We start from the raw sequence: 58,000 nt of genomic DNA, 5'->3' as shown, positions 1-58,000 counted from the left end.
GCAAAGGAGCATGAGCAAGCCGGAGTTGCAGACTGCATAAGGAATGGATCTAGAAACTACATCAATAACTAGCATCAACTGGAGGAGATATTTTGGAATCTGCCATTTGTAGGTTAGCATGAATTGAACTTGGATAGTGTTGCAAACATGAGACGGACAGGAAGTAAGACAGGAAAATAAAGTTATAAGATTCATCTGATTGCTGCAACAAACATATTATTCTTGTATAAGTTGGATAAGAGATCGGCAACACTACCATGCATCTTTCGAAATAAAGATGTACTTGAGTTGAGTAGTATGAAATCGTACTCTCCTTAAGGCATTTGTACACTCCTTTATTATGCAGACCGAGTTAATCATGGCATCCTTACTTTCAAGATAAGACAACTCCTTAGTCCCAATGGCATGCACTCCGAAGGCAACTATTTGCAAGGAACGTCTGAAAGTTGCTCACAAAACACACACATCAATAGGAAAATCAACTGATGTTTTATAAAATTGTTAGAGAAATTAGGGACCAACCCCTCTCTTTGATACTTCTTTGTACTACTCTTCAATACAAAAGCCTATTTAAAATTAAGCAAATCTATATCTTGTTTGTTTTGTCATGTCCTTTTCCATTTCCATTCGCAAGACTGCTGGCCATTCTCTTAACGGAGTTGAGCTTGCTGCCTAGCTTACTGCTGAATTAATCTACAATTAAATATGTCTCTATAGGAGCGTGAAGTTTTCCATTTAATCTTTTTTTAACCAAGTTTACCATTTAATTGAGTTCAAGAATGGTTATAAGATGGGGCTTCACCTTGAATCCAATAAGGAGATTCGAACTCCTGATTTCATAGTACGAAGCATGGATTCTTACCAACTGAGACAATTCCTTAAGATTGTGCACCATCTTTCTAAGACACAAGAATATATGAAATGTACCCCAACATCATTCATTTGATTCTAAAAATTCTAAAAATCTGTAGATTTTAAATTTGGAAATGTTAAAATCAGACCACTAATTAAATGGTAGGTATTATAAAATAAAAAGATATATTAAACACAAAGAAAAAAATTATAACAAGATGAGTTCAACTCTTCTATTGAGTTATTCATTATATATTTATAATAGAACTAGAATTTTCTTTTATATGAAAATATTAAAATCTACAAAGAAATATAATATTTGATTCTCACACACAATAAAATGATCTTGATATGGAATAATGGATTGCTAAGATCTTCGATTAATATGGGAATATGAATTGCCAAGATCGCATGCTGATATGACTGAAATTTTCATTTGGAAGTTATATATTTTAGTATGATCTCTTTGAAAATAATGAATATTCATAGATAAATATTATTTATAACAATAGGTTAATTAACTGTTTTAATTAGATTGGTCTTGTCAAATTTACTAGGATTAGATATGCTCTCACCTCTCGAATTTTTTGTTTTTTTGGTAATATTGTTTAACCTCTAGAATATAAGTCTAAAAGTCTTGTACACCAAATAATAATTATTTAAATAAAAGACAAAACTTGACACTCAGCCCCAAGGGGATTTCTCCTCGTATTATTAGGATTTGGTCTTTAAAAAGAGGGAAGAAAGCAACCATGAATCAATAAGAACGGTTCACAACCACAATAATTTCTGTTAATGACAGTTAAAATTCCCGGGAAAGTGTGGAAGAATTTAACCCCACCGTAATTAACAAAATCAGTTTAGAACACACTAAACTAGGCTAATTAGGAGAAACCTTGCCTTTGCCCGAAAACTTCTTTCGTCCAGCCAGCTCGGATAACTGTCAATAACGAATGCCTTATAGTATTCCAACTCGCCCCTTAAGAGTGCAGCAGTTTCATCGTCTTTCCCCCGACGAACTCTGCAACTCTTCTTCTTGTTTCATTTCTTCCTTTAAATTCAATAAAGGGTGTTGGTCCCGTCGATCCAATAAACCCAACTCCGACGGTGTCCCATGCCCTTCTTTCCCTATATATCTGTCTCGTTTTCTCTCACTTGAAGCCTGTTTGTAACAATTATATTGTTCAATCAACCATTGCGCTGGAGGATTAAATTGGTTCTGTTTTCGGAAGATGGGTTTCTTTATAAGATCATCAGCGGTCACTCTAGTGATCTGGTTGACTTTGTTCAATGGTTTGCTTGAGGTCGTTCATGGCAATTACAATTACAAGGAGGCTCTAACCAAGTCCATCATCTTCTTAGAGGCACAGAGGTCGGGGAAGCTTCCCACTAGCAAAAGGCTTGATTGGAGAGGAGATTCTGCACTTGAAGATGGCAAGGAATGTAATGTACGTAGAAAATCTCTGCGAATAGAAGAAACCCAGATACTCTGATTTCATGGAATGATGGTAACATGTATTAATGATGCCAATTTTTTGAATTTCAGGTGGACCTGGTTGGGGGATATTATGACGCAGGAGACAATGTGAAGTATGGTCTTCCCATGGCTTTCACCATCACAACTCTCGGATGGAATGCTGTATTTTATCACCGAGAGTTGCAGCAAGTAGGGGAGTTGCAACATGTCATGGATGCCATCAAGTGGGGAACAGATTATTTACTTAAAGCTGCTGCCAAAAAGAATCATTTATGGGTTCAGGTGAGAGAATTAATTGAAGGAAACCTTGCTCGGTTGGTTGGCTACGTTCTCAAATTTTGAAGTTTCAATCTTGATTTTTAATCGCTTTTCTTTCAATGGAAAAAAAGGTTGGCGACCCAGATAAAGATCACCAATGCTGGGTGCGGCCAGAAAACATGAATACGCCCAGAACTGTTCTTAAGATAGACGAGAATCGACCAGGAACAGAGATTGCCGCAGAAACTGCAGCAGCATTGGCTGTTTCTTCTCTTGCTTTCAGGTCAACTGATAAAGTCTATGCTCGTCGTCTCCTTAACAAAGCCAAACTGGTAAATTTAAGTCTTTTAACTCGTACATTGCTCGTAAATTGAGGAGAGAGAGGAGAAGAAAAAAAAAAGAAGAAAAAGGAGGCCGATTTCATGGCATTCCCATTCACTTGACTTTCCTGTCTGTCTTCATTTGTTCAGCAATTTGAATTCGCAAGGACTCATAAAGGAACTTTCGATGGAGAATGCCCTTTCTACTGCTCTTATTCAGGCTATAATGTAACTCTCTTTCCCTCTCAACAATGAAAAAACACACGTACACACAATTAACTGGGGTTCAAGATTAATAATCAAGTGAACTGAATGCAGGATGAACTGTTGTGGGCAGCGTCATGGCTATATGTAGCAACCAAGAAGCCCAAGTATTTAGAGTACATACAGGAACAGGCCATCACTGCAAGCGTTGCTGAGTTCAGCTGGGATCTCAAATATCCTGGAGCCCAAGTCCTCCTCACCCAAGTAATAAATTTTCTTCCTCTCTCCCTTTTCACAGATACACAACCACATAAAGGTTCACTCAGAAATGATTTAGTTTTGCTTTCTGACCATCTTTGTCGTCTTCTTCCTCTGCAGCTGTTCTTCGAAGGAGAGAAAAGTCTCGAGGGCTACAAGACACAGGCAGACAGTTTCATATGTTCTGTGCATCCAGAAAGTCCATACCGCCAAGCGTTCATGACCCCAGGTTAGCTCTCCCTCTTGAGAGAGATAGAAAGAGAGAGAGAGAGAGTCCTCGAAGCTTAGATGACTGAATTTCTTTGGGTGGTTTCAGGAGGGTTGATTCACATGAGAGATGGAGCGAACACACAGTATGTGACAAGCGCTTCAATGTTGTTTAGCATTTATGGAGACATACTGGCCAAACATAACCAAAAAGTGAAATGTGGGAGCACAGAGTTGGATTCTACCAAGCTCTTGTCCTTTGTCAAGCAACAGATGGACTATCTGCTCGGAAAGAACCCACAAGGGAGGTCATACATGGTTGGTTTCGGACAAAACTCACCAACGAGGCCACACCATCGAGGTGCATCTGTGCCGGTGCTGGCGCCTGACACCGAGGTAAGCTGCCCCATGAGCTTTTCAGACTGGTTTGCCAAGGACGTGCCCAATCTTCATGAGCTCACTGGAGCCATTGTTGGTGGACCTGACCGCAACGACAACTTCGTAGACGAGCGCTGGGCATCTGCCATGGGCGAGCCTTGTACGTATGTCAACTCAGCCGCAGTTGCTCCCCTAGTTAAGCTGGCGGCATCCTATCATTGATTTCTTGCCTTTTCCTGTAAAACAACCCATCCTCCTTTCAGGAATTGGGGTTACTAGTAAAAATTAGGAAAACCACTCCATCCAAGACTCCCTACTCCAGTGTGAATTTGTCACTTTTGATTTTATACTCAATCCCATCGGCTTTCAAATGTCGAATTTGAAAGTACAATAAATTCACCAGAACAAAAACTACTCCACCCTCTTCATGTTCATCTCATCTTTACCTTTGCCATCTTAGATATACTCTTACTATGTTATTACTCAAATGTTGTATGTTACAAAAATGAGCGTAGCACAAAATATATGGCTTGTCAACCTAAGTGATTCAAATTGAGCAGTCTTCTTAATCATTCTATCTAATGATAAAAGCTGGAGAAATTTATTTTTCCAGTTTCCTTTCGTTTGCTGGTAAGTGTTTTTGATGCCTAGATGCTTAATTTAAACAAGCCATGGTCTGCGGTGGCTGGTGCTATCAGTGGACCGAGAGGCTGAGGTATGTTAAAGTGACAACCTCGGATTCTACCTGATCTGGTTGCTTCAAAGTTTAGAATTCCAAATGGTTCCGAGGTGAACATAAGGACGATCCAATGTTTTTGTTCTAGCAGCTGATCACTTTTTGAGTGAATTAAGGGTTGCCTATGGACAACCATTAAACACTAGTTCCAAGTAGTGCCCAATTTAGCAAACAAAATCTATAACTATTTAAGGGCAACAACCGCTAACCATTTATAAACCAAAAGTGGACAAATTGGGCTATAGAAACCCCTAGCCAAGTACTTTGGAAAATCTTGTGTTCTCCTGAGCATTAGGTTGTATGGACATGTTTCTCTTGAAATAACTTTTGTTAAGGCAAATTGGGCAGAATGAAAATCTTGTATGGCATCTACAAAATGGTTCGCTTTTCTTTTTTTAATAAAAAAAAGAAGAAGTAAATAAAGGTACTACACCATAGAGCATCAAAGCTAGGTCTGGCAGTGCACATCCAACCCCCTTGGTTTTCACAATTACGTCTTTTGACATGCAAAGAACCATATAGAACTCCATTTTTTTTTTAAATAAGACCAAAAGATAAGAAGCTAAATAGAAGTACTCAAACTTAAAAACATGAAAAAAATAAAGAAGAAATCACCAACGGATTCATTTATTTATAGAGAAATGATCTTCATGACTATACGTCAAGAAGAAAATCAACAACATGAATCCTAATGGAATTGAATTATCATAATCTAGAACTCTTCCGTTTGAGCTAAGGATTCACCTACAAAATAAAACACATGCTAGATCAATCCAAAGAAATCCATATTATGAAGAACACCTGGATGAAAACATCAAAATAAAATTTCTAGGCTACCAGGATCAAATCAGGTCTAAGGTAGTTGGTCCATCTAAGCCTGCAACTCTTCCCACACCTTAACAGCCCTGCAACAGTACCCATCAAAAAAATTTAAATTACTATAGGAAAAGTGATTGGTTCTATAATCTTCCATTCTTCCCCCTCTATTGAAAAGGAAAAGCAAATTCATTACAAGATTAATCTATAAGCTTATGCAACTTCAAACACAAAATACAAAAGTCACCCAAAAAGGCAACTCTACTTCTCTTTTCTTTCTTTTTTCATTTTATTCCAACCTGCACTAGGAGTGAGGGGAAGATCATCATCTGAGACTAATCTGTTCCTAATCTGAAATTTCACAATAGACATTGGTTGTATGGTCATTGGGTTGATTGATCTTACCAAGCTTGGTTCTTACAACGAAAACTTAAAGGTCTCAATCTGTTGTAGTCTTCCTACCTTACAATAATAAATCCAAAACTAAGGAAGAGAGTAAAAGTAGGGCTTGTATTTTTTTTTTTTTTTTTTTTTTTTTTGTTTGTTCAAAAGTAGCGCTTGTTAACAATAAGATATGAAAACTATACATGAATCCTATTTGTTTGGTTAAGTTTCAACTCCAAGGGTTCTTCATTCAATTTATGAACCTGTGACTTTGAAAAATATGAAAGCAAACAGCAGCTTCTAATGGCGAAAACTAAAATCCTCAAAGAACTCAAAACGATCAAAAGGCTAAAACCTAAAATTCAAAACATTTCCCAAAGATCGAGAAGCCCGGTAAAATAGGAAAACCCTTTTCATATAAATTTATCAAGCCACCATGAAAACAAATAGAGGATGTCAGGGTTCATTGGTCCCAAATAAACTGGAACACGTGCATTTTCTGGCTGAAGAAAGAATGAGGGGAGAAGAGAAGACAAATTTAGGGCAATAAGACATACTTTTACTATGATTGAAGTCGCAGAAATTGCACTCCACAGAGAGAGGCAGGAAAATTATGCAAGCCAAGGAAGAGCAAGGAGCTTGGAGACTATTCGAGAAAGTTCATTTTTGAGGATCCAAAAGGTGAGAAAGAGAAATGAAAGACAGAGATGTTACCTAAAGGTGTTTTCATCTTTCACAACTTCTCACAGGTTCAATCACATCTTCTATTCTTCGTGGAAGAAGATCGAGAGCAATAGTTCAAGCGTAGAGAGAACAAGCTAGAGTGTCGATTGAGGAATTTGTTATGTTTTTAGAACTGAAATTACCTTGTTACCCTTATTTAACACTTCAGCCAGCTTTCTAGCACGTTGTGCTGCTTCCTTTTGTGAGAAGTGTGTCTTTGCCTGAGCACAACCAAATTGTGTGTCAAACAACCAGTTCAGCACACTTTTGCTGAATCAATATGCTTTTTTCAGATTGGTTTACCATACAAGATTTTGACAACTTTTGCACCAATATGAGCAAATAGCACTTAGTGTTTCGGGAACGTTGCCATACAATCCCTTAGACCGCACGATGAGGATATTTTAAAAATTAAGTTAAAAACCGCATTTTAGGCTTCAATTCTCAATTTGCAGCTCTACCAGTTACTTATATATGCCAATCTCATGTGGCCATTTATTGAACAAACACTAGGGGATCTTTAGTGCCAGCTTCGGAAGGGAAGAAATTTCTCAAGCTAATACTGAAGCCTAATAAAATTATTTTCTATCCTCACCCAAAAAAAAAAAAAAAAACTATTTCTATCAGCAGACGCAGTACAGAATTAAATAACTAGACACCAACTCTAAGCAAATCAACTATCAACAACTCAATTAATGAATCAAGCGTGTCTCCCAGAACAATCTAAAGAAACAGACAAAGCAGTCTACCAAGGTGGCCTTCAGGAAGACAGGATTCAGCAAATTCCTTTAGGACAAACATGGCTAATTCTTCTGCAACTGCCAAAAACTTAAGTGGCTATGATCCAACTGTTTCTCTTGGTATGCATAAGAGGCTTTGTTATCTCCTCTTGCTATATGGTCTCACCAATTTCCCTGTCAATGGCCGTTTCTATCACTGTGAGCAGGTATACAAGTTTTGCATTGCACTATATTTCTAGTATACCTGCTATGATGCACTGTTGCTGATCGACCCAATTCATTTTACCTTTCACTGTCAACATATGGCATCGCATATGTGGTCATAATTGATTTATATCTTCATAGCGATGGCCAATAGTTCCTAGAGGTGCAAGTTTGACCCTGGCGGCCTTGACCAGCCCTAAACCCGCCCTGAGCCCGAATAGGGCTTGGGTTAAAGATTTTGGCCTTAAGGGCAGAGTTAGGGTCAAAATATTCTGGCCCTGAATTAGAGCCAATGGACAGGCCTGAGATTACTCTCTGGCCTACCCAGCCCGACTTAGCCTGTTCCTGATTTTGGCCCTGATCTTGACCCTGATTCTAACCCTGATCTTGGTAATGTAATTCTAATGCAACATATCTTTTTTTATTTATACTTAAATAAATAAAAATAAATAAATAACTTATGCACTCCAAAGAAAGACTATTGACAAATCACAGCTGAATCTAAAAAAATAAAATAAAATAAAAATTTTCATTTATTGAGAGAAACAACGGAAGCTACAGAAAAATCATCACTGAGCTGTGTGGCCATGTATATAAATCACAGCTGGGTCTACAAAATTAGATTACATGTACCCGGAAAACAATTCTACACATTAGATTATAGGAAAATAAAAAATTAACATAAGAATTTCTTGACAATGTTATTGAATTGCTTCGGATGCTCCATCTGGGGAACATGTGAAGCGTTCTTCATTACTTCCAACTCAACCTTTCCTCCCAGAAGCCTACATCAGATATCATTAAGTTAACACACTATGTATTCATTCAAATTATGCGAATACATGCAATCTATTGGTTATGCTTGAACGTACTCTTGAAGCTCAATAGCTTTCTTCAATGGAAATATCCGGTCACTCTCTCCCCATACAAGCAAGGCTTCCTAAAACCCAAAACAAATACTTCGTTATGAGATATAATTAAATGAAGGGGACAGTGAAAATTAGCTAATAGTTGTATAGAAGCATTAATCACTTACCACCTGGAGAGGAGAAACATGAGGCACGTCATCACTTCCAATTGTCATTCCCTTGAGAAGTTCGAACTTCTCTGGTCTTTTTTCAGCATACAATGTCTATAATAACAGAATAGTTAATCAGATTCGGTTAAATTTTCAAACTTCCCAAGGTTGCAGAAGAAGCAAATTTGTATTCTTAGCAAACTCCTCTTCAAGTACGCTTCTTATATATATATATGCCATATGTCCTTTCTCTCTCTCTGTGCTTCCCTGTGTCACTGTATGATTCCGCAACTTTCGAGATAAACCCAGATGGGATTTTCATCAAGCATCAGTCTTTATCATTTGTTCGCTATCAAATGAGTTCAGTCCATAACAAACAATGGCTTGTATGTTAAGATGAATTGATGGTCTTCCTTTTTTCACTTTTTTTTGGGGAGACAGTACTTCATTAAGGAAAGAATCACCTAAAAACAATAAAATCTGGCTCAAGAGGAGACTTGAAGCCAAAGAATAAATACAGCCAAACTGTCATACTCGGCACTGATGGTTTTCCATCTAATTCCCATATATTACGCTAGGTTCTTTCATCAAAGGATTTTTCTTGACGAAAATGAATCAGGTTCACTCTCAACCAACTGAATGGATTATTCACCACCTCAATATTTTGTTGTCAAAATGATGAGATTTTCCAATCTATACCTTTCAATTTAATCCTGATGTAACCACCACTAATAATTTTCCAAAAAAAACCACTAATAATTTCTTGAAAAAGATATTAGCATTGTTTTTACTTCATTTCAAAATGCAGGAACCAACCAGATAAGAAAGAGAAAGATTCCTATGGAAGAGAGCAATGCATACAAGAGAAAAAGGGATACAGATCCCCTCAGTCTAGTGGTGAAACCAACGAAAAAAAAGGGGGGGGGGGGGAAAAAAAAAAAAAAAAAAGAGAAAGGGGGGGGAGGGGGGGAAAGGAGGGGGGAAAAAAGAAAAAAAAGGAAGAAGAGGGGGGGGGGGGGGGGGGGGAAAAGGGGGGGGGGGGAACGAAATCAACAACCTCTTCCTGAAAAGGTTGTGAATTCGACTCTTGCTAAGGCATATTAATATCCCATCTCGCGGCTTATTTAAAAAAAAAAAACCCTTTGTACCAAAAATAAAAACTAACTAAGACTAGGGGGGGGGGGGGGGGGGGGGGGGGGGGGACAGCACAGAAGGGGGGGGGGGGGGGCGCCGGAAGGGGAGTCCCCCCCCCCCCCCCGGGGGGGGGGGGCCCCCACCGGGGACGCCCTTTTAACACTGCCTGTGTTAGTAATAGAAGGTCTAAGATGATAAATCAGATAACTCATATGGGTGAAACTGAAACTTTCCTAATATTTTGGACGTGAAATTGCTACTATTGGATCCGCTTATTTGTTAGGTCCCTGCGTTAGAGTTAGACAGTAAAAAAGAAGTAAATAATTAAAGAGAAACTTGTCAACCGATACCCGATCCGAAACTGTAGAAACATGAAGATTCTTAAAAAGTATCGGTACGTATCGATATTGAAAGTTAAAACCATGCATGAAAGAAGATAGGAGAAACGAAGGAAATTGCTTACGCGGAGCATATCGTTGAGCAGGAATTTCGGTAATACTGAAGGAGGCTTGTAGAGCACCATTTCCGTTAACTTTCGTAACTGCGCCGCCGTGCCCGGCAACATCAGATCATCAATCCTCTCCATTTTCGCTCGCTCTTGAGTCTCCTCTTTGTCTTTCCTAACCATATTCACGGCGGAGCTTGCAATCACCACCTTCTCAATTTTTTCCGGCCACATCGACGCCATATTATACGTCACCATACCACCATAACTCGTTCCCATTACACTAAATCGTTTCAACCCTAATTTATCTACCAGTTTCCCCATAGAAACCGCCTGGAAAACCTCTGATCTTTCTGAAGACTTAGATGAGGATTTGCCGAAGAATACTAGATCGGGAATGTAAAGATCGAAGTGAGAGGAAAGTGATTTGACCTGGTATTGCCATTGAAAAATACCGCTTGGGCCAAAACCATGGATTAAAATCAGTGGTGGTTTTCCGGTGGGGTTTGAACTAGGTTTAGGACCCCAGAAATGGATATTGGTTTCATCGTCAACCTCGACGGTTTTCGGAAAGAGACCTGACGCCTTCAACCTCCGGCGGATAAAGAATCCATATAAGGAGACGAGGCTCAGGCGAGAGGAAGCCATGAGGATGGTTAGAGGAAGGAGGAGAAGGAGGAGCAGGATGAGTAGCATATGAGCCGCCGTGGTGCCTCAGCCGTGAGCCACGGCGAGTTGCCGAGTTAGGGGAAGTGAAGCTACGAAAGAGATTTCTAAAGAGAATGTGAATGTTAAATCGTTTATATACACGATCACGAGTGCCACCGAAAAACGGGAAACATGTTCTTTACATGCACGTGGTAGTTTTCACGAAATTTACGTATGAATTTTTGCCACGTGGAGCTTGATTTCGGGTAAAAGATGGTTGGATGTAGTGTGACTTGCATCGGCGCTTAAATGCACATGTGCGGTACGGATCGATTGATCGATCTCTCGATTTCGATCTCGACCGTACTTCGCGGCATTCTTGAGCAGAATTGGATGAACGGTTCTTCTTGAAGGATGAAACTTTGAAAGACCTTCGTTAATTTGTTGGTCGTCCCCAGCCATCATGGCATGGAATTGCAGATCATCAATTTTTCCATTTTCACTTTTTGAAAATGAACTTCAGTCTCAATCTCAGTTCCATGCAATCTATGCCTAACCAGTTGAATTACACATTCATAAGAATGTGCGGAGTATCCGCGTGCACATCACGCGTTAGGTAGTACATGACCCACACTCTAGTGTAGGGCTATATGGGCAGCTTGGAGCAAAGGATCTGGACTCCCAAATCAAGGCCAACCATACTAGACCACTTAAAAAAAAAATTCCCCGGATATGAGGTTAACTCAATTTAGTCAACACGCACCTCCACTGCATCCTCGGAAGTTGACATAATTATATATGACAGGATTTTCCCTTGACCCAAAAAGATTCAAACTCCCAGTTTCATACTAAGAGATGAGGTCTTTGCCAACTGAACTAACACCTCAAGTTTTCGTTTAAATTTTTCATAAACTTGGTTGTATCCTATTTATGAACAGTTGAATGGCTATTAATCAACACTGATTTTTTTTTTTTAGTAAAAAAAAACTAAAGATTTTATCAACTATATCAAGAAATAAATCTTCTGCTGGATACAGAGCCTGTAGAACAGAACAAAAGGAGGGACGAACTCCACCACGATCTAGACATCCGAAACTTAAAGTTCCCTTTGTTGAAAGGTGAGCATAGACAATCTAGGCTAGTACTTAGCACGTTTACCCATTCGATTATTATCTGTTAATTAACTATATTACGTGTGAGACCAACTATACTTTCAGCCCAAGGTGGGGACAATGTTGTTGTGTATTCCTATATAATTACTTTGCGAAAAAAAATTCCGATTCCATGAGATCAGGCTCACGGTATTCAACATACTTTAATTTCATAATGATCCAACAGCATTATAGCATGCATTTCGTGTCAAAATTTAGTTGAAGAAGAATGGTTACTTGTTTGATGAAAAAAACTCTCAGATTTATGCGGAAACCCCTCATGATCTACAGAAACAACGTGATATCTCGGCAATAACGAAGCAAGATGCACTTGTCGACATCAAAGATCGGAAAAAAATATGGTGAAAAATGCAAAAAATGAGAGATAGAGGCTCGGGAGTAGGTTTAGAGTGGAGAGAGAAATTTTTAAAAAAAAATCAAAGAGAAATTTGGTCAAAAATAGACCGAATTCCTCTCTTTATCACTAATACTATCGATATATCACCGAGAAATCAGCAATATATTGCCAACGGTCGGTATCATCGATAAAATGCATTTATCGTGTCGCCCCCTAGCGACACGGCTAACTTTTTATGTTAGGTGTGGTTTAATTTATGAAAAGATTTGTGAGTATAATTGTTTTTCACTCATTCACTATTGACGTAGAAGCGCTACCAAAGATTTTGTCAGCATCATTGAATGACTAGTTGATAGACATATTATTATTATTATTATTATTATTATTTTTTTTAAATATCTCATGATCAATTTATTCTTGTATGTTAATACAATATCAGTCTATTACTCTATGGACAAATTCACATCCTCTACAAAAAAAAATTTTTGGTTTGCCAACCGCTTATCCGTGGTTCGCCCCTTGCGTGGTGGGTGAGCCTCCCGTGGGGATTTTTTGCATCCACAAGGATTCGATACCGGAACCTTGCTTAAGCGAACCAAGCTGCTTACCACTTAGACCAACCCCCGTTGGTACATCCTCTACAATTACACCCCTGTAATTCCTCTACAATATTTCATTTCTTTTGTAGATTTGAAAAAATTAAATAAAGTTTTGTAAAATATAGAAATTTATATTTCCCTTCATCCTTTCGGTCCATGGTCAAAATGATAATCTTAAAATCAAAGTTAACAAAAGGCTAATGTTAGATTTTTTTTTTTTTTTTAATATTCTATAAGTGCATCAAATTGGATAAATTGAAATATTGACCACTTAAGTAGACAAACAAGAGTTTGAGCCTAACTTAAGTGAATAAAGTAAAGCAATGTTGGGGTAATTGTATTACAAATTCTTCAAACACACAAAAATGAAATTGCAATACAATTGAGAGAAAGAGATCTTTAGCCAATCCGGAGCGCTTGAAGTTGCAACCGAATGAACCACCGATCAAAGAGGTTGAGTCACACATTGAGTCGCTTTAAGGTATTGATGCACTCTACTACCAAGGGTTCTTCGCACTACCACTTCCAAGATAAAGCAACCTCCAACTAGAAGATGAGGTAGTTCTTCTAGTCCCTTCAAGGAGCCAAAAGCTAGAGCACAACACTTAGACAACTCAAAGAAGGAAATGAACTTTGTAAACAAGTAATGTGAGTGTGAGGAGTGTCTCTATTTTTATCCAACATGCAAGGAAGGGTTGAGTTTATATAGGCTCAAACCACACATCCTCACAAGGGGGAGAATCAATTCTCTACTAATTGAGAATCAATGGCTTGTCCCTCCTCCACTAATGTAAATAAACCCCATTGACCTAACATCCCCACTACTTGGGGAAGTAACTCTCATATTCACTTCTTTGGAATGAATTGGATTTAATCAATTCAAGGACCTTAACCCCACTCATGATAATGGCCATGAATGGTCATGAAGTAGAAATGATAAATGAATGTCAAGAGTTAGAATTTCAAGACCTTTAAGACCTATGACCAATGTCATGAAGAGTCTCATAACCAAGGTCATGAAGTGCCTCATTTACTGTTGTGACGTTTGAAAGCAAATGCTGGACATTTAAAAAAGAATCTCTTTAGATAAAAATATTGGTCCTTGTTACGACGTTGGATTTTTTTTTAAAAGAAAAATGTGAGGTCGTCATTTTTTTTTTTTTTTGGCCAAAAAGGTGTTTTGTATTAAACTAGAAATAGAAAATAAAAATTACATGCCTTGTTAATGCTTCCCATTAGCTAGTGAACAAGTCAGGCCAGATCCGGAGGAAGGTTACAAAGACATATAAGTGGGTTTCTCTAGGAGAGTTCGAGAAACTAACTAAAAAATCTGCACAAAAATTAGATTCTTTAACATGATGTGTGAACACACAACGATGTAACCTATGCTTGATGTCCAATATATCATCACAATACCTCTTGCTGCCCATGGGATTTGTAAGCCTCCAGTTAGGATTTGAACTGCGAGTTGAGAGTTACTTGTATTTGAGTATGATCATAATGTGTAGCTCTTTGTAGATCACAAAGTATTGTTTTCAGCTCCATATGAAGCATATTTTTGTCATTGCTACAACCCGCTGAAGCAAATATTACATGGCCTTTCGAGTTCCTTTCAATTGTGTCGTAGCCACCACGATTACCTCGAACTGATCCATCGCAGTTAATAGCAATCTAAGGATCAAGTGGTCTAGTCCACTTATGCATTGAGAATTTGGCTCGTGGGAAGTTAGGTCGAATGAGCCACCAGTTGAAAAAATCACCCCAAAAAAAATTCATAGTAATTTTTTTTATTGGATTCTGTTTTCTTTTAAAAAGTTAAAAGATTTTAGAATATAAAATGACGAGGGGAGATTTTACCTGATTCCTTGCAAACCAAATGCAATAACAAGAACTGATGAAACTCTACTTGCCTTAGCCGATTAGTCTTCCAATTCAGAGGGACCCCAAATCAAATGCATTTTGACAAGGGCAACCCAAGAACAGACACCATTCCATCTTACTCAAACATAACACAAAGCATGCAAGCTTTGCTGCACTTCTTAAAAGAAGCAATAAAACATAACATGAGTGAGCCCTTAATTGTTAACATCTCTCCACATAAGCATTTTGAATTTTGGTAAAATTCATAAAGCAAAGTGCGTTTGAGGGTACTCTTACAAATGCTCCTTGTTGCTTAGGCAACCACAAATAACGGCAAGTGGCGTAAACATAAATGACAGTAAAGACATAATCAAGAAAATTGGCACCTAAAGGAGGAATAGCGATCTAAAACGTGGAAAACATGGAGATAAGAAAGATATGTCCAAAATGATGTACTAATATTACCAAATTTAAGGGACATTTTGTGATTACACATGTTATAGTTGCCCTAATGCAATCATACTAGATTGTTGATATAGAGAACAGGCACCACATGAAGAAGGAATTTCCTAGATTATGAAGTGCCACTTGGCTGCATACGTCTCATGGGGGGCATTATCATTGATGTTCTAGGCATTGGGCGTCAACTTGCTTGGGGCTGCACTTAATTCTCCATGATGTACTCTACTCCAAAAATGATGCATAATTTAGGTTCACTTTCAACACTTTTGACTTTCAGATATTCTTTTAATTCTTTAAGGCTATCCTTCAGATTTGTTGTTTGATGGAGTTATATGGGGTCACTGCACTCTTGGCAATGGATATTTTAAATTATATTTGATTATTATTATCTCTAGTTTTTCTTCTTTAGTTTTTAATTGTGACATGGATTTTATAACTTAGCATGCTAAGTTAAGCCACACTGATGTTAGGGTTAGCTAGACCTCTTAGGTCCATTCATTAAAGTAGATCTACTCATATGTAAGCTAGAAAAACTCATTGGAGGCCTTTTGAAAAGAGACTAAGAACAATAGCCATTAGAACTAGTATATTGTGGTATCTATAGACACATGAATGTCAAGGCTGAGCATGGAGCCTCACATTTTTTTTTTCCACTTTTATAGATGATTATTCATGACCATGGGGTTGTGCAACGTATATTCACACAACTTCCCGTCAGTGCGGGCAGTTAGGACATTGAGCTAAGAATTAAGAAATGCATCTTTGTGAGATATTTTGACAGCTCTAAATGATAAGTTATGTATAGTGAACACCTTAGTGGAGATAAGGCTGAGATTGAGTCACATGAAGTCAATTTTTTAGAAGCAGATTATCCTAGTTTATCTTATGCACATAGAGTTCTTGACTTTTATAAGATGGAGGATGATCACACTATACCAAATTCTCTTAGTGAGGGTGGATAGAACTCATCCTGCAATCGCCAGAGATGATATTAGTGATGATGCACTAAATGGGAGCAAACCTGTAGACTGTGAACCTAGTGGGAACACACCTAGAAACCCAATACACCCACGGGGTGGGGCGGGTAGGGGAATCCCGTCGTTCCTCTGCGTGGCCCCGGTTGGTTGCCGGGGGCGGTTCGGGTTTTGGGGTGTGGCGTTTTTTGTCTCTTTTGTCGCGTGTGGGTTGTCTCGGTGGTGGTTGTTGGGGTTCTTCGTGGGGTGGGGCTTGTGGTTCTTCTTGGTTTTCGCATAAAAAGTGGCAACAAAAGCTTGCAAATCATGGTCAACAAATGAAGCCACCTTGACCCAAACATGCCTGATCAAGGTCAATTATGACTTACTGGGTTGACTCCGGTTCTTATGAGTTAATTGGACAAGGTGCTTGATTGGTTAGTCTAGGGCCGGTTTTGACTGAAGTTACCATTAGACTTTGTTCTTGATTCTAAAAAGATTCAAACACTTGATCTCATACTATAAAGTATTGGTATTTGCCAATTAAACCAATCCTTTCAAGTAATTGAATAGTCATTGGTCCATAATTGGGCTAATACTCAGTCACCATTATTTTCATTAAAATTGGGAGTACTCATGAAATGCATCAATTGATTGGAGTAAAACAAATCATCCAGAAAATGATTTAGTCATTATAGGCCCATCAACACCATCTCCTAGCTAGAAGAGTATCAACGTGCTTACTAAAATTCCAGGCTAAGAATCCACCAAAACCTACCAAGTGAAAAATGTTGAAGGGTCTCATCTAAACATGCGAGAAAAGACTGACCCACAACCACCGAAGGGTTGCTCGATAATGGTCGACATCTCTTGGTGGAGGTCACGGATTCAACACTCCTTATCCCTATCTTATATATATAACAGTCCATGTTGGTGCCAAATCTACAAAGGTTGCAGATCGTGAATCACACACCAAACAATTCAGTTCTTGCTCGAACTGATCAGATCTACATACACATGCAAACTCATTGAAAGATACTGTTAGAAATGAAGCCGGTCAGCTTGATTGACGATCTGGCTCCAACCATAAAGTCAGTAAAGAGTTAGATGAGATCGAACTAGAGTTCGAGAGAACCCTAGATTTGAAAGAGCTAAGAGCGGGAAAATTGCAAGCCTAGTGAAAATGAAGTGTCTTACCTTTTTCTTACGCGTACTCCCTATTTGTAGAATTTTCTTACTAATCAGGTCTTATTTGGACCGTCAGATGCACACCTTTAAATCGATGGTTATAATTAAATTCCCATGTAACTGATGGCTCAACCTCGTGTTATACTTGGACTGCTGGTTGACTCAATACGAATCGCTAATTAATGGTCTACCCATAACCGTCCCCACATCTAATATAAAACCACGAATTTTGGAAGAAAAAAAAATTAAAACAGAAAGAATGGCCTCGTTTTTTTTTCAGAATCAAACGCGATAGGATCAGATACCCAACGCAAAGAGGCCTTTCGGAGGATATGACAAATTGGCCAAAAGACCAATTGCTTCAGAATATTTTTTTTCGGGTAATAATATCAATTGTTTCAGATTATAAAAATAATCTATCAACTAATATTAGGCCAAGACTGCTTAAGAAGTTAGTTGGCAAACTAGCGTTTAATAACCAAAATTAGAATGTATCCTTAATTGTGTCTTCACAAGAAAAGCCGAGAGCCATTATAAGATTTTTGTCAACAATACCATAATCAAATTTCATTTTACAAGAGAACATTCTGAAAGAAACCCTTCCCACATCATTTCCTTTCTGTTAAACTCCCCAAGCAAAGAAACTAAACACAACCTTGGCATTCAAAGAAGCACCCTAGGCTAGTAGATAATCATGAAGACGCAATATAAATCCAATTAGCCAACGCTTCCACAATCAGAGCTAAAATGTACTCCTGTACAAGGAAATGTTTATGTACATGCAACCAATTGGGTGACAAATTGTCAACTGGAGTTTGGAATGGTAATATTTATAGAAGGGAAAGATGAAGTAGGTTTCAAGGTCTCCAGCCAGAGCTACTAGTAACCCCCTGGCTTGCAACAGAGAGGTTGCTGTCACGGTCATACATCCTCTGGATCTCCTCCCTGTACACGGTCAAGGATTTATCAGGTATGGCTGGAGTCAATTCTACGACGTCCCCCATTTTCAACTTGCATGTAGGATCACTAACAGGCTCATGGTTCAGTCTAGGTCTCAGCTCTTCCTTCACAGAAAACCAGTAAGGATACCATCTGGAATTCCCCCGCCCAGATCTATCCATCAGATCCCTCATTGTTGAGTTTGCTGGAAACTCCTGTACAGACATCTGCAAAATCAACACCGACAAAAAATTACTGGAGTCCTCTAAGAAGTTCAAATGAGATTACACTGACAGTAACTAGCTTGATATCCATCTCCAATCTCCACCCACCTAGTAGGGATCAAGTATCCCCCACCCTCTACCAGGATTGTAGGCCCACCTTTGAGTCCCACGTGTATCTTTCTTGCCCTCACCCCCCCCCCCAAAAAAAAACCAACCCCAAAGAAACAGGAAGGAAAACAAGAGGTAAGGGAAATAAATACCATATGCACACACAAATAACATCGTCACTGTGTTAAAAGAGGTTCCTAGCAACCTGAACCGAGTCAACCAGCAACCAAATGAAGTCTGTTAAGAACCTCAATGTCACAATAACCCCCCCCCCCCCCCCCAACACACACACACACAAAAACTTAAAAGATAAATCAGGACTAGAACACTGTAACAGAAGCACTATTAAAACAAGAATGGATAACACAATGCAGCCATGCAAGGTAACTCCCTGTCTTGAATCATCATCACCCAAATTGCCCCAAAATCTGAGGGTCTTTCCCTCACTTACGAGTCAAGCTCACCCCAACACTCAATACAAAATTCTACTCCCTTACCACAGGTCCCTATCTACACCTTAATAAAGCCCCAGCACAAACCTAACACAGTCATAATTTCCATGTTTGGACCGAAACACAATCTTAACCGAACTAATTCTCCTATTTGGAGATGATCCCCTACAACTCCCTAGTGCTCTACCCCCAAGGTGTGCACCCCTCAATATTCGTGTCCTTAAAAAGTCCTAGTGACATCCAAACAAATCACAAACCCACAAATCTCCTCAGCAGGTAAAAAATAAAGACTGAATCTGTAAAAATAAACAGATACCCACCTTATCATTCTCAATAATGATGACAAAAACAGGGCCGTTTTCTCCACACTGAGATGCATAAGAACATGGACAATCATCCGAATGAGAAGGAAATGAACATGGGGGCCTAATGGAATTGGACTTGCCATGAGACGACGTCTCTTTGCTCATTGTCTCACACTGCCAGTTGACTACCCATCTGGCCCACTCCACCATCTGAAGCACAAAAGAAGAGTGCTTACAGTCACCTTCCTTGTATCGCCAATGAGCTGCAAATCCAAATTCTGCCTGCAAATGCATCTCTTTTGTCCGAATCTGAACTTCCAGAGGGACCATGTCTTCGCCCATTACCACAGTGTGAAGAGATTGATAACTGCCCAAAAGAAAAAATCCCAGTTAGATAAAGAGAAAGATCCAGGACAACAATTTCCTAATTGAACAGTCATATGCCATACCCATTAAATTTTGGATTGACTATATAGTCTTTGAATTTCCCAGGGACCTCTGGCCACATCTGATGAACAATGTTTAGTGCTGCATAACATGCTTCTTCATTCTCAACGATCAGTCTTATTCCATGGATATCATGGATCTCATCCATGGTCAACTTCTTCCTGAAAAAATAACCCCACTGAATCAAATCCCTTAAGCAATATTGATATTGTAATTGCATCCTACAGTACAGTATATAGCATGTTATTAGTAATGGCATCTACAACAGATGATTGGACAAAGGTCTTTTATTGTGCCCAAACTCCAAACCTACAGTCATGATGTTTACTGGCACACAGTGATGATGAGGCAGGTGCAGAACATCTATAATTCAAGGAGATCTGTATGTATCAGTTCATGTTCAGCTCCCTACTCATTGTAAGCTTCATAGACCCGCTTCTCATCCACAAATATTAGGTCTTAGTCATGGATCTTCTCAAACAACAACTTTAGATATATTTTTTTGCTACGTGAGATAGGATTCTAAGAGAAAAACCCAGCTTACAAATATGTAGCACTTGTTGCAATAAAAAATTCAGTTGCCACAAGTAAAAGTCATGCAGCCTACCAAAGTTTTTCACTCCATTTCAATGGTCACAATGTGCATGCTCATGCTTGTGTTTGTGTGTGTTTTTCTTTGTCAGACATAGAAACATGCACGTGGACACACACAAATGCACAGAATACATACTTCAACATCTTGCGGTAAATGCTGTAAAAGCTCTTGTGTCGCCCAGAGAGGACATGATAAGGAATCTTCCCATCTTTCAGAGCTTTCTCCAACTTCTCAACAGACAAAGTGATCATCTCATCGTTGAAGGACTTCATGAGCTTGGAAGTAAGTTCTTCATACTGATCTGGGTTGAGATGCTTAAAGCAAAGGTTTTCAAGCTGCTCCTTCCAAGTTGAGATACCAAGTCGGTTAGCCAATGGAGCAAAGATCTCCAAGGTTTCTTTTGCAAACCTCAGTTGCTTGTTCAAAGGCAATGCCTCTAGTGTCATCATGTTGTGCAGACGGTCAGCAAGTTTAATAAGAACAGCCCTAGCATCAGCCATCGCAAGAAACATAGTATGCAAGCGATCTGCCTCAACAGTTTTAGTTGCAGTATTGTTTTCTCGGGCAAGTTTGCTCAAATGAGACAGCTTTGATACCTAAAGCATAAACAGAAATTGAAACTTAATTAATTTTGCTATTAGAAACACAAAATCCTGATCAACATAACAGAGCCAATGAGAAACCCACTCAGCTGTCAGCATAACAAAACCTACTTCCACAAAATAATTCTAGAAGATGAAATCAAAACCAACTCAATCTTACCCTTGAATGAGAAGAAGCAGCTAATTCCCCAAAATAAAAACAGGAAAGAGAAGAGAAAATGCAAAATAAGCTATTTCCGAAGAAAAGAATAAGCAAATCATTGCAAGCAAATTGGCATCCCAATAACATGAGATTGTAAGAGAAATATTAGATCATCATAAATCAACAATTGTTCAGATATAAGACAATTCAGAGCAACACATTAGGTAAGGAAGTATACTGCAACATGGAATTTCCAATAAATAAGCATTTTCTCTTTCCTGCCATGAATTCACTTTGACCAGCAAAATCCATAGCTCCCTGTTTAACAGGTGATAGGAGAACGCAATGAAGATCACTGCTTTGTTCATTCAAGAAATCATGAGATAGTAAAATTTCAAATACCAAATTACATGGATAACAGCCCGAAAGTGCACGATCAAGGAAGTGTGATGTTATCGAGGTTAGAAAGCAAAATACGAAATAAAGTCCTAGCAAACCGATCTAAATAAGGAAAGAAATGACAACAACAGATGAAAAAAGATCAGCGAACGCACCCCTTCTACCAAATCGGCCACTCCAGTCCCAAATGTCTGACGAATATGATCATAATTCATAAAAGAATCGTCAACAGTGTCATGAAGAAGCCCTGCTGCCACCACGGTTGAATTAGCACCAACCATAGCAAGCAGAACTGCAGTTTCAATGCAATGCTGCAAATACGGATCGCCACTTGCCCGCATCTAAAACATCAAGGCAAACCTTCTGAATATGATCAATCAGAAACTCCATAACAAAATGACACTGAAATTTAAAATCCAGTTACCTGACCCCTATGCGCTTTCTCTGCTTCAAAGAATGCCTTAACAACAAAATCATCACAGAAGATTTTGTGCCTTAACTGAGCATCTAAAAGGAGCTCTTTAGCGTATGGTTCGCAACTTATCTCCGCGAAATTATCCTCCATGTTGAAGGGAAGTTCGTCCACCAAGGCAACGGACGAATCTCCATTAAGGTGGCCGCCTGGCATGGGGAAGCTAGGGGAGTCATAGTCCAGACAAGAATCCAAAGCATTTCGCACAAATCCGTTAAACATTCCATTGCCACCCGTTCTACAAGAAGCCTGTACGTGGAGATCGCCATTCCGTTCACGAGCAATCCTCGTAGGAGGGCTTCTTGCAGATGCAACACCACTGCTACTGCAAGAAACTGGACCTTGAAAGACCGATACAGGGCTGGGGTCTCTACATTTGAGTGAAGAACTCAGAGCAGAGTAAGGCGAATAGCTAAATGAGCTATTGAATTCCTCCCCTCTGTCATGCCACAGGGATCCTAACTCATCTCCACCACCGGTGAAGCTCGAAGCGTGTCTCACGGATGGAGAAGAGAAGAGGCAGGATAATCCACCAACAATTGGCTTCTGAGTCGAACAACCTGATGAAGGCGATGAAGAAGAAGGTGGCCGAGTATTCAACTCATAATCCGAATATGCATGCGAGTTGATCTGGCAAGGGTATGGAGTGGAGCACACACTACTTGGAGGACTTGCATACAGAGCGATAGTCGGTACCGCCATGATTGAAGCTCCAAGATCCCAAGTTTTCCCGCTTTTCCACGTCTGTTACCGATCGAATTTAATGGTACAAAGAATTCAAACGAGAAACCCTAGCTTACTATAAACAAAGATCGAATTTTTTTTTGATTAAACTTATTTTCTTAAATCGCTTGCTTCCTCCCAATCACAAAGAAGAGATCCCGGAAGCAAAACAAGAAGAAAATTAGTACTAAGCTACAGTATTTACAGATTTTATAAACAAATTGAAACGAAACCCTAGATCTTGAATTCAGGTTGAGAAAGAGAAGGAATTGCCAGAAAGCGAAAAGCGCTGAAGAATAGATTGAAACCTAACCCCAAAGAGGTTCAGAGAATAGTCAAAGCCGACTTCGAAGAAGAAACCATATACAGCCAGAGAGATTTTCTTCGGGTCTTCCTTCTAATGTCTCCCAGGATCGATTCGTTTTCAGGCTTTCACCTCCCTCCTCTTCTCTCCTCTTCCTCAAATTTCCCCCATTTGCTTACCTTTCCAGCCAGGGAAATAAAGGCCCAATTACCTAATTATCCTTACCGATGTGCTGAAATAACGGAATTTACAACTCAGATTTTGCGCATGGCGCGGAAACAAACTGTTTACTTTTACAGTTTTACTCTTTATAGTGTAAAATTACAGAAGGAAATACTCCTTATACAGTAATTAAAGAAGGAAATTTTACCCCAAAAAAATAAAAAGAATGGATATTTTTTAATTCTGTAATTAAAAACTAACTCAGGCGTTATTTTCCCTTTGGAATTGGGTGGCGTGGTCTTACTGACTGACGAAGTAATCGAAAATTAATAAACAATTATTGAAGTTGCTTACTGATTAAGCCTCTTTCCATCAAAATCCAATCCAAGTGAAGTGACGTGATGTTAATAGAAATGTATATGAAATATTGGGTGGAATTGAATTAAGCTAAAATATTTATAGATTTTTCCAACTAAAATTTTAGGAAAAATCAGTTTTGAGTCCCGAAAATTTTAAAAATAAATTACATCCGTTCCTTAATATTACGAATTCTTTTATTAAGAAATCTTTTCCTTATGGCCTATTCGTAATTTTGTTGAAGTTGGATGGCAATTGAAAGCGACGACTAATGAATTATGACTCCCGTCTTTCTAGAAGGAAAATCGCTTAGATAACAAAAGATTCCAGATAATTTCCCCAAAAAATAGTTAAAAAGGATTCGAGATGATGTGGACATTTTAATTTCGAATTTAATAAATTATTTTCCAGCTGCACTCGTTAACGGACGACGGTACGAGCACGTTGCAGCTGCATGGTGGTGAGTGGTGACATGAATAAGTAGCGGTCCTAGCGGAGAGATTTGGCTGCTCTAGTATTCACACGTGTCGGCGGGCGAGGGCTTGAGATGGTTCGAGTGTCGTCGACGTTATATACTTATATTATCCATTCTGTTCACCAGGAGCAGTTGACACGTTGCTTTCATCCCGCTAATCAAGGTGAATGCATATGGACCATAGATCGAGATACTTGTACGCATGTGCTAGATTCTGGTCATCTATTGGGTCTCTTTCTTAGATTCCCTTACGGCTCACCAACACGTAGTAAGATTGGACTTGGGGAAAAGATCTGGATCGTCCATCTCCAGATTCAAATGTTCAACCGCGACAAGAAAATCTAGATTCTTGGCCGGTTGGCCCGTTAACCTTGCACCTTCCCTTCTTTGGGGCATTTTCCACCCCAAGAAGACAACAATATGTCTGACTCTGAGAGGTGGTCCATTTCGGATTTCGGTCGGATCGGCACCTAAAGCCCACCAAACCCGTCCCTTGAGTCGACACGACACGTTATTTTCACGCTTAAGGGTCGGCAGCACACGGGGACCTTCTTAGAGCTCGTTTGGTTATGCTTCAGAATTACATGTGAAAGTCATCTAAAACATGATGTCATTTCTGTGCCGGACCCAAGGACCACAAACATGTGAAAGTCCTGCAAAGCATGAAAACCCACCCAAGAATAAAAACGGTGACTCGGCTAGACTGGGTTCTAATAGGCCGAGTCACCGGGTTTTCTGAGGGTCAAATTGAGTCAATAAACTTGGTTTCGCAATTAGTAAATCCAAGAAAATCGTCAATTCGACAATTCGTCATTTTAAAATAAGATTACTACAATGCCCTTGCATAGGCTTGTTCCTATACCTTTTAAGCAAATAACGAAGTTTCGTCCGGTTCACTAGTTCGCTACCCGGCGAACCGGGCAAACTGACGAAATATCGCGACATCTCAGTGATATTTCGCCCCAATTTTTTTTGGTATTTTTATTCAATAATTTTGGTAAATTTGATGCTTATCCTAATCTAATGCAAATATCTGGAAATTTTGAATAATTTCCTAAAAACTATTCCATTTAAATTCTCCTACCTAACCATATTAATATGTTACTGAGGTCTACATCATTCGGACATAATTGGAATGATTATCCAATCATTATGAAGATTCTATTATAAGATTCATTAATAATTTAAATTGTTTCCATAAATTATTTCATGTATATACTATTCTTTAATCACATTTGGCATATTGACTTTTGGTAATTTTCGTCCACCAAGGGTATTTTTTGTCATTTTAAGCCCAAATTTGATGTCTATCCTAATTTGATGCAAATATGTGGTAAATTTAAATTATTTCCTATAAATATTTCCATTTAAATCTCCTGCCTAGTCACATTTAACGTGTTACCTTCTAAGGCTTAAATCATTCACACATTAGTTGGAATGATTCCGAGTTCTATTACAAAATCCCTTCATAATTTAAATTGTTGCTATAAATTATTTCATGTATATACTCTTCCCTAACCACATTTGGCATGTTGACTTTTGAGGACTAGATCACTAGAATATAGTTGGTAAGATTGCTCATTAATCTTGAAGATTTTGCTATAAATGTTTTCCTATTTAAAATTTATTCCATGTAGATTCTCCTCCAAATTACATTTAGCACATTAACTTTTGAATCTTGAATAATTGAGATAACATTGGAAAGATTGTGATAGAATAGCGAGAGAAATCACCTACAAAGTGCAAGAAATAACATAAAAATCACATCAACAAGAAAAAAGGAAAAAAAAGTTGATTTTTCCGAGATATCGCGAATATCGTTTCGCCCCCTGGTATTGGCGAAACCAACGAATTTTGGCAAAATATCGCCGAAATTCGCTGAAAAATAGTTCCTTCTTTTAATAAGAGCCTTGACGTTATATTATGAAATATCAGTTTTGCCCTTGTGGATGGGCATGTTTGATGTGTGAAGCATGCACTTGCACATGCTTGCACGCGACTACCATTGGTGAGATTGTGATGTCCTCGTGTGTGTTTTGTAGTGGTGGTGGGCCGGTGGCACAGTTGACGGTCCACGTTTGGGCCCATATCTAGTATGTAATTGTTTGGGTGGACCTCCAAAGCCATGCACTTAAAATTAACGTGACTTGCAAAATTCAAGGTGATTATTGAGGAACATTATCGTACACGCCATCAACGTGACCTTTTTTCTTAAAAGCGTCGCTTATGGTTTTTCATTTCCCATAAAACATAAATGAAAATACAATAAATTAATTTGCTAAAATTAATGCCTAAAAGTGGATTAAATCATTAATAAAGCTCCTCTAACGTGTAAGTTTAGTCTTGATGGAATAAATCGCCTCCATGGTTTTCGCTCTGATTCTGAATAGTGTTTAAACTAAACTTTCTACCCAAAAAACATATTTAAACCAAGTATTTGTTTGGTTGCAAGGGAAAATAAAGGATAGGGAAGTTAATTTTTCTTAAACAACAAAAGTAACTTTGGTAATAATGTCTTCATGTGATTATAAGCTACATAAATTTCAGGAATTGAATTTTTTTTTTTTCCTTGGGTGGGTTCTCCACCTATTCCGATAAGTGTCCAATGAGTTATAAGATTTAGTCATATGAAATATTATAACACAAAGGCACTCATTAAAATTTTCAACTCTACTTGGGCTGGTGAATTTAGTAAAGGTTTTTACAAACTTATCGAATAGGACCCCAATTCTCTTGTCCTTGTACATCACAACAAAACTACAAGGTATAACAAAAGAACAAGCGAATTGTAGATAATGGTCTTTCACTCCTTGCACATTCTGGTGTTCTATTTAATTTTGAGTTTTTCTCATGGCGCCCACTAAAGTTGGGTCTAAATTACTGACCCACCACTTAAGGATAAAATATATCAAACTGTGCACTTTTGATTTTTCTCAAAATATCAAGTTACCCATTGTTTACTTTTGTTAATTTTGAAACTGAAATGACCATTTTGCCCATGGGGTCAATGGGATGAAGCAAAATTTATATATTACCAAACTTCACTTAATTTTTTAAAATTTACAAGAAAAATCCCTAGTTAACTCGATTCACCACCCCCTTGCCGACAATCACTGCCGGCAACCATCACCTCCTCCTCCCATCAGAAATGAGCAAACGAGCACCTTCACAAGGAGGGGGTGGTGCTTGGGACGGTAACTCCTTCTCATCATTGCTTTGCCACCTTCTTCAATGTTATGCTTGCCGATTTACTACCCAATTTTGATTGTTGATCAGGTATCGGGTCCCCATATTGGATTCCAACTCCCAAGACGCTTATTGACTGGAGTGATTAATCCATAACGCATTCACAAGAGGTATTGTCATATTTTCTGACATTATAATCCTAAGCCTAGGCAAATCCAGATGATGCACATTTCTCTTTATTACCAAAGTGACTATCTCTTCACTATCAAAGTGGCTTCTGTCCTTTCACCACCGAAATGGCTTAATTCTCTAAGCATAAGGCAATGTACACCTCTTAGATAGCCATCATTGACACAGACTTAATCTTTCCACTTAACTCTGACAACAAGAGTTATGCTCGCCAGCACTGTATCTTTTATTCCAATTTAATCTTGCATTTATTAAACTTTACATTTAACCTTTAGAATACAAAAATACTGATAATTGCATAGTTAAATCCACAAGACGAATTTATTTTAAGAAGGGGAGAAGGTGATGCCCCACATCTCATTATATTATTATTTTAATGTGTATTAATATGCTCTTGATCCCCTAGATTATTTAAATAAATAGTAACATTTGAACCCTTGATCTATAATCGAACTGATACACATTTATGTCTATCAGTCTCTTATACAACAGAATTAGATTGAACCAATGACAAGGAAAGAATCAACGTAATTTTCTGGAACTCAAAATTATTAATAATTGGATCTCTGGTTGAGCCCTAAGCCCATAAGGCAAGCCCATTGATTATTTAATTAAATTAAATATACAATATATGTGTAGTATATATGTATTAAGATATGATATTAATAACAAAATTTATACTATATATATAATACTAAATGTGGTGAGAAGTCAAACACAGAGGAGAAGGTCACCCAAAGGGGTAAAATATGGAACAAGAAAGTAATGGGTGAGGAAGAAAAAAGATAATGGTGAGGTGACCTTATTTTAGTTAATGAAATATTAAAATAAAATTAATTAAAAAATATAATACATAGTCTTTATGTTACTTTATAAAAAGGAGTGACTTCAAAGTGAAGAGAAATGAGAAGAGAGAGAAAAGGGGAGAGAGAATGAGAGAATTAAAATATTGTTTGTGTAGAGAGAGAAGAGAGAGAAAGATAAATAAAGAGAGATAAACATAAATAGATTAATGATAAGATAATTTAATATTTCTTATCTTCAACTATAAATAAAGGGGTGTGGCTGATTTAAAAAAGGGAACACTATCCGTACTTGTGAAAATAGAGGAGACAGAGGAAGCAAGCTTCTTCTGATTCTTTGCATTTCTAAGGGCCTGTTTGGTTACATGAGTCTGGATATTTCAAATATCTAGAGATTTCAAATCTATAGACTTCAAATCTATGGAATCATAATTTATAAAATTAAGTGTTTGGTTGTGGAATGAAATATGTGGATTCATCTTAAAAAACTATTTAATCGATGTGCTTTTTGTGAATGTGCAAATGTATAGCTTTTTTGAAATCTCTGGATTTCACCATTTACCCATAAATCTACAGATTCACGTTTTTAGTGTAAAAAGGTGAATCTATAGAATTCATGAATCTAGAGATTTTTACAACCAAACAGGTCTAATTTCCAGATTCATGAATCCAGAGATTTCAGAGATTCATGTAACCAAACAGGCCCTAAAATAATCGAAAATTATTCGATTTTCAGAAAACGGATTTCGTTAGAGGAAAACAAATGAATATTATAACTCAACTCATGTTACAATCAAGAATTATGTGTATTTTCAATTACACAATATTATTTGTCCAATTCGCATACTGCACTCCTAATTGATTAGCATACTATGCTTTTGATTGATTCGCATATTATGCACTTGATTTATTTGTACACTATCTTTAATTGATTCGTATATTGTGTCTAATTAATTCGCACACCATACTAGGGATCTGATTGACTCCCATATTATGTCTCTGATTGATTCACATATTGTGCATATGATTGATTCCTATACTATACATTTGACTGATTCACGTATTATGCCTTTGATTTATTTGCATACTATGTGCCAAAATTGGTTGGTATATTTTGCACCTGATTGATTCATATGCTGTGCACTCTATTGATTCTTTGCACACAATGCGTCGATTTGATTCGCACACTTTGCGTATGTTTGATTTGCGTATTTGCATACGTTTCAGGATTTTGGCTTTCTATGTTTACCAATACAAAAAATATATGCATTAGAGAATCTCATGAGAAGGTCAAACAGCTAAATTTATGCTATTGATAAGGTTCTTGTATGGAATAAAGATCCGAGTTAGACTGCAAAGTCAGATCTAATTTGCAAACTGAACAAACAAACTCAGCCTTCTTCCAACGTACTGGGTCGACCACACAAGCAAAGCGAAGTAGGAAAACTGAGGTTTGAATAACAAAGGAGAATGAAGAGTTTGGGGGGGAAAAAAGGATGGTAGACAAGATAAGAAATGAAAATGAAAAAATGATAAACGAATATATGCAGGATAAAATAAGAGCCATAAGATAACGAGAACAAAACCAGAGGGCTAATACAATGGAAACCAGAAAGAATTCTGACAGCATGACCCATGAGGGGTTTCATCCTCCAGTTACCCAAAATCATGGTAGCAAGAGTTAAAACAGATAATTAGAGAAACTTTTTTGTCTAATAATCTGATTCTAGCCTCTCTTTTTTGAAGAGTTTGCACCACTTACATTCAAGTGGAAGATGCTATATGTTCATTTCAGCATATTTTCAGAAGTAGGAATTCACCATAGAAGTGTTACTAAAGGTGGTGCTGGTGAAAACGCCTTTTGTGAAGAACCTGAATTCTTTTACCACTTCGAATGCAATACTAACTGGCTGAACAGTTCCGACAGCGTGCTGTAACTCATACTCAGCCCCCTGTATCCATACATCATAGAAATAAAAAACAGGCATGACATTTCGTGTTTGGGATTTCTTGAACTGTTACAGCAGAATAATTCTTGTGGTAAATGCTAATTGGTCTTAGAAATGTTATATTGATATTTACTATTATAAGGCCGCTCATGGTAAATGAAAGCATTGAAAAGAAAGGAAAGCGGAGAGAAAGAATAGAATTTCTATTCAAGAAACCTCTCAAAAATGGCAGGACATTAAAGAACCACTGGCAAGCATAAAAATCCTCTAGAGATCAACCAGAGTAAGTAAACATATGTGAAGAAAATAGAGATCTAATTCAGCTTACCTCGGTAATATTGACTGAATTAAAAACCTTGACACCAACATTCTCAGTGGAGTATTTGCAAACTCCATCAGTCCCTGTACAAGGGTATGCTTCTTCGGTGTCCAGACCACCATTGTATTTAATGTACTCAAAGGCTTGGGAAGGCAAACTGCCATGGCATCCAAAGTTATTGAAGGCACCGGCACAGTCCACCAGCTGCTGCTCAGATAGTGAGATGGGCTTCCCAAAGGCCTGGGCGTAAGCCGCCTCCAGAGCTCCAGTGGTACTGCACCCAAATTGATGTTTTAGTGTTCAATGGATGTAAGTTAAATCTAACTTTGATCAGGAAAGCTGTAATGTAATCTGTAGTCTCTCACCCATCTGAATGTCCAGCAAGATCCACAGTGTCCTTGCTTCTTGACTGCGCTAACAATCCCCTCCACTTGCCAGTCTTTCTGTAAAATTACTGGCCAAAGCATAATAGAAAACAATGTTTACCTACTCGTCACAATCATATATATATATAACATATGTTGGAACTTATTGAAGGTGTAAATTTTCCACACAAATTCGAGTTTCTATACAGTTCAAATCACAACCCATGGTCCGTCGCCAAATGTTTTATGCAGCTTCCACCTAAACACAAATCCCGTGAAGCTAATAGAATACCCATTTCCCAATTCGATCAAACTTCCGGTTTATGGTCAAGTAAGAGCAACAGGGGAAATGGGTTTCCTATTCGATCGTCCAATTGATTGGCTCTGGAAGAGCTTTGGTTTCAAATCTTAACAACCTAGGGTGCAAATAGGAAATAAGGAGTCAGGTTAGTACCAAATCAGGAAGATCAGCATCGGTAACTATGTGATTGCCATTTTTTGTGGCAGAGCAGTTTTGTGCAGCTCCAAGCTTCTGGGTCTGGAACTCCTCCCAGCTCAAATCGGCAAACTCTGTAAAGAAATCATTACAAACCAATCAAACACCAAATCCATCATATAGAAAATCAACAGGACGTAAAGGAAAAGGTTCGGTCAATCCCATACCGTTGACGGCAAGGGTATAAGGGAGACCTTTTCTGTTGGTTGATCTGATCAAGTTCAGATTCTCCCCAAAAATCCTAAAACGAAGCTTTATCTCATCCACTGTTTGGTACCTCTTCTCATGGCTAAACCCATTCTAACAAACATAATTAACAGAGATTCTTATCACTGAAACAGGTTCAGAACTAAAAAGAAGTCAACGAAAGTGAGTTTTTTTTTTTTTTTGGATGAATAAATAATTAAATTACCAAAAGCCAAAAGAGCACATACATAGAGCACATACAAAGGGAACAAGGGGGGGGGGAGTCCCAATCAAGAAGGGGACAAGAAAGAAGCTGAGAGACTCCAACGAAAGAGAGTTAAAAGGAAGAAAGAAAAAAACCTCCAGGCAAATTAAAGAACTTCTCTTCAACTAAGAGTCCGGTAATAATTCGGACCAAGGTAAAACATATGAAACCGATCTGGCCTGTGTCAAACTTGGCAAATTTCGCCAAAATTTCAGCGATGGTGAAAGAAACAGGGTCTCCTTCAGTGTAACTGATCATGGGCTGGTTGGTTTCGAGAGGCCATGATAGTTTTCCTGATAATGGGTAGAACTGTAGAAGTGAACTAGGGTGGAAGATAGTGATTGTTTGAGGCGTGGAAGGAGAAATTGAAGAAATTGAAATTTTGGGTAGGGATATTCATAGATATACAGATTTTCCACTGGTGGTAGTGGTAACCAGATTACATTGAAGAAGCTAAGAGGGAAAGCGGTGCAAGTCGGAGGAACAGAGCCCGGCGGTGGAGCAACTTCGCACTGGTTAAGAAGCTTCACCTGTTTGAATGTAGCCATGAAGGTGATGATCTGAATGAAGCGCAGAGAAGAGCTTCCGATCGCTGAAGAAGAGGGCTGGAATTTCCGTTGCGATTAAACTCCTCATCTCTATCTCGAACCCACCTGAAATATCGGTGATAAGTCGGCAAAATTTGCCAGTTCTGCCAGGTTCGCCAAGGGGCCGGCGAACTTCACCTAGATATCGCACCTTGATTCAAAATAGGAATCATCATTCAAACTTCTCTTCAACTAGGAGTCCGGTAATAACTTGAAGTAGGATTCATCATTCAAGTGGGTTTCTTGCATAAATTCTAAACCTATTCGAATTGTAAAGGAATTCCATTATATAAGAAAGTAATGAAAAGGAAACAACATTATCATTATTAAGCTTCAGATTTTCTTCGTCGATTAGTAAACATTCCCTTTGTTCAACAAACCCAGCAAGAAGAAGACGGTGCTTCCTTTGCATTCAGCAGCAGAGGAAAAGAAGATGAAAAAAAAACTCTGCATTCAACAGGGGAAAAGAAAGCACAGAAGTCTTTGCATTCAGTAATGGAGAAGAAGAACATGAAGGAGACGAAAGAGAATAGTCGTATCAGTGACGGTGTTGATAATGATATGTTGGAAGTTGCAGAAATTTTGCTTGAATTGCCTAAACTGATAGGCAATGATGCTTCTCCACGCTCTCCAGTTCCAAATACTTGGGGTTCAACAAAAAGTTGTTACTCCAGTTATACCAATTCTCAGACTATGGAGTTGGTAAGTCAATGTGATAAGTGTCTTGGGTTAATGGCAGTGAATTTGATTCAATTTTCTTTGTTTCTTCCTATGCTTATCTATCTTCAAATATTGCAGACAGAGGAGATGAAGAAAATGGTCCTGCTTGTGAGAAAAAATGCAGAAAAACTGAAAGAAAAAGATATTCGTGATTCCCAGTATAATATATTGAAACGTTCAACAGATCGGTTGTTGAGTGAACTAGAAACAATGGTAATTTTTCATGATTCTTGTCTTAATTCTAGTGTCTAAACATCTTTTTCTTATTATCCTTTTTTTTTTCTAAATTAAATTTATCATAAATATTCACACAAGAAGTTAAGAATTAAACATTCATTGGGAAGCCTACATCCACATTTTAAAACTCCAATCAACTTGTTTCTGGGGTGAAGTTTAAGAATTTCATTAAATTCTAATATGTCTCATCCTCTCAGCTAGTCTTCTATATAGAGTAGGGATACTAATAAGTTACATACCTACAGTCCTAAATAACTAATATTAGTTTGATTTATTTTCAGCAATTAAGTTTTTGGGAGACGCCAAAGAAGACGGAGTTGGATTTGGAATCCTGTCCAAGACCAGTAACTGCTGCATCTGAAGGAGAAGAGAACCAAGAAACATCATCTGAGTTGAATCAATTGGAGATTACTGATTTGAAGATGTCCATTCACACTGGTGTGTTTTGTCTCCCTGATCTCAACTTCCCAGCAGCGGAAGAGATGGAGGCGTCTAACGCTGTTTTGTTTGATAATCGGGAGGGAAAGGGGAAGCTCGTCTTAAGATGAAGAAACAAACCTGAGACAAGGGCACACTGGGCATGACGAAAACATTAATAGTTTTTAGGTTTTTTCTGATCTTGGCTTTCATAGGCATCGTTTTTTATTATTGTCGTTCTGTAATTAATTTATCCATCCATTATATCAATAAGAAGAAGATTTTTAAGAAAAGAACTCAAGCTCATGAGATGAATCTCTCTCCCTCCTCTCGCTCTAGCTCTTGCTCTCTCCATTTGGTTCGCACTGTCGCCAGCTCTCTCGCTCTCTCCCTTTGGTTCGCGCTATCGCCAACTCTCTCGCTCTCTCCCTCACGCTATCTCTGCCTCTGGTCGCTAGCTCTCTTTGTCCCTCGCTCACGTTGTCTCTTGCTGCCTCTGTTCGCTCACGCTCGCAGGTCTCTCCAGCCCTCTTGGCTCGCAAGTCTCTCAAACATTTATCTTATTAATTTTAATCTTTATTTTACTTTGTGTTGGAAAATCTTCGAATCATATCATAATATTTTATTAGTATCTTTAATCTAAGTAGATCAAATTGTAATATTCTATTACAGGTATTTTTCTTATTGTATTTTTCTATTTCTAGGTAGATTACTCATTTATTGCAATCTTCTATTCTAGGTAGATTTCTCATTTATTGTAATCTTCTATTCTAGGTAGATTTCTCATTTATTGTAATCTTCTATTCTAGGTAGATTTCTCATTTATTGTAATCTCCTATTCTAGGTAGATTTCTCATTTATTATAATCTTCTAGGTAGGATATTTTTTCCTATTCTGTAGATAGTAGCTGTATAGGATATCTTCCTATTCTGTAGATGGCACCTGTATAGCTTCTTTCCTATTTCATAGATAGCAGCTGTGTATATATTGATTGTAAAGTTTTGAATAATTCACAGAAGAATAAAACACTTCAACTCCTATTTCGTCACTTTAGGTTCGTGAGATTTGGGGTTCCCATCTCTATATCCATCTAAAATTTGTTTATCAATTGCATATTGGTTTCTTAATTTCTTTTCGTATAATTTTTTTTTGGTATATCCTAAGATGTTTTCCGTTCCCTTTCATTTGTCTCTGTGCTTCCTTTCATGCAAGTTTGATCTGGTAGTTGTTAAATTATGGGTGCATTTATTTATTATTGTTTTCATTTTCCCTTGTTTCCTTGATATGTATTTTCTCTTGGATTCAGGTAGAGTTTGCTTTAGAAATTGTATCATCTTATGGTGACATTTGGAACTGGAAATAGAATGAAAACAAGTTCCACAATTTTTGCAATCCTTTTTGTTGCTTTCCACTACAATTCCAATTTGCTTTTCTCATTTGGAGTTAGAGTGTGCTTTACTGTCTGATTTGGCTATTTGGCCTATATTACTTTGTAGAGCTTGGGTGGAATTCAACACTGGAGAGCTTGTGGTTTGGTGTCCAATGGCAGCGTGGCCTCTGTATGTAGAGTAGCATCTGAATGCGTTTGAGATGGTGAAGGAGTTGGGAGGGTTAGTGGTGGAACTGAGGTTGGATTATAGGGGTGGAGATGATCTGGTGACCGCAGAGGAGGTGGAGAGAGGGGTGCTGCGTTTGATGGATTCTGATTGTGAAGTGAGGGTGAGAGTCAAGGAGATAACAGCATGGTTATCAAAGCGTCCGCCTAGGCGCCCCTAAGCGGCAAAGCAGTTTTGAACCGCTTAAATTGTGACCACTTAACTAACGGGCTGATTTCTTGCCGCTTTTTTTCTTATCCACTACTGATTTGCCGTCTTTTGTGCCTAATTGCCGCCTAGATGCTAAAGCAGCCGCTTTTTTTACATTTTGTAATTTGTGCATATTATTTTTTGTTTTTTTAATCATAATTTATTCTACAATGCCGTATATAAATTTAAATATGTGAGCCATTTTGGAATTGAGGCCCAAATTGCACGTCGACAACAGAATCCATATTCAATGATTACTGATATAGTACATACTACTTTTCTTTCATTTTCAGTTTTCACGTTGATTATTGATATAGTACATACTACATAATTATTGTTATGATCTTATGATGCTTGATGAGATAAGGTTATGTTTTTATTTTTTTTATTTTGGATAATTTTTCATAACTGTGATTCTTGAATGTTTTTTTATTTTTATTTTTATGAATGTGATTGTTGAATGTTTGTTTAGTACTTTAGTTTATTATAAAAAGTATTTGTATTAAAAAGTAGTTTAAAAGTAGTTATATTAAAAATATTGACTAAACCGCTTTAATCGCTTTATTGCCGCCTAAGCGCCGCTTAGTCGCCTAGTCGCCAAGACGGAGCCCTAATCGCTTTGGTCACTTTGCCGCTTTAATAACCATGGATAACAGAGAAGAAAAAGAGGGTTTTGATGGAAGATGGATCTTCATCTACTTCTCTTACCTACTTGATCAATGACCTAATGGGTTAGACTAGTGGAACTCCTGTAAAGGATTGTAAGGTGTTGCAGCAAAAAATAATAGAAGGTTACAATTTCAACCAACTTGATGTGCTTTTTGTGTTTTCCAAAAAAATATGTGCTTCATTCTGTTATTGCTGAGTAAAGAAAGAGAATCAGAAGCAAGGGTTTATCAGAAAACATCTATAACTAGACTCACTGAATCCAGGAAGGACCATGTTGGATTCTAATAGGAGTCTAATAAGAGTTTGTATAGGAGTTAAATTAGAGTTTGCATTCATGTAAAATTCTATTCCTTGTAATAGTCTACTTTCCACTTAATTATAAATAAAGGGCTTGAGATCATGGATCAATAAGCCATTCACCACAATCGTTTCTTTCAATATGGCATCAGAGCCTCAATTCGATTAGGATTTTTTTTCTTCTTCTTCTCTTCTTTCTTTTTTTCAAACCCATCGCAATTAGGTCACCATCTACCGCTGCACTATCTTTTCTGTTGCAAACGAAGAGCAGAAAAAAAAAAAAAAAAAAAAAGAGAGAGAAGAAGAGCCACCGCTGCTACTAACACACCTGCTGCTTCCAGTTACCGCCGCTGCCGAGGTATTGCTGCTGCTTCCTATGCAATCGACAGAAACAAAGGAGACGAAACAGCAATCGACAGGAAAAAAAGGGGTTTTAATCACCTCCGGTTTGACATGGTGCAGTTTCCTCCTGTAAACCGTTAGATTGTCAACATGTATGATATTCTAATCCTAAGGTATTAATTCAACACTCAGCAATCCAACTTTTATCCAAGGTTCATTTTCCCCCTTCCCCAACGTTAACCCAATACTCGGTGTCTTCGTCTTTGACTCCGACGGCTATTAAACCACCGTCATTATCTTCACTCTCCTGGTATAGTTAATCCTAATAAAAAGTTTGATAAAAAAAAAAAAAAAAATGAAACGATTTCGGAAAGATTGATCCTTCTTTATCTTTTCACCCTGAAAGCCCTCGCCGGTATTTTTCCATTCCACTAACATACAGACTTTGGTTAACTTTAGAGATATGTCTAGAAGCTCACTCCTGTGTTGGGGGATTGGGTTGATCGAGGAGATTTGTGGAAGAACAGGGCCTAGTCACTGCAATTTCGCATTACAGATCTTTTTGCATCGCCGTTGATGCTCATTTATCATCGTCTCTGTACGATGGATCGTTCGCCTCTGTAATCTTTGCAGGAAGTAATCGCCTCCTCCATCAGCATTTTACAGGAAACGACGAGGTGATTTGTTTTTGCTCCAGCACATAGAGTGTATTGATATATTTGATCCTTATAATTTGCAGAGACAATGATAATCTACAGCGTATGACTACAGATTTATCAGGATTCTTGATCATTCAATTAATTTCTCTAAGCCTAACCTGGCAATGCAAACTCATGAAGATCTTGATATTAGAACTTCTCACCGCTAGAAATATTAAGGGTTTAAAATAATGGATCCCTGCATTTTAAGACAAGATAATTTTCCCTTTCTGATTCAATGAGTAGTGGTGTCGGTGCTGGAGAATAAGAAGCAGAAAACACCAAAAATAAAGGCTAAGAAGCTTCTGATTTGAAGCTTGAAGGAAAGATCAGCCTCCAAATTTGATTTCATAACAACTCATTGAAAGTAAAAACTGTTCTCTAAAACCTGTACCGATCTCAAATTTTAAATGAAACCGAACAACAGAGTTTTAGTTTTAGGAAGGCCAAGAAGAGAGTTGTTGTTGGGATTTATAAACTAGTTGCAGGTGAAGTAGGGAAGTCAATTTGAAGGGAGGAATTCACACGAGGTTGGTTGAGACTTTGAGAGAAGATTAATGTACAAGGAGTGAATGAGAAGAGAGAAAATATCTGACGATGGTTTAATCGGCTCTAGAGTCGAAGACAATGACAGAGAATTTGGTAAAGGTTGGGAGACAGTTGAAGGAAAATTAACCGGGGTTAATGGTGGGTTACTTGCTGTTGAATTATTACCTTAGGATTAGAAAGTCACACATGTCACCAATCTAACGACTCACATGAGGAAACTGGACCATGTCAGAACAGGAGGTGATAAAAATCCGAAAAAAAAGAGGCGAGGAGGCGAAACAGCAGACGCAAAGACCCTGCTACTACTGCTGCTGCATCATCTTCTCAATCGCTCCAATCATGCGCAACACAAATAGTTCTGTACAGAATCGCAGAGCAAGGGTAGCATCACCATCATCATCTGATTCCGTTGCCGTCACCTGCTACCGTCGTCGTCGCTTGCTTCAGCCACCATCGCCGTCGCCTGCTTGCATCCCCATCGCCATCGTCTGCTTGCATCCCCATTCCAGGTTTGAGGAAGAAGATAAGTCGATTGGTTTATTGAATTAGTTAGTTGGTTGGTTTTTTGGTTCAACTTCTGGTTCGGTTTTTATTTCATTGTTTGGTTCAACTCTTGGTTCATTGTCCAACACGTTCTATTATCCAAAAAACCAGTAGACCAGACCCGATTTTTTTGGTTCTATTAGCCGAAAAAAATGAGGGAAAAAGGAGATTTGATCATATCATGGTTTGGCTATTGCATTCTGCGACGTTTTAGTTTTTTTTCAAAAGGTGAAGACTGAAGAACTGCAGACAATTTTTTCAACATGGCCACTAGCGGTGGTACTACTGCTCCCACCGGCCCTGAACATTATCCCACTCTTCATCCTCTTTCGATAAGATTTGATGGGACAAATTATTTGATTTGGTCCCGATCTGCTTACTTGACTATTGCTGGAAGAGAATTTGTTGGATACATTACGGCCACCACTATCAAACCTACTACCACAAGCGTTTCACAGGATAAATGGATCTCGAATGACTCTCTTATTATGTCATTTCTCTTGAATTCCATGACTCTTAATATTGCCCGTGGATATCTATTACTTGATATTGCTGCCCAAATCTGGAAGGCTACTACTGAAACATATGGATAGTTGGGGAATGATGCACAGGTTTATGAGCTACGAAAGAAGCTTCATGAGACTACCCAAAAAGAACTAACTGTGGCCCACTATTATGCTGAGTTGCAATCTCTTTGGCAAGAGTTGGATCATTATGGGGATTATCACCCCACTAATCCAGATGATGTGGCAACCCCCTTGTTTATTCCCTTCTTTTCCCTTCTCCCTGGCTTTTTTGTCCTCGCCCTCCCCCCCCCTCCCTGTTCCTCCCCCCCCCCCCCCCCCCCCCCCCCCCCCCCTCCTCTCCCCCTCTCCTGTTCCGGGGGGGCCGCCCCTTTCCCCCCCTCCTTCCCCCTTTTTTGGACCTTTCCTGTTCCCTCTAAATCTGATACAGCTAAGGAGATTGTCAAGTGTGAGCACTGTCACAAACCATATCATACCAAGGCAAATTGTTGGGAACTGCATGGGAAGTCTGCTGATTTTGAGCAAAACGAGCACAAAGAAAGGGAAAACCAAAGGCTAATCTTTCCGAAATAGTTTCCACCACACCCTCTGCAGATGTTGGTTTTTCACAAGAGGAGTTCTGATGTAGGAGAAACCCTAGAAACTAGGGGACCTACAAAGTGGCTACTAGACTCTTAGAATTAACGCCTATTCTTGACAGATAGTAAAGAAAGGAATTTTTGCAGCACTTGTAATCTGATTCATCATGCATGTAAGACAGTTAAAGTAGAGAAATAAACACGATAAGTCTTACTGGTAAGCACAACTAAACAAGAATCAATAGGGAAACAAGGGGATGGGGATCTTGGCACCATAATACTAAATTGAATGCAAGACTATTAAGAAACTTAAAGAAAAATAGAACTATCCTAATCAATATCAGATTTCTAACAAGGAATTCAACAATTAACAATGTAAAGGGAGTCTTAAGAAGTTTTTGTTTTAAACAAATAATTGAGAAGTATTTTAGGAGAGATAATGTTACCTGCTGATCTTGGCTGCAAAACAGGGGTTAGAAAGCATCTAGGAACATAAATAATAGAAAGAAAAATATTTTGAAGAAGTGGGAATCCTAGGAAAGGAGAAAATAATATTCTGAAGTAATGGCGTATCCTAGGAAAGAGAGTAGGTGATAAGAGAGAGGGAGAGAAAGAAAAGAAACAAAGAGAAGGGAAAGGAGACTAACAGAAGACAACTAGACTAACAAAGAAGGAAGAAAGAAAAGAAAAAAAAACCGTGGGTTTGGGGAAGAAGAAGAAGATTTCCAAGAAAGAAACTAGGTCTTTTTTTTTTTTGAGAAAAAAAAGAGCAGATCTTTGTAGAGGAGAGCAAGGAGAAGTTTTCTAGTGGGAAATAAAGGTGAAAGGAGGAGAGAAAACTTACCTGGAGAGAGAAGAGAAAACCAGCACCGCCAGAGAGAGAGAGAGAGAGAGAGAGAGAGAGAGAGAGAGAGAGCAGCCGTGAGCTTTTTCTAATTCTTTTCTTTCATTCAAATTTCCAAAAACGAATTTGATACATGGTTTAAATAAAAAAATTGATTCCTCACAACCCTACATGTTTAATTCCCAAAATAACCCCAACTTAAGTTGTATATATAACCCAAACTCAAAATAATTCAAAATTGGGCCCAAACAGACTCTAGGCCCAGCCCATAAAGACTCAAACATGAAATCAAAATATTTAAATAGTAAACTACTACCCAACCCACTAAGACTTAGAAAATAACATGACAAACTGCCTATGAGCAGTGTTTCTCATCGTCCATCCACATAGATGCTGTCGTGGGATGATCTCTACGTCGGCGTCGCCGGTAAACTCGAAACTGTTCACTAATGTCTTCATCAACTCTCCCCGACTTTGAAGAATTCACCTCCGGTGAATAAAGGCTCTGGTAGTACTCTAGCATGTCTGGGTCAAGTCGTTGTAGCTCTTCCATCGTGATCCAAGTGCTGTCGATCTCAGGATGCCCCCGCCATTTAACGAGGAATTCTTTGTAACCTCCCTCTTTTGTAGTTGTAACTCTCTCATCAAGAATCTCTTCAACTGTCTCAACTCTATTGTGAAATTTAGGCATAGGTGGTACTGAAGTAGTAGGGAGTGAAGAGGTCATACCAGCAGGGTCATCAAAAACAAAAGGAAGGGTGTTAAGGTCATCTGGATAGAAAGATGCAGTAGTAGGAGTGCCATGGAAGGGGACAAGGTCCTCCACATTGAAAATATTGCTGATTCCCATGTTAGTTGGTAGATTAAGAACATAGGCATTAGCTCCTATTTTCTTCAGAATCTCAAATGGTCCTGCACTACGAGCATGTAGCTTGCTCGCTTTACCTTTAGTGAAACGCTGCGGTCTGATCCTAACCATCACCATATCTCCTTCTTGAAACTCTTGCAGTCGTCGATGCACATCAGCTTTGGACTTATATTGATCATTACTCAGTGCTATTCGCTGTCTTATACTTGCATGTAAATCAGATATGTGCTGCGCAAAAGACTCGGCTGATGGGGAAGTCCTAGAGCTAGACACAACTGGAATAAGGTCTATAGGAGCCTTGGGCTGGTATCCCAGACAAACCTCAAAAGGTGACAGACCAGTGGTTCGGTTCTTAGAGCTATTATAGGCAAACTCGGCCTGGGTAAGGACCCGATCCCAACTGGTAAGGTACTCTCCTATTAGGCAACGCAACAAGTTCCCTAGACTTCTATTAACAACCTCGGTCTGACCATCGGTTTGGGGGTGAAATGCAGAAGAGAAACGGAGTTTGGTTCCCATCATCCTCCATAGAGTCCGCCAAAAGTGACTAGTGAACTTAACATCCCTATCGGATACTATGGTATTAGGTAACCCATGGTACTTGACAACCTCATGGAAGAAGAGTTTAGCCACAATTGATGCATCGCTTGTCTTAGAACAAGGAATGAAATGAGCCATCTTTGAGAAACGGTCTACTACTACAAATACGGAATCATGACCTCTCAAAGTCCTAGGAAGGCCAAGCACAAAATCCATACTAAGGTCCTGCCACGGAGCATGTGGTACAGGCAGGGGAGTATACAACCCTGTGTTCTGTTTTTGTTGCTTAGCAGTCTGACATGTCTTACATTGACTCACTACCCTAGCAACATCTCTTTTGAGTCCCGGCCAGAAAATCGGTCCTCTACTAGGCTAATTGTCTTATCTCGACCAAAGTGACCAGCAACTCCCCCAGCATGCAATTCCCGGATCAGGAAATCTCGAAGTGAGGTCTTGGGAATGCATAGTTTGGTTCCTTTAAAAAAGGAAACCATCTCTCAGAAGGTAATCTAAGCGGCCAATAGGAGGGTCTCCACTGAGGGAAGTGAATACCTCACTAAAATCAGGGCAAGTAGGGTATTGGCCCTTGATTCGCTCAAATCCTATAACCTCAACACTCATTGTTTGAAGTAACACATTGGCCCGACTTGTAGCATTGTTGTGGTGGAGGTATATATTAACTCGGCTTAATGCATCAGCAGCAGTATTTTCAACACCAGGTCGATGTTTGAGTACAAAGGTGTACTCTTGTAGAAATTCAACCCACTTGGCATGCCTCTGATTTAGCTTCTTTTGGGCACTCAAGTATTTTAGGGCCTGGTGATCAGAATATAACACAAATTCTTGCGGTAAAAGATAATGGCGCCAATAGCGCAAGGCTTGGACAACCGCATAGAACTCTTTGTCATAAGTGGAATAGCGTTGCTTGGCTTCGTTAAGCTTCTCACTAAAGTATGCAACAGGATGTCCTTCTTGACTAAGGACACCACCTATCCCAATGCCAGATGCATCACAATTAACCTCGAAGACTTTAGAGAAGTCCGGAAGGCGCAGGACTGGAGCCTCAGTCATCAACTTCTTAATCTCTTTAAAAGCCTTCTCAGCACTTTTAGTCCATTGAAACTCCTTCTTTTTCATGCAATCTGTGATAGGAGACATAATGGTACTAAACCGGTAGATAAACCTCCTATAAAAAGTGGCTAAGCCATGGAAGCTTCGCACCTCATGGATGTTAGTCGGTTCTGGCCACTCAACAATGGCTCTCACTTTCTCAGGATCAGCAGATACTCCCTGGGCTGACACAATAAATCCTAAGAAAATAACTTGATCACTCATGAATGTGCACTTCTTGAGATTGGCATACAACTTTTCTCGTTGAAGCACTTGGAAAACTTGACGCAAGTGATCTAAGTGGGAAGACGGGGTTTTACTATAGATGAGGATGTCATCAAAGTAAACCACTAAAAATTTGCCATTGAATGGTTGTAGCACTTGATTCATTATTCTCATAAACGTGCTAGGTGCGTTAGTTAAGCCAAAAGGCATAACTAACCATTCAAAGAGGCCATCCTTTGTCTTAAAGGCCGTCTTCCATTCATCCCCAGGTTTAACTCTAATCTGGTGGTACCCGCTCTTAAGATCAATCTTGGAAAAGATTAATGAACCAGCCATCATATCTAGCATGTCATCAAGCCTAGGTATGGGAAACCTATACTTAATGGTGATCTTATTAATGGCTCGGCTATCTACACACATACGCCAAGTACCATCCTTCTTTGGTGTGAGTAGGGCAGGTACTGCACAAGGGCTAAGACTCTCTCTAATGAATCCCTTTTGAAGCAATTCATCTACTTGCCGCTTCAACTCAGCGTGTTCTTTGGGATTCATGCGATAATGGGGCAAGTTTGGCAATGAGGACCCTGGGACTAAATCAATGACGTGCTGGACATCACGCATAGGTGGTAATTCATCTGGTAGGTCCTCGGGAAACGATTGCCGAAACTCCTCTAATAAGGGTTGCACTTTTCTTGGAACATTAACAAATTTGTCTGATGTGTGATGTGTATCTGGATTACTTTGCGAGGCAACTAGAGCATAAACAACTCCTGATTCTTTACACTCAACTTCAAATTCTTGCTGATTTAGTATGCCAAGTGTTTTAGAGCAAGTTTGTTTGATAGTACTGCCTTTATGCTCCACAACCTTAAACTCTTTTGGGGCACTAGGGGTCAATCGAATCTTTTTCCCTTTATATTCAAAGATACAGATGTTAGATTTCCCGTAGGTAGTGACATCCCTATCATATAACCATGGTCTCCCTAGAATGATGTGAGCAACATCCATCTCTAGGACATCACACCACACTCTATCCTCATAACCAGCAAAATGTAAGGGAACTAAACACCTAAGGGTTACAGGGATAGTAGACTGATCAACCCAAGCAACCTTGTACGGTTTGGGGTGAGCCTCTGGTTTGAGCCCCATTCTGGAAATAGCACTTTGAGCAACTACATTCATGCAGCCTTCCACTATCTATGGCGACTCGGCAGTTCTTACCTTGATGGCAAGTGTAGGTAATAAAAATATTAGTCCGCCGCCAATCATCAGTATCTTTGGGTTGTGATACCATACAACGCACAACTCCAAGCTTAGACCCATATACCATATCGAGATCCTCATCAGATATGTCCTCATCTGGTCTATGGTCTTCATACTCAGGCTCCTGATCATCATCCTGATCTAAATCCACAGGGTCTTGCCCTCCAACATAAAGGTTTCTATTGGGGCATTCCCTAGCAACATGTCCAAATCCTTGGCATTTGAAACACTGGAGCTGGCCAGCTTTCATGGGGGGAATTCCTAAAATGCCTTTACCCTTGTTATCAATTGGGTGATGTGGGTTAACAAGGGGTCTTTGGAAATTGGTAGTGTTAGGGGTAGACCTTCGGAAACTAGATTCTCCGGGCTGAAAACTCTTCTTTTGAGGAAAAATCTTCATGGACGTCTCAAGTTCTGGAGCAATCCTAAAGGCTTGAGGGACATCTCGCACTAAGTGGGGTGCAAGTCGTGACCGGATATCTGAGTTAAGTCCAGTAATAAACCTAGAAAGTGTTTGCTCAACATCCTCACGAGTACGGCTTCTAATCTTAAGTTCATTGAATTTGGCCATATACTCAGTCATAGTTAATTTTCCTTGCTTTAGGGTGTTCATTTCATTCAACAAGTTCAGCCTATAGGTGATAGGTAAGAACTCCCTTTTAAGCCTTTCTTGCATCTCAACCCAAGTGGTCACTGGCTCAAGTCCTAGATTGTTCTCTTGGTACTCTAATTCTGTCCAAAAATCTTGGGCAGCCCCGGTAAGCTTAATCTTAGCAAACCTAAAGCGAACCTCTTCTGACATATTATAAAAATCAAAGTACCTGTCCATTTGTCTAATCCAATCTAGTAAGACTTTTGCATCTATTTGGCCATCATAAGATGGGGCCTCTACCTTGACTATCCTCCTAATATCGAACCCTCTATCATGGGTGTCAAGAGCATTTTCATGCTCATAGGTTGCATGATGCATAGGACCAAGATGTCCACGTGCTCCACGACCTCTACCTCTACCTCTTCCATTACCTTGGAAATTATCCCCAGTTCTATCAAGATCCTCGAGGCGGTGGTCAAAGTTTTGGAGGTCCACTTGGTAGTTTTCATTCCTAGGTCCATTGGCTTGAGTATTATGTCCATGCTGCTCTTGCTGTCCCTCTATGGCTGTAAGTCGTGTTGCAAGGGTCCGAACATTACATTCTATGGCCTGAATGGTGGTGGCTTGGGCTGTCTGTGCTGCCCTTTGGTTATTTAACTCTTCTTGAGTTGTTTGAATGGCCTTTAAGATCTCTCCATTTTGTTGGAGCAGCTGAGTCAATTGGTCAGGGGTCAATTGGGCACTTGATGAACCAGTCATATTGGAATATTCGTTTCCACTTCGGGTTACTACCATACACAATCTGACCTAAAGACACCTAAACTAAAACCAGCAATTCTAACAACTCGAAACCTAAAAGTCCAGCAGTACTGACACTCTAAACTTGGCTCTGATACCAGAATTGATGTAGGAGAAACCCTAGAAACTAGGGGACCTACAAAGTGGCTACTAGACTCTTAGAATTAACGCCTATTCTTGACAGATAGTAAAGAAAGGAATTTTTGCAGCACTTGTAATCTGATTTATCATGCATGTAAGACAGTTAAAGTAGAGAAATAAACACGATAAGTCTTACTGGTAAGCACAACTAAACAAGAATCAATAGGGAAACAAGGGGATGGGGATCTTGGCACCATAATACTAAATTGAATGCAAGACTATTAAGAAACTTAAAGAAAAATAGAACTATCCTAATCAATATCAGATTTCTAACAAGGAATTCAACAATTAACAATGTAAAGGGAGTCTTAAGAAGTTTTTGTTTTAAACAAATAATTGAGAAGTATTTTAGGAGAGATAATGTTACCTGCTGATCTTGGCTGCAAAACAGGGGTTAGAAAGCATCTAGGAACATAAATAATAGAAAGAAAAATATTTTGAAGAAGTGGGAATCCTAGGAAAGGAGAAAATAATATTCTGAAGTAATGGCGTATCCTAGGAAAGAGAGTAGGTGATAAGAGAGAGGGAGAGAAAGAAAAGAAACAAAGAGAAGGGAAAGGAGACTAACAGAAGACAACTAGACTAACAAAGAAGGAAGAAAGAAAAGAAAAAAAAAACCGTGGGTTTGGGGAAGAAGAAGAAGATTTCCAAGAAAGAAACTAGGTCTTTTTTTTTTTTTGAGAAAAAAAAGAGCAGATCTTTGTAGAGGAGAGCAAGGAGAAGTTTTCTAGTGGGAAATAAAGGTGAAAGGAGGAGAGAAAACTTACCCGAGAGAGAAGAGAAAACCAGCACCGCCAGAGAGAGAGAGAGAGAGAGAGAGAGCACGTGAGCTTTTTCTAATTCTTTTCTTTCATTCAAATTTCCAAAAACGAATTTGATACATGGTTTAAATAAAAAAATTGATTCCTCACAACCCTACATGTTTAATTCCCAAAATAACCCCAACTTAAGTTGTATATATAACCCAAACTCAAAATAATTCAAAATTGGGCCCAAACAGACTCTAGGCCCAGCCCATAAAGACTCAAACATGAAATCAAAATATTTAAATAGTAAACTACTACCCAACCCACTAAGACTTAGAAAATAACATGACAAACGCCTATGAGCGGTGTTTCTCATCGTCCATCCACATAGATCTGTCGTGGGATGATCTCTACGTCGCGCGGGCCGTCGTCGATGCGTTTTTTTTTTTTTTTTTTTGGGTTGGCCTCTGCGCGGGGGGGTGTGCTCCTTTCCCGGTGCGGCGTCCCCACCCCCTTCCTTCTCGCCCCCCCTTTTTTTTTTTTTTTGTCGCTCTCCCGGCGCGGTTTTTGCTCTCCTCCCCCCGCCCCGCCCCCCCCCCCTCTCCCTCTCTACCCATACCAACTCCTACCTTGCTACTTGAGGTAAAACTTTTACAAGCTTTCAAGCTTCTTCGATTTCTACTCCTTGATTATTGATACAGGAGCCACAGATCATATGACAGGTTTATCCACTTCTTTCTTTCAATATTCTCCAACTTCCGGAAAGGATAAAGTTCGCATTGCTGATGGCTCCTATTCTTCCATTGCTGGAAAAGGGACTGTTCAACATTCTCTATCACTTTCTTTGTCTAAAGTTTTACATGTTCCCTCTTTCTCTACTAACTTGCTCTCTATCAGTAGTCTTACACATGATTTAAATTGTAAAGTGACATTTTTCCCATCTTATTGTGTCTTCCAGGATCTGATCACGGGGAAGGAGATTGGACGTGGTAAACTAGACAATGGACTTTATTTGCTCGAGCCAATTGGAGGATCTACTTTTGCTTTGACTACATCTTCTAATCCGGTCCATTCGGTAATATCATACCTTCATCAGTGGCACCGTAGGCTAGGTCATCCCCCTCTAGGAACTCTTAAGAAAATATTTCCTGATTTGGTTTCTTCTCGTAATGAGGATAATTTTTTTTGTGAAGCCTGCATTTTTGCGAAGCAGACTCGTTCTAGCTATTTACCTTCTCTTCATAATAGAAAACCTGTTCCTTTTATGCTAATTCATACTGATGTGTGGGGTCCCTGTCGACGTGTGCCTATTACTGGCCATAAGTACTTTGTTACTTTGATTGTTTGTCACTCTCGTTCTACATGGATTTATCTTTTAAAACAAAAAAATGAGATTTTCTAATGTTTTCGTGATTTTCATAATATGATTAAAACTCAATTCAATGCCACTGTGAAGATCCTTCGCAGTGACAATGGCACAGAGTATATTGATGGTGAATTTCAAAAAAATCTCTCTGACTTTGGCATAATATATCAAACCAATTGCGTTGATACGGCTGACCAAAATGGGGTTGCCGAAAGGAAGAATCGGCATCTCTTAGAGATAGCCTGTTCCATTATGATTGCTATGAATGTACCTAACCAATACTGAAGTGATGCTATACTCACTGCTTCTTACCTTATGAATAAGATGCCCAGTAGGATACTTGGTTTTAAATGTCCTAATGAGATTCTTCAGGGAGCCTCTTCTTTTGTTATTCCCCCAAAGGTTTTTGGATGTGTTTGTTATGCCAGAATCACAGCCCACCAGAGTAAGCTGGCTCCCCGTGGCCTACGCTGCATATTTTTGGGATATTCTGCTACTCAAAAAGGGTACAAATGTTATCATCCTCCTTCCAGGAAAACCATTGTATCCATGGATGTAATTTTTCATGAGTTTTGCCCTTACTATACACCTCTCCAGGGGGAGAGTCCTAGAGGAGAGGTGTTCTTTCCGACTCTAGATCTTCCTATCCCACACCAACACAACTTAGGAGTCTCAGAAGAGTTTCCTGACCAAGGGGAGACTTCGGCCAGTATACTTGATGACTCTAATCCTCCCCCTTCGATTTTTGAACCATGTGAAGAACCTAGCCAGGGGGAGACCACTCTTGTGAGACGTGCTGTTGGGGTCTTTCAAAACCAAATTGACCAGAATAAGGAGGTACAGACTTATCAGAGGAAGAAATACAACCGGCTAAAGCAGGTGGAGAAAGGTGATACGTTACCACTTCAGTCTCCTGCTCCAGAATCAGATTCTACTAAGGTATCTTCTTCGATCTTCCTATTGCTTGTTAGAAAAGGGTCCAGATCTTGTACTCAACATCCCATAGCTAAATATGTTTCTTATAACTCTTTGTCTGACTCCTACCGTGCTTTTATATCCTCTTTGTCATCTGTATCTGTTCCTAAAAGTTGGCAGGAAGCCTATGCTGATAAGAGATGGAATGCCTCTATGGTAAAAGAAATGCAGGCAATGAAGAAAAATGACACTTGGGAGCTGGTTACACTTCCTCCAAGAAAAAAAACCAGTGGGTTGCAAATGGGTATTTGTGGTTAAACAAAATATGGATGGATCAATCAACAAGTTGAAAGCTAGACTAGTTGCAAAGGGGTGTACCCAGACCTATGGGATTGATTATTAGGAGACCTTTGCCCCTATTGCGAAACTAAACAATGTCAGAGTTCTGCTGTCTGTAGCTGTAAACAAAGACTGGAACTTGCAGCAACTAGACGTAAAGAATGCCTTCTTACATGGGGAGTTAGCAGAAGAGGTCTATATGGAAATCCCACATGGTTTCTCCGATGACAATACTGCAGGGAAAGTTTGTCGATTGAAGAGGTCACTTTATGGGTTAAAACAATCTCCTAGATGTTGGTTTGGACGCCTCCTGAAGGCAATGACTTCTATTGGGTACAAGCAAAGCAATGCTGATCATACACTATTTGTCAAGAAGTCAAGTACTAACATCACACTTCTCATTGTCTATGTAGACGATATTGTCATCACAGGGAATGATGGTGAAGAAATTCAAAAGTTGAAGGACTTTCTTGGCAGAGAGTTTGAAATTAAAGATCTAGGGAAGTTACAGTATTTCTTAGGGATTGAGGTGGCTCGATCAAATAAAGGTATATTCCTATCCCAAAGAAAGTATGTCCTAGATCTATTATCAGAAGTGGGAATGTTGGGGTGTAAAGCAGTTGATACCCCTATTGAAGCTGGAGCTAAACTAAAAGAAAAAGAGGGAGAACTAGTGGACAAAGGAAGATACCAAAGGCTGGTAGGGAGGCTTATTTACTTGTCCCACACCAGGCCAGACATCGCTTATGCTGTAGGGATAGTGAGCCAATTCATGCATGATCCATATTTAGCTCATATGAAGGCTGTTACCAGAATACTACAATATTTGAAGGGAACTCCTGGAAAAGGAATACTTCTATCACCCACTGATAATCTAAAAGTAAAAGCATACACTGATGCAGACTGGGCTGAATCTCCAGACAGGAAGTCAATTTCAGGTTATTGTACCTTTGTTGGAGGTAATCTAGTTACTTGGAGAAGTAAGAAACAGAATGTGGTAGCTTTATCTAGTACCGAAGCTGAATATAGAGCTATGGTCCGTGGAGTTTGTGAGCTACTATGGTTGAAAGGCTTGCTGCAAGATATTGGAGTCCAAGTTCCAAACCCTATGATGTTATATTGTGACAACAAGTCTGCTATTAGTATTGCTAATAATCCAGTGCAACGTGATCGAACTAAGCACATTGAAATTGACAGGTTTTTTGTCAAAGGAAAGTTGGAACAAGGGCTTATCTGCATGCCTTTTGTAAGATCTGGAGACCAAGTAGCAGATGTTTTCACTAAGGGTTTGAAAGAAAGAGATTTCCTTCCTATTATAGGCAAGTTGGGCATGACTAATATCTATGCCTCAACTTGAGGGGGAGTGTTGGATTCTATTAGGAGTCTAATAAGAGTTTATATAGGAGTTAAATTAGAGTTTGCATTCATGTAAAATTCTATTCCTCGTAGTAGTCTACTTTCCACTTAATTATAAATAGAGGGCTTGAGATCATGGATCAATAAGCCATTCACCACAATCGTTTCTTTCAATAGACCATCATTGTTATAAAATCAAAATGTGTTAGGTGCACTAGATTCAGATTAGTTGGCGAAAATCACTTTCAGATGCAAGTAGTCAGAAACATCAGTTGACACAAATGATCAATATATTCGAAAGCATGAAACATATGAGAACAAGAGTACTCTTCAAAATTCAATCCATATACCCATATGTTCAATGCTCTCAGTTATCATGAAGCTGTCAACTAAGTAGGTTAACAACAAGACAACTTATTCATCTGTAGACCGAATATCAGTGCTATTGATAAGGTTCTTGTATGGAATAAAGATCCAAGTTAGACTGCAGAGTCAGATCTAATTTGCAAACTGAACAAACAAACTCAGCCTTCTTCCAACGTACTGGGTCGACCACATCAAACCAAGCAAATGAAGAGTTTTTTTTTTTTTTTTGGGGGGGGGGGGGGAGAAAAAAAAAAGGATGGTAGACAAGATAAGAAATGAAAATGAAAAAATGATAAATGAATAGATGACGGATAAAATAAGAGCCATAAGATAAGGAGAACAAAACCAGAGGGCTAATACAATGGAAACCAGAAAGAATTCTGACAGCATGACCCATGAGAGTTTTCATCCTCCAGTTACCCAAAATCATGGTAGCAAGAGTTAAAACAGATGAGTAGAGAACTCTTTTGTCTAATAATCTGATTCTAGCCCCTCTTTTTTTGAACAGTTTGCACCACTTACATTCAAGTGGAAGATGCTATATGTTCATTTCAGCAATTTTCAGAAGTAGGAACTCACCATAGGAGTGCTACCACAGGTGGTGCTGGTGAAAACACCTTTAGGGTAGAACCTGATTTCTTTTACCACTTCGAATGCAATACTAACTGGCCGAACAGTTCCGACAGCGTGCTGTAACTCATACTCAGCCCCCTGTATCCATACATCATAGAAATTAGAAACAGGCATGACATTTCATGTTTGGGATTTCTTGAACTGTTACAGCAGAATAATTCTTGTGGTAAATGCTAATTGGTCTTAGAAATGTTATATTGATAATTACTACTATAAGGCCACTCATGGTAAATGAATGCACTGAAAAGAAAGGAAAGCGGAGAGAAAGAATAGAATTTCTATTCAAGAAACCTCTCAAAAATGGCAGGACATGAAAGAACCACTGGCAAGCATAAAAATCCTCTAGAGATCAACCAGAGTACGTAAACATAGTGAAGAAAATAGAGATCTAATTCAGCTTACCTCGGTAATATTGACTGAATTAAAAACCTTGACACCAACATTCTCAGTGGAGTATTTGCAAACTCCATCAGTCCCGTGTACAAGGGTATGCTTCTTCGGTGTCCAGACCACCATTGTATTTAATGTACTCAAAGGCTTGGGAAGGCAAACCGCCATGGCATCCAAAGTTATTGAAGGCACTGGCACAGTCCACCAGCTGATGCTCAGATAGTGAGATGGGCTTCCCAAAGGCCTGGGCGTAAGGCGTAAGCTGCCTCCAGAGCTCCAGTGGTACTGCACCCAAATTGATGTTTTAGTGTTCAATGGATGTAAGTTAAATCTAACTTTGATCAGGAAAGCTGTAATGTAATTTCTAGTCTCTCACCCACCTGAATGTCCAGCAAGATCCACAGTGTCCTTGATTAACAATCCCCTCCACTCGCCAGTCTTTCTGTAAAATTACTGGCCAAAACATAATAAAAAACAATGTTTACCTACTCGTCACAATCATATATATATAACATATGTTGGAACTTATTGAAGGTGTAAATTCTCCACACAAATTCGAGTTTCTATACAGTTCAAATCACAACCCATGCTCCGTCGCCAAATGTTTTATGCAGCTTCCACCTAATTATTGTGGTGCTCAACACAAATCCCGTGAAGCTAATAGAATACCCATTTGCCCAATTCGATCAAACTTCCGGTTTATGGTCAAGTAAGAGCAACAGGGGAAATGGGTTTCCTATTCGATAGTCCAATTGATTGGCTCTGGAAGAGCTTTGGTTTCAAATCTTAACAACCTAAGGTGTGAATAGGAAATAAGGAGTCAGGTTAGTACCAAATCGGGAAGATCAGCATCGGTAACTATGTGATTGCCATTTTTTGTGGCAGAGCAGTTTTGTGCAGCTCCAAGCTTCTGGGTCTGGAACTCCTCCCAGCTCAAATCGGCAAACTCTATTAAGATTTCAATACAAACCAATCAAACACCAAATCCATCATATAGAAAATCAACAGGACGTAAAGGAAAAGGCTCGGTCGATCCCATACCGTTGACGGCGAGGGTATAAGGGAGACCCTTTCTGTTGGTTGATCTGATCAAGTTCAGATTCTCCTCAAAAATCCTAAAACGAAGATTTATCTCATCCACTGTTTGGTACCTCTTCTCATGGCTAAACCATTCCAACAAAACATAATTAACAGAGATTCTAATCACCGAAACAGGTTCAGAACTAAAAAGAAGTCAACGAAAGAGAGTTAAAGGGAAGAAAGAAACAAACCTTCCAGGCAAATTAAAGAACTTCTCTTCAACTAGAAGTCCGGCAATAATTCGAACCAAGGTAAAACATATGAAACCGATCCGGCCTGTGTCGAACTTGGCGAATTTCGCCAAAATTTCAGCAATGGTGAAAGAAATAGGGTCTCCTTCAGTGTAACTGATCATGGACTGGTTGGTTTCAAGAAGGCCATGATAGTTTTCCTGATAATGGGTAGAACCGTAGAAATGAACCAGGGTGGAAGATAGTGATTGTTTGAGGCGTGGAAGGAGAAATTGAAGAAATTGTAATTTTGGGTAGGGAAATTCATAGAAATACAGATTTTCCACTGGTGGTAGTGGTAACCAGATTACATCGAAGAAGCTAAGAGGGAAAGCGGTGCATGTCGGAGGAACAGAGCCCGGCGGTGGAGCAACTTCGCACTGGTCGAGAAGCTTCACCTGTTTGAATGCAGCCATGAAGGTGATGATCTGAATGAAGCGCAGAGAAGAGCTTCCGGTCGCTGAAGAAGAGGGCTGGAATTTCCGTTGCGATTAAACTCCTCATCTCTCCTCTCTGTCTCGAACCCACCTGAAATATCGGTGATAAGTCGGCGAAATTCGCCGGTTCTGCCAGGTTCGCCAAGGGGCCGGCGAACTTCACCGAGATATCGCGCCTTGATTCGAACTAGGATTCATCATTCAAATTTCTGGAGTTCACCGAGATATCGCACCTTGATTCGAACTAGGATTCATCTTTCAAACTTCTCTTCAACTAGGAGTCCGATAATAACTCGAACTAGGATTCATCATTCAAACTTCTCTTCAAATGGGACTCCGGTAATAACTCGAACAAGTATGCATCGTTCAACTGGGTTTCTTGCATAAATCCTAAACCCATTCCCATTCGAATTGAAGGAATTCCATTATATAAGAAAGTAAGTAAGTAATGAAAAGAAACAACATTATCATTATTAACCTTCAGATTTCCCTCTGTTCAACAAACCGTCTTCTTCTGAGCGTGTTTCCTTTGCATTTAGCAGAGGAACAGAAGATGAAAAAAGCTCCGCATTCAACAGGGAAAAGAAAGCAAATAAGTCTTTGCATTCAATAATGGTGAAGAGGAACGTGAGGGACGGTGTTGATGATGATATGTTGGAAGTTGCACAAATTTTGGTTGAATTACCTGAACTGATAGCCAAAAGAAGTACTTGGGGTTCAACAAAAAGTCGTTACTCCTTTTATACAAATTCTCATAATATGAAATTGGTAAGTAAATGTGTTAAGTGTTTGGGTTAATGATAATGAGTTTGATTGAATTTTCTCTTCTTCTTATGCTTATTTATCCTCTAATACTGCAGACACAGGAGATGATGAAAATGGCGCTTCTTGCGATAGAAAATACAAAAAATCTAAAAGAAACAGATATTAATGATTCCCAATACAAAATATTGAAACGTTCAATATATCACTTGTTGGATGAACTGGAAACAATGGTAGGTATTCATGATTCTTGCCTTTCTAATGTCTAAATACTTTTTCTTATTATCTAATTTCTTTTAATTAAATTTATCATAAATATTCACACACAAAATTAAGAATTAAGTATTCATTTAGAAAAGCCTACATCCACATTTAAAAACTCCAATCAACTTGTTTTTGGGGTAAAGTTTAAGGGTTAATGTCTTCTCCCCCTCTCAGGTAGTCTTTTTATGGTGTTTGGGATACAAATGAGTTACATACTTACATCCGAATAACTAATATTAGTTTGATTTCTTTTCAGCCGTTAGAAACAATCAACGTTTTGAGAGGCAGGAAAGAAGATGGAGTTGGATTTGGAATCTTGTCCAAGATCGATAATGGTGCATCTGAGAGAAGAGAGAACCAAGAAACATCATCTAGGTTGAATCAATTGGAGACTACTGATTTGAAGATGTCCATTCAAGCTGAAGTGTTTCATCAACCTAATCTCAACTTACCAACGGCGGAGGGGACGGAGGTGTCCAACGCTGTTTTGTTTGATAATCGAGAGGGAAAGACTAAAGAGGAAGCTCGTCTTAAGATGAAGGCACAAACTTGAGACAAGGGCACACTGAGCATGACAAAAACATTAATAGCTTTTAGGTTTTTTTTTTTTTATTTTGGTTTTCATAGGCATTGTTTTTTAGAGTCCGGATCAGCTCGCCCAGACGGGTTCCACACAAAAAAAGTGGGGCCCACGGTGAAAAACACTTTTTGAAAAAAACAAAAAAAAATATTTAAAATTTTATCCGTGGGCCCCACTGTTTTGTGTGGTCAGGAACCAGTCGGGAGCACTCTGTGCTACCCCGACGTGTGAGGATCCGGATTCCATTTTTTATTATTGTCGTTTTGTAATTAATTCGTCCATCCATTCTATCAATAAGAAGAAGAATTTTAAAAAAATAATTTAAGCTCATGAGATGAATCTCTCTCCCTCCTCTCGCTCTTGCTCTCTCCATCTGGTTCGCACTGATGTTAGCTTAAGTGAGAATAAGCCGTTTTTGTTTTAAATGAATTGAACCATCTCTGGTTGAATTCGAACCAAACCAATATTGCTTTTAGAACCAAACCAATATTTGTTTTGTTTGGGCAGACCGGATGGGGGGGGGGGGTGGTGGGGGGGGGGGGGGGCCCCCTGGCCGTGGTGGTTCGCGTTAAAATTTTCAAGTGGTCAATTTTCTATTTGATCTCTTTGAAAACTATTATCCTCTGACGAAGCGGGTGAGTTGGATTTCAGTTAACAATCCAGGTTTCTTCAGGTAAAACTTCCAGCATGTTTTGTAATGTCAACAAAGCAACCTTGACATGGCCAAAGTTTCTTGTCATTCTACACAGAGGAAGCGGAATGAACGTGTTAGATTCAACAGATTCAAGGCTGAATCAAATCAAAGAGAATTCAATTCTATCTTTCAACAATGCTGGAAAATTTGCAGTTGATTTCATTGAATTCGATGTTCAGGTGACCAAAGATGATTACCCAGTCATCTTCCATGACAACTTCATCATTACAGAACAAGAAAATGGTAAGATTTCAGAGAGAAGACTTACGGAGCTAACTTTAGCTGAATTCGTCTGTTGTGGACCTCAACCAGAGTCTTCAAATGTAATTGATCTTGCCTTTTAATTCGATTATGCTTTCTGGGTTTTCTCAAGAACCATCTGAGAAACTGATATTGATATCTGATTCTTACTGACATTATTGAAGATTCAGGTTGGAAGAAGACTGTTAAGAAAGGCTGAAGATCAGAGGATTTTGAGCTGGAAGTTTGAACAAGATGATGCATTATGTACATTGCAAGAGGCATTTCAGAATGTGAATCCTTCACTGGGTTTCAATATTGAGTTGAAATTTGATGATGAGATTGTTTATCAAGATCAAGAACTCATCCATGCCATTCAAAGAATCTTAAAAGTGGTTTTTGAATATGTCAAATAAAGACCTGTTATCCTCTCAACATTCTTCCAACCTGATGCAGCAAGGTTGATTAGAGAGTTGCAGAGCATCTACCCTGTCTTCTTCTTGACTGATGGAGGATCTGAAATTTATACTGATATGAGAAGGAATTCACTGGAGGAGGCTTTAAAGCTCTGCTTGGCTTGTGGGTTGCAAGGGATTGTTTCAGATGTCAAAGCAATCTTAAGGAATCAAAGTGCTATAAACAATATCAGAGAAGCAAATCTTTCACTCCTAACTTATGGTCAGTTGAACAATGTGCCAAAAGCAGTTTACTTACAACATCTAGCAGGTGTGAATGGGGTGATTGTAGATATGGTTCCTGAGATATATTTTTTCCCTTCTACAAAGAGTGCAATACTTTTTGTGTTGTGTTGTGGTTCCAAGAGCTATGGTATGCCAATAATGTTGCAAAGACTACTTGAGGAGAGTGTATCACGATAGGTTCTATTCTTAGATCCTTGGACTTCTTAGAAATTATAATTTCATCTGAAAACTTACTTACACATGTTCAGATCATAGGAATTGTCTAACTTATACGAACTACTCTAAGCTAAGAATCTAAGCTCATCTACAGAAGAGTGATGAACACGGAACTGGGGCCTACATTTAAAATCCAATTGTTTCAGTATTGTTTAATATCATGTTGTGTGAAAGCAACTTCTTGGAACCAACTACATATTAAGTTTTCAGATTAGCTAGATAAAGGAGCGAATTGAGAATCTTTTACATGGATAGCTAACCTATCCATTTGATATTTCTTTTTCGAGATGCCTCTCTTAGGCCTTATCATTTTTGTAACTTCACATTTCTTCCCTTTCATTTTGATTTCACTATAAATTTTCATTATGCAAAAAGGTTTATATTCTTTTTGGTTTTTTAATATCTGAAAGATTTTCCTATAGTTAGCCTCTGCTTCTTTCTCTGGTTCTTTTGGTTGTTGTCATGGTATATGAAGTTTAATTTTGCTACTAATAGAGAAAC

General features: G+C 38.9%; 3 protein-coding genes and 2 pseudogenes across 4 annotated transcripts; 2 read left to right on the top strand and 3 right to left on the bottom strand.

Annotated features, from left to right (window-relative positions):
* Nucleotides 1-2,084: 2,084 nt before the first annotated feature.
* LOC149021499 (endoglucanase 16-like) lies at nucleotides 2,085-4,176 on the top strand. The gene is made up of 7 exons (XM_089147456.1): nucleotides 2,085-2,300; nucleotides 2,399-2,611; nucleotides 2,719-2,919; nucleotides 3,058-3,135; nucleotides 3,226-3,375; nucleotides 3,490-3,598; nucleotides 3,686-4,176. Exons 1-7 carry the CDS (start codon nucleotides 2,085-2,087, stop codon nucleotides 4,174-4,176), a joined length of 1,458 nt encoding a protein of 485 aa, XP_089003582.1.
* Nucleotides 4,177-8,103: 3,927 nt separating this feature from the next.
* Nucleotides 8,104-10,906, bottom strand: LOC149021498 (alpha/beta-Hydrolases superfamily protein). The gene is made up of 4 exons (XM_089147132.1): nucleotides 10,173-10,906; nucleotides 8,594-8,689; nucleotides 8,430-8,497; nucleotides 8,104-8,342 (listed from the first exon to the last, which is right to left on the bottom strand). Exons 1-4 carry the CDS (start codon nucleotides 10,848-10,850, stop codon nucleotides 8,234-8,236), a joined length of 951 nt encoding a protein of 316 aa, XP_089003258.1. The 5' UTR covers nucleotides 10,851-10,906; the 3' UTR covers nucleotides 8,104-8,233.
* Nucleotides 10,907-17,854: 6,948 nt separating this feature from the next.
* On the bottom strand, nucleotides 17,855-23,273 carry RSH3 (RELA/SPOT homolog 3). Its single transcript, XM_089149730.1, has 6 exons — nucleotides 22,011-23,273; nucleotides 21,742-21,927; nucleotides 20,579-21,039; nucleotides 19,851-20,009; nucleotides 19,417-19,768; nucleotides 17,855-18,539 (listed from the first exon to the last, which is right to left on the bottom strand). The coding sequence occupies exons 1-6, from the start codon at nucleotides 22,758-22,760 to the stop codon at nucleotides 18,231-18,233; spliced, it is 2,217 nt and encodes a 738-aa protein (XP_089005856.1). The 5' UTR covers nucleotides 22,761-23,273; the 3' UTR covers nucleotides 17,855-18,230.
* A 6,478-nt stretch (nucleotides 23,274-29,751) lies between these two features.
* LOC149021496 (uncharacterized) lies at nucleotides 29,752-54,838 on the bottom strand (annotated as a pseudogene). Its single transcript, XR_016172338.1, has 11 exons — nucleotides 53,567-54,838; nucleotides 53,337-53,458; nucleotides 53,128-53,243; nucleotides 52,676-52,737; nucleotides 52,308-52,580; nucleotides 51,852-51,983; nucleotides 31,554-31,686; nucleotides 31,345-31,460; nucleotides 30,898-30,968; nucleotides 30,535-30,802; nucleotides 29,752-30,209 (listed from the first exon to the last, which is right to left on the bottom strand). The product of XR_016172338.1 is annotated as an uncharacterized LOC149021496 (transcript).
* A 1,569-nt stretch (nucleotides 54,839-56,407) lies between these two features.
* LOC149021495 (glycerophosphodiester phosphodiesterase GDPD2 pseudogene) lies at nucleotides 56,408-57,718 on the top strand (annotated as a pseudogene).
* Nucleotides 57,719-58,000: the final 282 nt, after the last annotated feature.

The sequence above is a fragment of the Hakea prostrata genome, chromosome 3 (genome assembly GCF_041222555.1).
Source record: "Hakea prostrata isolate BN-2017 chromosome 3, UWA_Hpros_2, whole genome shotgun sequence".
Lineage (NCBI taxonomy): Eukaryota > Viridiplantae > Streptophyta > Magnoliopsida > Proteales > Proteaceae > Hakea > Hakea prostrata.
The sequence above is the reverse complement of the archived record's forward strand: the minus strand, read 5'-3'. Positions and strand labels throughout refer to the sequence as shown.

Bases quoted from the DNA above. Each gene is read 5' to 3' on its own strand.
- LOC149021499 (XM_089147456.1), top strand. From the start codon at position 2,085: ATGGGTTTCTTTATAAGATCATCAGCGGTCACTCTAGTGATCTGGTTG. The intron at 2,301-2,398 runs GTACGTAGAAAA...TTTGAATTTCAG, and splicing joins AAGATGGCAAGGAATGTAAT to GTGGACCTGGTTGGGGGATA. The intron at 3,136-3,225 runs GTAACTCTCTTT...AACTGAATGCAG, and splicing joins GCTCTTATTCAGGCTATAAT to GATGAACTGTTGTGGGCAGC.
- RSH3 (XM_089149730.1), bottom strand. From the start codon at position 22,760: ATGGCGGTACCGACTATCGCTCTGTATGCAAGTCCTCCAAGTAGTGTG. The intron at 20,010-20,578 runs GTATGTATTCTG...TTATTTTTTCAG, and splicing joins ATTTACCGCAAGATGTTGAA to GAAGAAGTTGACCATGGATG. The intron at 18,540-19,416 runs GTGGGTATCTGT...TTGATTTTGCAG, and splicing joins TCATTATTGAGAATGATAAG to ATGTCTGTACAGGAGTTTCC.
- LOC149021498 (XM_089147132.1), bottom strand. From the start codon at position 10,850: ATGCTACTCATCCTGCTCCTCCTTCTCCTCCTTCCTCTAACCATCCTC. The intron at 8,498-8,593 runs GTAAGTGATTAA...TTTGGGTTTTAG, and splicing joins ATGTTTCTCCTCTCCAGGTG to GAAGCCTTGCTTGTATGGGG. The intron at 8,343-8,429 runs GTACGTTCAAGC...TATCTGATGTAG, and splicing joins AAAGCTATTGAGCTTCAAGA to GCTTCTGGGAGGAAAGGTTG.